Raw genomic sequence first — 72,089 nt, forward strand, 5'->3', positions numbered from 1 at the left:
AGGCTATCATGGTGCAGGTTTAGCACATGGATGCTCACCTTGACACTTTCATTGATGAGTTGTGTCAGGTAAACACCTGTATCAATCGTATAGCACGACAATAGGCTCGCCTTAATGGTTTCGCTGCTTCTCCATCTCCGTCTCTAAAGGCTTCGACAAATGAGGATGGTGATGATGAGAACGATGCTAGCTCCTCCAGTGATGATGACCTCTCGGTGACTTACCCTTTGTCATTCGTGACAAAAAAGGGGAGTAGTTTTGGGATGAGAGTAGTCTTGTACTTAGGAGGAGAGTTAGCATAGGATATTTTTGTTAGGGGGAGTTTCTATACATTTTGAGGGATGTAGTGAGGTTTACATGTATTTTCTTTCTTTTACTTTAGCCTCATGTATATTGGTCTTGTGACCATTTATTGATATACATTATACTTATCTTTTGATATATATATTGTGGGGCGCAAATGATTTATGGGCCAGGCCCATCTACCCAGGGAGAGTCCAAAGGCCCAAGCCGAGGAGGATTATGGCCCAAGTTCAACGAAATAGCCTTTGGGTACCGCCAAGGGTAGTTCAGTCCTCGGCAGACCCACATTACCCCCAAAGGGAAGGGTAAAAACGGTATAGGACTGGAACATGGAAGAAAGATCTAAAATATCCAGGGAAAGCTGCTGTTATTGTCATTTAATGTTCTGAACCCGACAGGGCCGCATTCTTTGGCTCTTACAATCACCCCCAACGACTTTGGGGGATGGACTGATGGGATAAGTATCAAGCCATGTAAAGATTGACCCTACACGTGGATGAAGGATAATGAACACAGGCGAGTATAAAAGGAAAACTAAGTAACTTTGGGAAGGGGCTGGGAAAAAATGGCCAAAAACGAGAGCCTCCCAGCCCACCTCCAGGAGAAGTACTCTAGGGGTGACGATCGTTTAACCTTGTATGAACGCCATGAAAAACCCATCGCCTATCGATCAAGGCCTAGCCTTTCAAACCCACGCTCTACAAATGATATTGTTAGGGCCGTTTTACGTGCGAACCCGACACTGTTACGGTCCGCCACGAATCGTGACCCTACAATTGGCGCCGTCTGTGGGAAAGGCTTGCGTGTTGGCGCAGGTGGTAGGTTGAAACAGTTCCTCTGTTATTTCTAACCGTTGGTTATAGAGTTCAAGTATAAAATCTCACTAGGGGCTACGTTTCTTGACGAGGGGCTTGACTGAGGAGCTAATTCCCCTAAAAGCTAAAGCTCCTCGTAAAGAACAAACTAGGCGCTTGGTAACGTTAACCGTATAGATAAACTCAAGGGGCTTGGCTGAGTAGCTAACTCTCCTAAAGCTAAAGGCTAGCCAAGGCCCCGTGCAAAGAGAAAACTAGGTTTTGGACAGAACCAGGGCATTGTATGGTCCACGGACTCAAGCCTCTGGGGAAACCAACTACTTGGATGATGGAAAACTAGGTTTTGGACAGAACCAGGGCATTGTATGGTCCACGGACTCAAGCCTCAGGGGAAACCAACTACCTGGATGTAATAAAAACTAGGTTTTGGACAGAACCAAGGCATTGCATGGTCCTCGGACCCAAGCCTCAGGGGAAACCAACTACCTGGATGTAATGAAAACTAGGTTTTGGACAGAACCAAGGCATTGCATGGTCCTCGGACCCAAGCCTCAGGGGAAACCAACTACCTGGATGTAATGAAAACTAGGTGTTGGACAGAACCAAGGCATTGCATGGTCCTCGCCCAAGCCTCAGGGGAAACCAACTACCTGGATGTAATGAAAACTAGGTTTTGGACAGAACCAAGGCATTGCATGGTCCTCGGACCCAAGCCTCAGGGGAAACCAACTACCTGGATGTAATGAAAACTAGGTTTTGGACAGAACTAAGGCATTGCATGGTCCTCGGACCCAAGCCTCAGGGGAAACCAACTACCTGGATGTAATGAAAACTAGGTTTGGACAGAACCAAGGCATTGCATGGTCCTCGGACCCAAGCCTTAGGGGAAACCAACTACCTGGATGTAATGAAAACTAGGTTTTGGACAGAACCAAGGCATTGCATGGACCAAGCTTCACCAACTACCTGGATGTAATGAAAACTAGGTTTTGGACAGAACCAAGGCATTGCATGGTCCTCGGACCCAAGCCTCAGGGGAAACCAACTACCTGGATGTAATGAAAACTAGGTTTTTGACAGAACCAAGGCATTGCATGGTCCTCGGACCCAAGCCTCAGGGGAAACCAACTACCTGGATGGGGAACCCACTATTTTAAAAAAAAAACTATGGCACATAAACCTCAAAATTCATCTGAAGAGAGCTCCGCATTAACAGATGGGTTAATACCTTGATTGCGTGGGTTCCCCGGTCTACCCTCTGATCCCCCAATATCAAAGGGGTTGATGCGATACGGCGCAACAAATTATCCAAAAGCGCAACCAAGGCCCCTCGCTACTCGGCTACCCTCTTGGACGAATTACCTAGAGTTTATCGTACTCGGACATCGCTCTAGCACGCATCGCGCAGCACTTAGCCGTTATCCCGGTTAGTTCCAGGAGTTTAATTTATTGATGATTAATCTTGTTACGCTTGATAATATTTGTAAGTCTAAACTAGTAGGAATCTGTGTTAAGGCGTTTCTCTGCCTAGAATATCATTAAGAGCAAGCTCATATTTAATATTCATGCATAAAGTAGTGGTTACGGAGAAAAAAGATATGTATAGAGAAATAGACCCATATTTTATTAAGATAAAAGAACAGTACAGTGTACAATGGAAAGCTGAAACAAAACCTACATCGAAGCTAACTACGTGAGTAACGAAGAATACAAGAGAGTGAAGATAAAGCCGAGGAGGCAGTTCAGAGGAGAGGTTGGCTTCTGCCTCGAGACCTTATTCCTCCTTCATGCTTTGACACGCCCGTAACTCAGGCAGCAAAAAAACCTGACCTCAGGCTAACACCATCTACAGAAAAGGTGCAGGGAGCCGGAAGTTGGGAAGCCCCCGCAAAAATCTGCCTACCACAAAGTAGACAGTGCTGATGGCGGAAATTCCTTTTTCTGACATACCAAAAATCTGGCATGACCAGAACCTGCTTCGGGTTTTGATTAAAAGAAGGAGGAATACCATCTTCCTCCCCTCAAGATGGAGGACTGGCTTAAATCTGTGCCATCCTTGTCCATACCATATCACCTTGAGGATTCGGTGCCTCTGAAGCGTACGGAGACCTTTCGTCCCTATCCAAGCCTCAAACATCTTGCTTTGGGGCAGTGGCACTAGAAAGAGGGATCGCGGATATGGAAGAAATATAGTTCTGAAGGGAACGGGAGAGTTCATGTGCAAGTGAAGTGATCCCCTATCCCATTTATACCCAGAAGTAAACCGGTGGCATTTAATTCGCGCAGCGTCCCAAGGAACGCTACAGACAAAACGTCTCTGGCTCGATTTCCAACGTCGTCTGCAACCCTGAGGCTAAAGGAGTCTCGAGAAGGTGCACCTCGAACACTGGGACGCCAAAAGGTACCGCGTGATCAAAGGTTATGGAGACACCTCTTAATTTGTGGGCCCAATAGATTCGCGGCCCAAGCCTGATTCAGCACAGGGGCCCAGGGACAGAACCAAGGCATTGCATGGTCCTCGGACTCAAGCCTATGGGGGAACCAAGTACAAAAAATAAAAGTTACAAGTGTCGGACAGTACCAAGGCCGTGTATGGTCCTCGGACCCAAGCCAATGGAGAAACCAAACACTTAGATAAGAAAAGGTTTGAATTTAGTAAGATGGGCTACTTGATAAAAACGTCAAGTCACTTCGTCCACGGCTTAAACACCATAGAAGGTTAAGGCCAATAAGGGTGTAAGGAAGGTGGTGGAACGCCCCAGCATTCAGTCGTATACGAGGGCTATTCATTTGGCAGGTGATATGTCCTCGGATGGTTATTTCTCACACGGCATCAAGCCTTCAGTTCTCTCCTCGGCTAGTTCCGGGTAAGCACTATTTTTTACGGGTCGGCCTTATTGTGCTAAGCACTTCTATCAAAGTTATGGCGATATCTATTTATTATCAAGTATTTTGGTTTTAGTCGTCATTGATTTAGATGCTATATCATTGTGCCGAGCAGTGCTTGCAAATTTATGAAAACGTAAAGACATAATATGCGAAATAAGGTAGACAACAATCTTTATTAATATGAAAAATTGCTACAACATACAAAAAGGGGCTCAAACGAGCCTATACAAAATGTGAACTGCCTAAGCAACCATTACATCTGTAGTACAGAAAAGTAAACTGTCAAGCGTCTTTTAAACTCGTCTTCAAAATTTCTCCAATCTCCGCCTCATTGCTGCTCATACTAAGAGAGGGACTCACTTTAAAAAAAGAAAATGAATAAAGAAGAAGGAAATAGTAAGGAAGAAATCAATGACGAAGATGGAGGGGATGAATAAAGAAGATGGAGGACATGAGTAAAGAAGGAGGAGAAGAGGAGAGAAGAAATGAAAAGAAAGAAAGGAGCAAAAGAGGGAGAAACAGAAGCACTTAGCCCCTGCTCAACCCTGACTCCTAACACGCCGGTGCCATATTAGGTACGCTCGTGAGGAGCCAGATGGTAATGATCTTGGGTGTTCTCGACTCAGTCACGTCGAAAGTTTGACGTGACGAGTCCTTACTTCGGATTTTGACTGAAAGAAGGATGAGGTTGATTTTGAGTCTTCGCCATCCCTGTCCCGATCGAGCCATGATGAGCTTTATCGGAACGTGGCGTTTTTGGGAGGGGTGGGGCTTTTGCATCCCTTGTTGTTACGGTAAAGTGTTTTACGATTAAGTGTATAAACCAGTGGGTAAACCGAATCCTAAGGGAGGCTAAGTATTTCAGAGACTCAGGGAGATGAAAAGGGATTCTTGATAAAAACAATAACCTCCTCTCTTCCTTCTTATACAGAGGGGGGAGCGGGAGGCATTTAATAGGTTCAGATCTCCAAAGGGATCTGTCAACACAAACATGCCGGTTCCGTTTCTCCACCCCATCAAAATAAACCGTCGAATTAAAGTAGTCTCGTAAATAGTGATCATTCAAAGCGCGTTTTGGATACCTCAAGCGATAAGAACGCCTCAAGCGCGAAATTAAAAACTGTTTCGTAGACCGGTGCACCTCTTGGGCATATGAGGAGTCGCCAGCATGTTTAATAGGCCAAATGGATTGGGCCGTAGGAAGAAGTTTGGCGTCACCAAAACCCCCCTGTCCAGCCCAGGGGTTGGACAGCCGGGTTTTGAGGGGCTAATGTGGGGCGCAAATGATTTATGGGCCAGACCCATCTACCCAGGGAGAGTCCAAAGGCCCAAGCCGAGGAGGATTATGGCCCAAGCTCAACGAATAGCCTTTGGGTACCGCCGAGGGTAGTTCAGTCCTCGGCAGACCCACAGTACCCCCAAAGGGAAGGGTAAAAACGGTATAGGACTGGAACATGGAAGAAAGATCTAAAATATCCAGGGAAAGCTGCTGTTATTGTCATTTAATGTTCTGAACCCGACAGGGCCGCATTCTTTGGCTCTTACAACCACCCCCAACGACTTTGAGGGATGGACTGATGGGATAAGTATCAAGCCATGTAAAGATTGACCCTACACGTGGATGAAGGATAATGAACACAGGCGAGTATAAAAGGAAAACTAAGTAACTTTGGGAAGGGGCTGGGAAAAAATGGCCAAAAACGAGAGCCTCCCAACCCACCTCCAGGAGAAGTACTCTAGGGGTGACGATCGTTTAACCTTGTATGAACGCCATGAAAAACCCATCGCCTATCAATCAAGGCCTAGCCTTTCAAACCCACGCTCTACAAATGATATTGTTAGGGCCGTTTTACGTGCGAACCCGACACTGTTACGGTCCGCCACGAATCATGACCCTACATATATGATGATGTATGTTGTTCTTCACCTATCTCTCAATGTGTTGTTTCTTTTCTCTCTTTATAAACATGTTTCTTTACGTATGCAATCTTTATTTACGTTTCACTCTAAGATGCCTTGGTGGGTTTTTTTTTTAAAGTGTTTCAGAAAGACCGGTTGTGAAAATCTATCATTCCATGAACTCTCTTTTTGCAAATTTTTTCAAGAGTTTATGTTAGGGTTAGATTTTTTTTGTATTCCAACAAGTGGTTACGAATTTTAGTGATCTCATGATTCATTTGTTTGTTATGGTTTTGTCACGGATTGTCAAAGGGGAAGATTGTTAGGATATATGTGGGAATTGTTAGAAATATATGTGATGTAGATTGGCTAATCTTTTGACAAAACACACTTTATTTGTAATTGAGTAGATCTAGGATAGGTTTAGTACTTCAAGAAACAAGTGTTCAATTTTAATATTGAAGCTATGCTAGTCTGACCAAGAAAAAAGTGAAGAAGTGTCGTTCCTTAAAACTCGACAGAATCCTTTCTATCAAGGTTTAATGTTGAAGCTCAATAGAAGCTGAATCTATCAGAGAATTATGAAATTAGAATTTCCATATCTGATTTCACGCATATCTATAAGTATTTGTGTAGGGTTTCTTTTCTCACAACTTTAGACATATATAAGGATTATTTTAAGGGTCATCACAAGTGATGCAAATGTTGTTGCAATTGTTGTTACAACGCATATTATGACCGGAGACGTTCTTGCCCTAGTTCACCATATTCTTTATAGAAGCTATTGCGTCTTTGCACCAAGGGTTTTGTGACCAAGGAGCTTCCTGATCTTCATTGTTGGATGAACTGAAGAACTTTGCAGCCAACATCTTCCTTAAGTTGGTGTGTTAGTCACGTACTGGGATCCGTACATCATTGGTTAGTCACGTACTGAAAGTCGTGCATTGAACGAAGAGATTGCCGCTACATCACAAGTCCAATTGGGTATTGAGGTAAGAATTCAATTGTAGGTTGATATTAGGTATTAGGATTCCTTTTACTTTTAACTACTTGTTTTGATAATAATGGATTCTCGGGAGTGGTGACCTTAATTTCACCAGGTGGGGTTTTACCTCAATGGTTTTCTCCATTCGTAAACAAATTACCTGTGTCAAATTTATTTTTCGCTGCATTTAACTTAGTTGGTGATTTGTTTGTGTTACCACACTTATTGCATGTAATTTAATCTAATTAATTCACTTGGATAATTAATTGATTAATTTACCAAAGGGGTCAATACATTTTTGACCGATCAAGAGGTATTTATGAATCATATAAAAATCCAGTCCAAATAAGGGGATCCTCTTATAGATAGACTAGTCTCTGAGCATGTGCTCACACGTGTGCTCAAAAGCTCTTTTATTTTTTGGGTAAGGGTTAATTTAGAGCATTTATTATAATTTGAGATTAGTACATTTTCCAATCATAAAAAAAAAACCTAGGAGTGTGATGAAAAAATTATTTCACCACACATAATACTCATCACGCCTTTAGGTTTTTTTTTTTTGGTAATTAGAAAATGTAGTAATCCCAAATTATAATAAATACTCTAAATTAACCCATACCCAAAAAATAGAAGAGCATCTGAGCACGCGAGTAGAGGCTAGTATAAATAAAAAATACACACAACTCTCTTAGACTACTCTCTCTTTCTCTTTGGGAAATTCAAATTCTCTCTGAGGAGTGAAAACACACTCTCTTGCTTTGTGAAAAAAAAAACTCTCTCTCTCTCTCTCTCTCTCTCTCTCTCTCTCTCTCTCTCTCTCTCTCTCTCTCTCTCTCTCTCTCTCTGTGATAATGGGTTCCTATCACAAGAACTCTCTTCCACAAAAACACTTGGATTGAAGAACCACTAATCTCGAAAACATAAGAATTCTTCATCAATTTTATACTCCTCTCTTCGTAATTTTCTTGTGAATTAAGGAATTATTAAAATTTAAAGTGTTCTCTAGGGTTTTGATCAATAACAGTTTAAGAATTTTGTTAATTTGTCATAAATGTGTGTGTGTGTGTGTGTAGATTGACCGATTTATTCCAAATCGGTCGGCAATGGACTTTGATTACTCACACTACATGCTCATTGAAGGCAGTAGGAAGTAGAAAGGGAACCCATCTCCATCAAGTGTGGCGTACCAAAAGTTACTTGCGGAGGCCTTGAATCTCAATTGTATTATAATCACAAAAATACCTAGGGGTGTGATGAGTATAACTTGAATCAATGCACTTTTCCGCTGCATTACTAAAATTATGTACTTTTAACCCATGCAAACTTAATATAAATCATTACCAATTTTTACATTGCATAGTTGTGTTGGTGCATTACTAAAATTAATATGTACCTTTAACCATGAAAACTTAATATAAATCATTACCAATTTTTTTTTTTTTTGGGATAAGTTGCCAATTTTTACTCTGCATAGTTGTGTTGGACAAATTTCAATATTTCATTGATAAAATCTTGTATTCCATAAAAATTCATTAATCAAAGCATTTGCAAAATCCTATCATATCTCTCGACTTAGATATGGAAAGAATATCCTCATATATAACATTGATATTTTTCTTAAAAAAAAAAAAAAAAAAATCACTTGGATTATTAATTTAACAAAACAATTAATAAGGAACATATTATGTAGAAATTGTTTCTAAAGTAGAATATAAATATTAGACATTGATAGATAGATATGGACATAAGTAGGGTCTTTGTTTTACATAGTTAATTTTTAATACATAAATGATAATTACTTCAAATCTTTCTTAAAGTCATGTAGTCAACCAATTTGACTTTTATGCAATCCAACAAAATTGTGAATAAGTAAACCTAAAAAGAAGAGAAAAAAAAAAGTTGCATCTATTTTTGAACACAAAGAAATTGTTAAGATGCTCACAAATCACAATAACATATTTGTTTTATTTTTTAAACAAACTAACAACCAATAAACAAACTATGCATTTGCTCCATAAATATTTAAACATTCTCTTAGATTTGACCATTTCGTTTTTCATTTACCAATTCAATGTAAACCAGTTTTTAAAACAATTGTGAAGAATGTATAAGCAATGCTGGTTTTAAAATGTTCGATTAGATTCGGTGGATGACCGGAAGATATTGTGCCATTATATTGCAACTCCTAAGATTCAGGTCCACTATCTTGACTTCCCAACTCTATTTCCAAACCATCTATTAAGAAACTGAAATGAATGCAGCGCTCTACAATTGTTTCAAGAAGTCAACAGAAGGTACATAATAAAATAGGTATAAATTTTTCATCTCATAAAAAAAAGTATTTAAATTTTGTTATTTTGACTTTCCATATGAGAGATGTTTGTATAAAAATTCTATGAGAAATATTTTTTAGGTGAAAAAAAAAATCAAAATTTGTTGTGTATATTATGATGCATCATAGTACAACCCCCACAAATGACAAATTTAATTTCTCATTCTCTTAAAGAAACAAATTTTAAAGAGATTGGAAATAAGTACATAAAATACATAAGAATTGAGTTATTTGTATTCTTTCACAGATCCAAAACTTACTATATAAAAATTTTAATGTACTAAACGAAATAATTAAATCTAAGCAAGGCCCATTATAGCAAAAGTATAAAACTGGTAAGGATCAAAATGATAATGTAGAAGTCACAAATAGCATTTACGGGTCATAAAAATTAAGAAACCCAAAAGGCAAAATAATGAACCACATGAATCCTATAAAAAATTGAAGACTAAAAAAGAGAGAGAATAATAGGTACCTTTTCTTTCTCACTTTTTGGCCAAGCAGTTCATGCTATCTCAGGCCTGATACTCACGAATGTCCAAAAGGCAAAATAATAAACCTTCCTTTGAACCAAAAAGGGGTCTAAAGGTACTCATAAATGTTAAAAGAATATCCTAGCAAACGTACCTGTATCAAACAAAAGCAGCAAAAAAACTACTGCATCAAACCAAAAAAAAAAAAAAGAAAGAGTAGAGCCATATATGAGAATGGCATGTCTCATCTAAACAATAATTGCTCAAATAGAAGGTTAATAAAAAATACAAAACCCAACATGGCAATAAACGCAATTTAACAAAACCTGTTTCCATTTGGTAGAGAAGTTTTGGCACACATAACAAAACCTGTAATATATGCATACATAAGAGCATCTCCAGCAGCCTCTCCAAATTTTTGCCTAATTTTTGCCTGTTTGGAGAATGAACAGTGACATTTAGCTTTTAGCTACCCACTTTTTCAAATACACTTTCCAACAGATTCTCTATCCCATTCTCTATTTCATTTAAATATTATTTCATCATTTATTGTTTATTCTTTTTTTAATCATCATTTATTCTTTTTTTAACAACTATATTTTTCAATAAGAATTGCTATGTTCACAACATTTTACGCAATACGTTCACAACAAAATTTATGTGGAAAGTTATTACTAGTTCTAATTTGAACCCATCACTAAAATTATTTTTTTACTCACCAATATTAACTAATAAAAATCTATTACTTAAAATTTATTGAAAAAATATTGTAAAAATATTGTGGTAGTATTTTTCAATTAGGATTTTTTATTTTTCCTTTATCTCATTTTTTCCTCCACACGTTTCTTTTCTTTTCTTTTCTTTTTTCCTCTTTTTTTCTCCTCCACACCTTTCCCTTATCCCTATCTTCACTTTTCTTTTTTCTTTTGTTCTCTGGCACTTCCTCTCAGCTCCTTCACTTTACCTTTTTTCTTTTCTTCTCTTCGTCTACTCCACTGGTATTCTCTTCACTTTTTTTTTTTTTTCTTTTCTTCTCTTCGTCTACTCTACAACATTCAAGAAGCTCTCTCTTTCTTTTCTTTTTCTTGTTTTTCTCCTCCACACAACTGTTCAGCCCATCTTCTTTTATTTTATTTTTCACCTCAAGAACATTCCAACAACCTCACATTTGCTTCACATCAGAGAAAAGAGAGAGAGAGAGAGAGGGGAGAAAGATTGGGTCAGATTGTCCGCCGCCCCGGCGGCGTTCACCATGCAGCACTACCACGTCCACCGCCCCACCGCCGCTCGTCCTCCTCCCCACCACCATGCTAGGTCAGATCGGCTTGTTCTTTTTTTTTTTTTTTTTTTTTTCATATTTGCTTGTTCTGATTCAACTTTATTTTAAGAATTGGATTTTACATTTATTATTATGGTTTGATTAATTTTGAGATTATGTTTTTGAGTTTGTATTTTGATTATGCTTGAGTTGAGAGATGTTTGAGAGAAAGATGGATGGGTTTGTAGCCGTTGTGTTTGTAGCCGTGAGAAGAGAGATAAAGGGAGGAAAGAGAAAAAATTATTTTTTTAATTCATCCGGTATTATTTTAATGAGAAATAATCTTTGCAAAAGCTACAGTGATTGCTACAGTACTCGCCAGACCTGGAGAGCTACTGTAGCAAATCTAAAAAAAAATTTAGAGATGGAGAGGCTGTTGGACTTCATTTTTAGTGTGAACAGTGGCTTTTCTCTCCAAAATTTGGAGATGGCCAGCCCTGTTGGAGATGCTCTAAATACGAGAAAGATTCCTCAAAAAAAAAAAATTTTAAAAAAAAAATTTGAGAGAGAAAATGAATTGGATCATCTGAGGAACAATAAGTAGCAGGTATAATCTTTGTGGAGTTTGGATGGAGGCACTTGTATCCCAAATTTTTTTGTCTCTCCTCGTGCATTCTTTGTGGTTACGATAAGGTTAATAAATGGTGTTCAGTGAGATCTAAAAAAGGCACCTATGAATTTGATTAGAAGAAATGTGGGAGTATGGCTGGCTTTTTTTTTTTCCCCTTGAATGAACAGATGTGTTTTTTTTTACAAAGAAGTTTGTTTTAATTTTATTTATTTTTTATAAATGGATAAAGTAATTTGAAAACCATAGGAGAGTGATCATATTTTGTAGGCAATGTTTTAATGGAAATTAAAGATGTATCTACTTATAAAAAAAAATAAAAATAAAAAACGTGTATATATCTATTTAGTTTAGTTTTTTTGTTAATAAATATTTATTTATTTTTTTGGGTATTTAGTTTAGTTTAGTTTAGTATTTTTTTTTATTATAAAAATTAATACTAATGTTTTTGGATAAACGTAGGGTGTTTTTTATTTTTATTTTTTTTAATAATAATAAAGTAGTATTAGAAACTAAGGTTTTTTTTTTTTTTTTTTTTTTTTTTTTTTTTAGGAAAAAAACAACAAAAACGTAGGTAGTTTAACTAATTTTTCTATTAAAAAAAAAAACAACAAACATATAGTTGCTTTGAAGAAGTGGGTTAGTGGAAGAGTGTTCTTATTTTGTAGGCAATATTTTAGTGCAAATTAAATATGTATTTTTACTGGACTATCCTTTAGTTTTGTTTCTAATTAAACCTAGGGGTATAAGGGTATTTTGAAAAAAAAAAAAAAATCCGGTCCAAACAAAAGAAACCCCTTAAATAGTAGTATAGATAATTATGGAAAAGAAACCCAAAAAATGCCATTAATTGTGTAACTTGTGTTAACGCCATCAATGAGACTGGTTGAAGCCTAAGATAGTAAGACTTCAGGAAGAGGATGGAGTGCGAGTTTGCTTCTCGTGAGCGGTCGGGGGAAGAGGATGCAGAGCTACAACATAGTACAAAGAAAGTCAAGGAGGACCAGCCTCTTCGCTCCTCGCAGGGGGGTGGAGATGACTGTGGAGCTTCTTCCTATAAGGCGCAGCTGGTTGGAGACATACCCGGTGCTTATGCCCAGGCTTTTAAGGTACATGGGGATGATGAAGAGGAGTCGTTCTCTGATGAAGAGATGGATGACCCCCCTGAGGGCTCAGTTGCCATTAAGCTATCTAAAAGAACCAAGATGAACATCCGAGCGAAATGGAATCACTCCCTCATTGTGAAAGTCTTCGGAAGAACAGTTGGCTACCATTTCCTGCACTCCAGGATCATGCAGCTCTGGAAACCAGCGGGGAGGCTTGACTGCATTGACTTGGAAAATGATTTCTATCTAATCAAATTCAGGTTAGTGGAGGATTTTGAAAAAGTTCTTAAGGGGGGACCGTGGTTCATAGGGGAGCATTATATCACCATATGTGCATTGGAGCCTTACTTTAAACCCACAGTGGAGGCGTGCTCAAAGGTTGCCGTCTGGGCTCGTCTTCCAGGACTTCCAATAGAGCTTTACGAGCTGGAGGTTTTGAAGGATATCGAACGGGCTATAGGACTGGTGCTGCGAATCGATGCCACCACTGCAGCGGGCACGCGAGGTCGCTACGCTCGATTATGTGTGCAAGTCGACCTTGATACACCACTCCCGCGAAGTGTACTCATTGGAAGATTTAAGCAAGATATTCTTTATAAGGGTATAGGCACACTCTGTTTTTCTTGCAGTAGAATAGGACACCGGAAAAGCCACTGTCCTTATATAGTCAAGGAGAAGGTGACGGTGGTGGATAACGCTACCGTGAGTGACCATGATGGAAATGAAGTTGAGGTTAGTCCTAGCTCTAGTTCCGAGAAGCCTGAAGCGGGAAAAGAGAAGGAAGATTATGGCCCTTGGATGTTAGTGGAGAGTAGGAAGCACACAGCAAGATCAAGGGCAGCATGTGCTTTCCCATCTAAACCAAATCAGGAGCAAATCCATGCATTCAATGCAAAAGATTTGGGCCGGCTAAGAAGGGGTATTCCTGAAGCAAATCCTCCATCTAGTCCTCCTAGTGCTTCTTCAGATGGGAAACGTAAGAGTAGAAGATTTGACCATACTGAACATATGGACCCCACCTGTCCACTCAGTCATGATCCAACGACCTCTAAGGCAGGCTTCAGTGTCCTGCCCAAGGCAAACCATACTTTCTCGGCTCAGACAAATAAGGACCATTTGCGTAACATCACTTCGCCTAGTTCAAATTTGTGTATGACTGAAGCTACCACATCTAGCCATAAACCAGTTAAAGACTCTAAGTTAAAGTCTGGTGTTGCCAAGGTAAGCCATGGGAGATAAAACGAAAAGGCAGTGGGCAATAAACCTCTAAGGAAAAATCATGCCCCTATCTCTGTCATTCATTCAACAAATCCGAGCATCCCCCACCATGATTTGGGGGTGGTTCAACCAGGAACAAATGCAAGCATGGAGCCACATTTTTCCTCTAACTTCAGAGAGCCAATCACTGGGCTTTCTTCCACTAACCGATCCGGCGTGGCTAGAATAGGACAACCTTTGGTTGAGATTTCCAACGGACGTTCCAACAACGGCAGAAGGGAAAATTTTGGGGTGGAGAGCACTATCGCCAACTTCACTGGATCTTCTCTTACCCGAATCAAACCCGCTGGAAGAGGTCCAAATAAGGAAAATAGTGGTGGATGGTCCATCAGCAGTAAGTTTTATGGGGTCTTTGGAAGCAATCAAGTTGATTCAGATTTGCGGGAGCTACCCACAGATAAATCTTCTGATCAACTCAAGGGAATAGCTAATGGGGATTCTGGAGCATGTGATATGCGTTACGAAGAACAAGGAGGTATCGAAGTCCAAGTTAAGGGAGCTGGGTTGGGAACTGCTGAACCAATCCAGGAATCGCTTTCAGATTAGTAGGGACCCACCCATTATCCAGCTAATGACCATGAATATTATTTGCTGGAATTGCAGAGGGGCCCTAAACCCTCGTTTTAGAAAAACCATGGATAGTCTGATGAGCAAGTTTAATCCTTCAATTGTAATTGTGACGGAGACCCGCATTGGCGGCCAGAGGGCAAAAAACATCACTGATAGACTCCCGTTTGACGGAGCCATACACACGGATACTATTGGGTATGCTGGAGGTCTCTGGCTACTCTGGAATTCTGAAGTTGTGGAAGTCACGCAGTTGGCGAAGATTGAACAGGAAATTCACGTCATCGTTAAGGTACTTTCCTCAAACTTTTCCTGGATTCTTTCCTATATTTATGCTAGCCCTAGATTTGCTGAACGAAAATTACTTTGGGAGAATTTAGAAAAAGTTGCTGGGATGCATAATTTAGCTTGGACTATGTTAGGTGATTTTAATGAGATGTTATCTAGTGCTGATAAGTGTGGTGGCAACTCAATAAACATGAGAAGAGCTCAGATTTTTAAAGACTGTCTAGATGCGTGCAATTTAATTGATCTGGGGTTCCAGGGGCCGAAATACACTTGGATAAATAAGCAAGATATTGGGTACTTCATCCAAGAACGTCTGGATAGAGCCTTTGCTAACCAGGAGTGGACTGAGCTTTACCCGGAAGCATCAGTTACGCATCTCACAAGGGTGCATTCAGATCATTTCCCCATTCTCCTCAGCCTTGATAAGCCCCCTTCACTTGGATTGACCAGACCTTTTAGGTTCCAGCCAGTCTGGATGTCTCACCCCCTTTTTGAAAATGTGCTTACTCAGAATTGGGCTAGTGAGCTCAGCCTCAACATAAACCTCTCTAAATTTACTGAGGAAATTATTTTGTGGAATAAGGAGACCTTTGGGAATATTTTCCATAGGAAAAGGAGGGTGGAGGCTCGGCTGACAGGCATACAAAAAGCCCTGGCCGATGGGTCTAATGCCCATCTGTTAGCTTTGGAGAGAGTTTTGAGGGAGAAGTATTGGGTTATAAATCAGCAGGAAGAGGATTTTTGGTCGGTGAAATCTAGGTACAACTGGCTTATTCAGGGTGATAGAAATACCAACTTCTTCCATACCTCAGCTCTGATCAGAAGGAAAAGAAATAGGATTTTTTGCTTCAAGGACAATTCGGGGAATGTGATATACAATGAGGAGGCCATTGCAGCAACTATTAGAGAGGGTTACATTTCCTTGTTCATTACAAGCAAGGATTGTGCTCCCATCTCTATTTGGAATGTCTTTAGTTGGTCCAATAGATTTTCAAGAGAGGAAGGCGAGCTGCTTAATTGCACTGTCACAGCTAAGGAAGTCAAAGATGGGCTGTGGAGCATGAAGTCGTTCAAGGCTCCTGGCCATGACGGTATACATGCGGGTTTCTACCAGAGAAATTGGAATGTTGTGCAGGAGGTAGTGGTGAAGGAGGTTTGCTCAATTTTTAGCTCAGGGATCATGCCTTGCAATCTCAATCAAACCTTGATCACTCTTATACCTAAGTGTACTGGTGCTGATTGCCTTAGCTTATTCCATCCAATTAGTCTTTGCAACACTATTTATAAGATTGTGACTAAAATCATAGTCCAGAGAATTAGACCCCTTCTGGATAAGATGGTCTCTCCCTTGCAGACAGCCTTTGTTCCGGGTAGAAAAGGGCTGGATAACATGATCATTGTGCAAGAGCTCATTCACACCATGAGCACTAAGAAGGGCAGCCAGGAGTATATGGCTATAAAAATAGATCTTGAGAAAGCCTATGATAGACTGGAGTGGCATTTTATCCGGGATGTGCTTAATCTCTACAACCTCCCACAGGACACGGTTAAACTCATAATGAGCTGCATCTCGGGCTCTTCTATTTCAGTTTTATTTAATGGTGGGCAACTTGATCCTTTCCTCTCGTCAAGAGGAATCAGACAAGGCGACCCGTTATCGCCTTATCTATTTATCCTATGCATGGAGGTGTTGGGATTTTTGATTGCCGATCAATGCTCTTCCCATCTTTGGGACCCGATCAAATCCTCTCAAAGTGGGCCATCATTCTCGCACCTCTTCTTTGCGGATGACCTGGTATTATTTGCCAAAGCAGATTTGAAGAATTGTTAGAGCATCCGCAACACTCTTGATACATTTTGTGAGTTATCGGGTCAAAAAGTCAACATGACAAAGTCGAAGGTATTCTTCTCGCCTAATGTTGGTCAGGAGAACCGTGACTCCTATTGTAATATCCTCAGTTTCAGATCAATGCCCAACTTGGGAAATTATCTTGGATTTCCCATCCAACATAAGGGATCCTCTTCTTGGGATTTTGATTTCGTTCTGGAAAGAGTGCATAACAAACTTCAGGGGTGGAAAGCAAATCTGCTATCCATGGCTGGTAGATTAACTCTTACAAAAGCTGTGTTATCTGCCATTCCTTCCTACACTATGCAAGGGTGTATCTTACCAAGTAGAATTCATACTAGCTTGGATAAGGTTTGCAGGAATTTCCTTTGGGGGTCAACTGTGGAGAAGAAAAAACTCAATATGGTAGGATGGAATAAAGTTACTAAGCCAAAAAATAGAGGGGGCTAGGTTTGCATGCTGCTAAGGAGAGAAATACCACCCTGGCAGCCAAACTTTGCTGGAGAATGAAGGAAGAAAGTGATGAGCTTTGGTCTAGAGTGCTGAAATTCAAATATAGAAGGAGGTCAATTGAGAGTAAGGCCCCTAAGTCTCGATCCTGGAAGGCAATTATGCAGGATGCATCTATCTGTGAACAGGGTTCAAAATGTTCCATTGGCAATAACAGCCAATTGTCTTTTTGGGAGGATAAATGGTTGAACATGGGCATAGTAAGGGAATGCATTGAGGGCCCACTTCAGAAGGGAGAGGCTGACTTCCAGGTTTGTAATATTCATACAAATGGCATATGGGAGCTGCACAAGTTGTCCTTTGTTTTTCCTCCCAACCTTAGCCAATCCATTAAGGCTACACCTATTAGGACAGCTTCAACCAGCTAAGATCATCTAACCTGGATTGCTAGCCCGAGGGGGGAGTTTGATTCCAAGAGTGCCTACCTTATTGCTTGTGGTGCTAATATTAGTGATAATGAATTTCTGGGTTCCTGGATTTGGAGGTCACAAACCTTGCCAAAAATCCAGATGTTTCTTTGGAAGTGCTATCACAATAGCATACCAGTCAAGAATGTACTAGCCCAGAGAGGCATTCAGATACCACCCTTTTGTGATTTGTGCCATGACAAGCTAGAAACCATTGGCCACGTTCTAAGGGACTGCACAGCAGCTCAAGTGTTTTGGACAGAGTCTAAACGGCCGGATGAAATAAGCCACACTGCAGGAATGGAAGTTATGGACTGGATTAGAGTGAATGTCCAATGTAATGTCCTCGCAAAAGGAAAAAGCTACCCCTGGGCTCAGTTCTTTCTGTTTGGCATTTGGCAACTATGGCTTACCAGGAATAAAAGGTTATTTCAAACCTCTCACACCTCTTGGGACTTATGCAAAATTGTGGAAGCACAGGTTTATGAGTTTTGGTTTTGTGTCCTGGATCATGGAAGCTCTTGATCAACGTCAACCATTGCTGTTAGGTGGGTGAAACCGCCTGTGAGTTGGGCAAAATTGAATACGGATGGAGCGGTTCAGGGGACGTTGGGACTAGCTGGTTGTGGTGGGTTGATACGTGACTGGCAGGGTAACTGGATTTCGGGTTTTGCCAGAGCCGTCGGACTTACTTCAAGTCTTGCTACAGAACTCTGGGCAGTTCGTGATGGGTTATACCAGTGCTGTGCATTATCGCTTGAGGCGGTTCAAGTGGAGATTGACGCATCAGTTGTGATTTCTCTGTTATCTCAAACCTCCCATACTAACGGGGAGTTTTCTTCTCTTGTTGATGACTGCAGGAGCCTAATGAAGAACATCCCCCAGGTCTGGCTGCTTCACTGCTATAGAGAGGCGAACCGGTGTGCGGATGCTCTTGCGAAGTTTGGAACAAACATGGAGGAAGACTTTACTGTGTTTGAGTCTCCCCCTCCTTTTATTGTTAATATTTTGCATTCGGACAAGTTGGGCTTGACCCAGGACCACACTTGTAATATTGTGGTGAATACCACCTAGCTCGTTTTCTTTAATATATTATCCAGTTTACCAAAAAAAAAAAAGACTTCAGGTATGAGGTCTTGTTGGCTTTTTATTGTGTCAGTGGCTGTCTATTGAAAATAATAATAACTAGTCGCTAACCCGTGCGATGCACGGGAAAACTATTTTGTATAAAGATGAAACATTAAATTACTTAATGAAAAATAGAAATCAAACTTAAATTTAAAATAAAATGAAGAATTAAATCTTAAGAATTAATGCGATGCATGGGAAAACTATTTTGTATAAAGATGAAACATTAAATTACTTAATGAAAAATAGAAATCAAACTTAAGTTTAAAATAAAATGAAGAATTAAATCTTAAGAATTAATCAATATTTCCAATAAATTGAAAAAAAAAAAAAACTTTAAAAAGTGTTTTTTGGTAAGCCTGGCAATAGAACAGGTTGATAACGAAAACAACAATAAATGAAATTTTCCGATAGTTAGAAGCACCAACAACAAACAGGCAAAAAAATTTCAAAATTTCAATTTCATACTCTAATTGAAAAGAATTATAAGAATTGTCGTAGCAGCATAATTATTTTATTATGTATGAACTCCATATCCTGTTCCAAACCCAAAGACTCATCTAAACTACAATTCAATCAAATATAGAATACAAAACAGACACAAGTACCCTCTAATATAATTATTTACATAAAAAGAATTGGGTCGAAAAAAAAAATCAGCACAATCTATTAAACAATAAAATTTCAATATAATCTTTGGAAAATATCTCTCCCATTGTCATCTTCATTGTTGTACATGATATGACATGGCTTCAAACTGTTGGCAGGAGGAGTCAGATGTTCCAAAAGAAACTCATTTGTTGACTATGGTAAAACTCATTCGATTGTGAACTATAGTAATTCTCATTGCATGCAGCAAGTACTGTCAACAAACCACAAATTTACTCTATCTTAGCAAATAGAAAAAGAGGCTAAAGCAAGGAAAAAAGAAGAATGATTCATGTAAAGCTTTATGTAGGCATTTGAATTGATGTAAGTGCTATATAATGTCTCAGTTGTAACCTTAATAGAGGACAACTCATTCAGCCCAGGAAAAATTTTTTCAAAATAAAAAGAGAGCAAAGAACGAAGCATTGAAAATATCAGTTTGAATACCAAGCTACTGCATTATTTGGAAAAAGAAAATAAGAAAAAAGACTATTCAATGCATTGAATTAAATACCTTAGAAACAAAGTTCTACCAAGCACCTATCTAAATTTGAATGCTTGAAAGTTGAAAGTAACGTTGACAAATTGCGCTTTGACCATAAGGCTTTCGTTATAAAAAAAAATTGAAAAGAACAACAATCCATCCTTCCATTATTTCTATATCAATTGAAAATCTGGCAATTGAAATCAAATCTACTGATTAAGTACATTGGCTATTTAGTAGAACCATAAAGTGGCTACAAACTAATGCAAGAGTAAGCAAGGCATTTTCTCAAACACATGGTGTGCACAAAATATTTCAATGCCTTAGTTATAAATGTTTGTTATTATAAAAATTAAAAATTAAAAACAGAAAACAATAGCATGATTGTGAAGAAAAGGATTACCAATAGCAAATCACCAAAAAGATACAATTGTTTAGTATTTTAATAACTCATGTCTATGTCCATTACTCATAGCTTTCTTTTCCCTGCAACCCATACCAACAATTTGCATTAAATAATCACAACAGAAAATCTTCTATCATTAGTAAAATTTTCTCATAATTTCTATCTTAAATAGCTCTACCTTTTCACTTTGCTATTGTTGGGATTTACAGACAGCTTCTAAACTATATAGATTTGGTCTTTCGCTGTGCATAACAGAAAGCAGAAAATAATCCATGGGTTACTGAAGGAGGAAATTGGAAAAGAAGCTGGGGTCTACAACCAAACAAAGAATCAAATAAAACCCCTCAAAAATCAAGATGCTACTATTAAAGAAGATTCGGTCAAACTAAAATACAAAATAAATAGAGACTAAACATGAAACCAAAGCTTGAGATAACCTAGAAACTTTAATTAAATCCCCAAAATAATAATAATAATAATAATAATAATAATAATAATAAAGGTCTCATGTTAATACAAATAGAGCATAAAATGAGAATTCTTATGGTGGAGGACATCAAATACCGAAACTACACAATTAAAAATTTGCTAAAAACCCCTTTTTAAGGGCGTTGAACCAAAGGCCAACCATTCAACCATAACAACCCAAAAAACCAAAAGTAGATCAAACCGGCAGAATTCCTCAATTTCACTCCCCCTTACGAATAACAGAACAGATAAGAGGGAAAACAAAACTTGAAAATTAAAGTGCCATGATTAAGTTTAAAAGAACTAAAATTCACCTACGATGAAAAAGGGATAAGTATAACAATGTAGAGTATGACAGAATTTTTAAAAGAAAAAATTCTTTAAATTTTAGTTCATACCCCTTTTAAATTTCAAAAGTGGTGTTTCCCTAACTGCCCAACACTATCATTACATCCCACGGGGAATTCCATTAAGTTAAAGACAAATTTTTGCAATCCTTCCAAGAAAATCAAAGTGCTACCTATCAGCAGAACAATTAACAACAATAAGAATCCAAGTTTCAACCAACATAAATTTTAGGAAACTTGCATCAAATACCAAAAAGTGTATTATTCTAACAAAAAGTCACATATCCAAGTCCAAGAATTTATTATAGCCGTTAGTAGCAACCCAAAGATAAGAAAAGAGACACCTATTAAATTGGGCTATAAAAAAAACATTTGATGATTGCTACAAAAATCATGAGCTAAAGCCGAAAGTTCAATCCAAAAGTCCTAAACTTTAGGAAACTTGCATCAAATACCAATAAGTGTATTATTCTAACAAAAAGTCACATATCCAAGTCCAAAAATTTATTATAGCCGTCAGTAGCAACCCAAAGATAAGAAAAGAGACACCTATTAAATTGGGCTATAAAAAAGACATTTGATGATTGCTACAAAAATCATGAGCTAAAGCTGAAAGTTCAATCCAAAAATCCTCCATAAAACAGGAATAGAGTATGGAAAAAACAAATAGATGAAGTTTGACTTATCTCTAATTCCAACAATACGGTAACAATGCCATACAAACATATTTTGCAGCAACTTTAAATGAGAATGAATTTCATTGTTACAACATGGTAAGAAAAAAAAAGATTTCAATTTGAGACATTCTGTCAAACACTTAGGGTGATGGGGAGGATTTTAACAAAACAGACATAAAATTTTTACCAAACCTTTAATTTTCATTGATTCTAATTTCTCTGGGTCATTTTGTCAAACATTTAGGGTTGGCTTATTTTCACAAAGGATACCGATTCTTACATCATTCTCTCAACCATTATACCAGCAAAAACATGAGAAAGAGAGAATTACAGAGAGAAAAAGCAAGAAAGCTGGTGAATTTGTCAAACAAAATTGGATTTTGAATAACATATGGAAGACTTTGTATGTTTTGAATAAAAGGAAGATCGATTTGTTCCAGAAGACGATTTGCGATGTCGTTGGGTTCTTTGGATTATGCCCGTTTAGAGAGGAAAAGGGGTATGAACTAAAATTCCTAAATTGACAACAAACCATAATTGAAGAGAATATTAGAAAAAGAAATTAATACCTTTGCTGTGATGAAATTAGAGTATTCCACTTCATCTCTACAAAGAAATTGAATGATTTAAATCCAAAGAGATGAATTAAAAAAAAAAAAAATATATATATATATATTTATATAAAAGAAAACATTTAAGCAGTCACATCAGAATCCTATTTTCTAAGCCCTAATTTCTGAATTTAAATCTAGAACCAAAGCCAACTGAAATTGTAAAATTTGAAAACATATAACAAATCTAATTTACCTTTTAGATATATATATATATATATATATTTTTTTTTTTTAAATCAGAGAAAGAATGGGAACCCATCGGTGGAGGAATTTTTTTTATCAGAGAAAGAGTAGGAACCCATCAGCAGCGGTGTTTATGGGCGGAGGAGAATTACTTTTTGAGAGGAACTAGGCCACAACCCGAAAATCAAAGAGAATGGTGAAGGACCCTCAAAATCAAATTGCTATCTCTGTCTCGGTGTTTCGCGGTTCTGTGTTTTTCTTTCTGGATGCGGCGGTTCTGTTTTTTTTGTAGAATAGAATCTGTCTGGGGTAGCAGAGCCACAGGTAGAAGAGGAGTGGAGGGAACGACAAAGAGAGATACGTTTGCGTTTGAGGGAGAGACAGAGACTGAGAAATAGGTTTTATCGGGTTTGTTTTGGGAGAAATAGTTATTGGGTCAGAAAAGGGTTTTAACAAACAAAAATATGTTTTAAGAAAAGGGTCAGGAAAACAGATTTTTTTTTTAATAATTTTATTTTTTTAAATAATGCTGATGTGGAAAAATGTAGAAGCTCCAAAAACTTCGGTTATATATATATACTAGTATTATGCTCGTGCGATGCACGGCTTAATAAAAAAATTATATATAAATTAAAAAATATATTTTTTATACTATAATATAATTTAATAACAAAAAAAATAGTAATTTTTAAAAATTATGGCAAGTTTTAAATTTTTAGAAGCTCTTTCTAGTAAAATTTTAATTTGTTTATATATATATATGGCACTTAAAAATCTTTCTATTATACTTGCTAACACGTGGAGTAGTAGAAGTGCTAACCATAAATAAATTTCTAGCATATATAACCAAAAAAAAATTCCATAAATTACAAAAATAAAGTATCTAGATTGCAATATAAATGTAAATTTTTGTCATAATTGAGGAAATAATTAGCATAATCAATTAAGAACACCAAATCAAAAAATAATATCAATAATTAAGATGAATTGCTATCTAAATTTTTTTAATAAAAAATCATAGAATTTAAGTAATAATTGAACTATGTTAATAGAAAAAATAGAAACACAATAAAATTAAATTAAAAAGATAGCTCTTCTCACATAAATCTCCTAATTTCATATTGTAGATGAGTTCCATCCCAAATAGATTTGGTGATAAAATTTCTTGTATATAATATTCCATAAATTACAAAAAAATAAAATAAAAATAAGTATCTAGACCTTCTAGGGTACTACACTCAAAATAATTTCAAAAATAGATAAATAAAGGTACATAAAGAGGAAAAATATATATATATATATATATATCATATTGCAATATAAATGTAAAAGTTTACATATGAATTACCCGCGTCTATTCTTAAAATCTAAAAATTTATTAAAATTTCTACAATTTAGTGAAGCCACATGGCGCAATTACGGCGTCTAAACCCAACTTTTATTATATATAATACTAGTCGCTAACCCGTGCGATGCACGGAAAAGTTTTTAGTAACTATAAGATTTTAGCAAATCAAATGCTTTAAAATTTGAAAATCTTATAGAACTTACATTAGCACTCATCAATTTGTTTACAAAGTCAATGCTAAATAGATCTACAAATTGCATTCTCATATCCTTTGTCATTTGCAAAGTGACAGGACTCCTTTCATTATGGTTTGCATCCTTCTATCCTTCAAAGGCTTTAAAAAGTGCCATGTGGTCACTGCATAAGAATGTGTATAAGGTTATACAAAATTCTGTCATTATAATCAACATCCTAAAACTAACATCCAATCCAAAAATGTGTAACCAATGTTACACATCACTTAGTGTAAGTAAAGCCAATAAAAATTACCAAAAAAGGAAAACCATTTTGCTGGAAACATCACAATGACCAATAAATTAGATAGAAATATAAAATTAAACAAACTCATTTCCAACATGTATCTATGAAAACTCAAAAATATATAACAAATTTTCTTCTATCTTCATTTAATAAAGAAAAATGATAAGAAACTGTTATTCTAACTTTTATAAATTGCACTTATATCTATCACTTTCATCGAACTATTTGATTAACAGGAATACAAACAACACTTAGTGTAAGTAAAGCTAATGAAAGTCACCAAAAAGGGAAAACCATCTTGCTCACAGAGACCAATAAATTAGACAGAAATATAAAATTAAACAAACTCATATACAAACACGTATCTATGAAAAACTAAAATATATATATAACAAATTTTCTTCTATCTTCATTTAATAAAGACAAATGATAACAAAATGTTATTCTAACTTTCATAAATTGCACTTATATCCTTTTCTATAAGCAAGCAAAAAATACATAGCTCAAGTTGTAATAACAAAATTGGAAAATTCTTAATGGAAGAAGGTAAGCTATCTATGAATTCAGCTATAGATATAATAGGCATATGAAAGCAACAATAACACCAATCAATCAATTATCCAACCTAGCACACACTATTTAGGTAGCTTCCCTAGTGAATTAGGCTACAATGAATTGCACAAATTGGCCTTGATACCAACTGTGCTTTCAGTGTTAGATGCTCAGGCCTTTTTTGAGAAATTACACTGCCTCTTTTAGGTTTTTAATTTTGATGTAAATCTTTTTTTATATATAAATAATTACGATAGGATTTTATATATATATTATTTATGTACATAGACAAATAGTTAACCCTATACTAAAAAAAAAAATCAGAAATTTAGTACAGAGGCAAACGAATACCATACCTTTAACCTTGATTCGAATGGAGGAAAAGACTGAAGAGAAAGGCAATAAAAAAGTAGAAATTAATCAAGAATATTAAATCTAAATAAAAGTGAATGGAAGAACAAAAATTAAGAATGAAATCTGCTTTAAAACAGCAAACGAATGTACAAAGAATTAAATCTGTTGCTGTTTGGTATTCATTGAAAGCTGCTATTTTAAATTTGTTGCAGGGAAGGAACAACACAAATGTACAAAGAATTATAAATTGAACAGCCATGAATTGGTTTGGTACACAGAAAATATATATATATATATATTAAAAAAATAGAATAAACATCATCACAAAAACTATTTATAAAATAATGGTTATAGAGTCCTAATTAAATTTGTTTACAGTTACAGATTTCTAAACAAATTTGATCACCAAAGCTTATCTCCAAAAATAAATGAAAAAAAAAACACTAATTTCTAATCAAAACATTAACATTCAAACTCTCTCATGTTTCTAACCATATATTTGCTGTGTGTTTAGAAGAGAGCATACCCAAACAACCTTCAAGGATCCTTTGTTGTTTCTTGAAATAATTAGATATCCAGTTTCTTGTTCCTACAATTAAATGCATAAGATGAATGAATGCATCAGAAATCATCAAATTTTGATTTTTTGCTTTCCAAAAGACTTAACATCATGTATGTCAAAGAATAAGCTTAACATCTGCTAGAATAGCTTAAAAAGAATAATTGCTGGAGTTTCACTACAATTCTACTATAAAACAAAACAACAGCTACAACCCAACTGAGAACATAAAATTTCTTCCTACATTTTACAATCAGAGACAGACCAAAACAAAAAAGACATGAACCTGTAAAATTTCTTCCTTTGTGTCAGATTTTGAAGGTTGGGAGGCTCTTCAATACTATCTGCACTTTCTTACAAAACCTGTAGAATTTGCGTTACTAAAGAAGTCATTTTTTAAATGTAAAAGCAAAATTCATGATTATTTAATAGATGTTCGAATGTAAATTATAACCATAGCTAGATCAGAATGACCAAATATAACATTATTATGAATATTGATCATAATTCAGGTGTGTGTATATATATACATATATATATTTTTTTGAAAACTCATAAATTCAGGTATATAATTACAAGTTTCGAAACATATACAGGCTACAGCAAACCTCTATCAAGTAAAAAAAAGTTTTACCTGTGAATGAGATAGAAAAGAAAAAAAACTGATGAAAGTTGTGAGCATTAGAGCACCATGACCAAATCCATGATAATAAAAGGAAATTAATTATGAGATACAAACCTCCATTGACAACGAAATTGAGAAAGTGGAAAACCTTCTGCGTGGTCCATCCATATTCTGGTACTCTCAATTGTATCCGAATTAATTGAACCTTAAACCACATAATAATAATAATAATAATAATAATAATAATAATTAATTTTACGTAATTACCAAATTCCAATTGAAAATTAAATATTCTTCTTAAATAAATAATAAAAACCTAAGCGGCGAAATTTAAAATTAAAAAAAAAAGGTACCAGAGCTACGAAGTAGACGATGCCGAAGAGAGCAGCGTGGATGTGATAAAAACGAATTTCAATTCTATGAGTGTTTCCCTGACTTCAACAAAAAAGAATAGAGAGAAAAAGGGGATAGGAATTGAAATCCCTAAATTGACAAAAAAAAAAAAAACTAATTAAAGAAGAAATCCTTAAATTGACAGAAAAACCTAATCAAAGAGAATAGGAAAAGAGATTATTCATAGATTAATTGAGAGATACCGAGATAGAATGCGTTGATATGGAGGTTGGGTCAAAGATTGAAAACGTTGGCTCCCATGGTCATGCCCTTGCAAGCTTTCTGCAAAATAGCTTGGGTCTGTGTGTGTTTGAGAGAGTGAAGATGTTCTGCGTTTGGTGAGTAATGTTTAAAGGAGAGGTTCTGCCATTCTTCCCTTGCACTATTGCTCTAGGTTTTGCCGTTTTGTGTTTGGTTTTAGAATTATATCGGGAAGACTATTTGGATCGAGAAAGGAGGGTATATATATTATATATTTAATTAAAAGAAATAAATCAGATTTAAAAATTAGAAAAAAAATGCTGACGTGGAAAATTGTGGGAGCGACAGAGGCCCAAATTCCAATTGAAAATTAAATATTCTTCTTAAATAAATAATAAAAACCTAAGCGGCGAAATTTAAAATTAAAAAAAAAAAGGTACCAGAGCTACGAAGTAGACGATGCCGAAGAGAGCAGCGTGGATGTGATAAAAACGAATTTCAATTCTATGAGTGTTTCCCTGACTTCAACAAAAAAGAATAGAGAGAAAAAGGGGATAGGAATTGAAATCCCTAAATTGACAAAAAAAAAAAAAACTAATTAAAGAAGAAATCCTTAAATTGACAGAAAAACCTAATCAAAGAGAATAGGAAAAGAGATTATTCATAGATTAATTGAGAGATACCGAGATAGAATGCGTTGATATGGAGGTTGGGTCAAAGATTGAAAACGTTGGCTCCCATGGTCATGCCCTTGCAAGCTTTCTGCAAAATAGCTTGGATCTGTGTGTGTTTGAGAGAGTGAAGATGTTCTGCGTTTGGTGAGTAATGTTTAAAGGAGAGGTTCTGCCGTTCTTCCCTTGCACTATTGCTCTAGGTTTTGCCGTTTTGTGTTGTTGCTCTAGGTTTTGCCGTTTTGTGTTTGGTTTCAGAATTATATTGGGAAGACTATTTGGATCGAGAAAGGAGGGTATATATATTATATATTTAATTAAAAGAAATAAATCAGATTTAAAAATTAGAAAAAAAATGCTGACGTGGAAAATTGTGGGAGCGGCAGAGGCTTCAGTTTTATATATATATATAGATTATATCGGGAAGACTATTTGGATCGAGAAAGGAGGGTATATATATTATATATTTAATTAAAAGAAATAAATCAGATTTAAAAATTAGAAAAAAAATGCTGACGTGGAAAATTGTGGGAGCGGCAGAGGCTTCGGTTTTATATATATATATAGATGATATATATATATATATATATATATATATATATATAACGAAGCAAAAAAGGCTGTTGAAGGGGAAAGCTAGCTTTGTTCGTTATGAATATGGCATAATATCAGTTGAAGCCTTGAAGGCTTGTAACTGAAGCTTTGCTTGAACAGATATTAACTTATTTATGAAGAGATGTTTATTTGCTTATTTTCTTTACAAGCTTCAGCCAACTAGGGTGGCCTCACTTTGGCTATGTAAAATAGTTATTCTTGAGAACTTCCATTTTTCAATTTATGGGGTTGGTTCTGTTACGGCATAAGCCTTTATGACTTTTCTAACACTTTTAAAAAAGCTATAATATGCTAGATGTAACACATACTGAAATACTCGGAAGAGAATACGAGTATGTAGTTAATCAAATTATTAAATTTCATGCTGCTCATTTGATAGAGGTATTGATTTTAAGTGAAAATATGCAGGCCGTAACGTTATTCTTTCTGAGTCTGGATCGCTTAAAGTAATTAACAATGGCGTTACGATTGCTTGATCCATAGAGCTTTCAGATTCAATTGAGAATGCAGGAGCAATGCTAATCCAAGAGGTCATTCATGGTTGCTAGATAATTCTCTCTCCTGTTTTTGTATTGATGTTTTTTGAGACAAAAGCAATCATAGATATGTAAATCTTCATATCCTCCTTGCAGGTTGCAACTAAAATGAATGATTTGGCTGGTGATGGTACAACTACTGCAATTGTTTTGGCTTGAGCAATGATCAAATCTCGGATGCTGGCAGTTGATTTCGGGGCTAACCCGGTTTCTTTGAAGAAAGGAATGGATAAGACTGAAAGAATTGGTCAAGGTCTTGAAGAAGAAAAGTATGCCAGTAAGAGGAAGAGATGATATAAAAGGTATTGCATTTAGTCAATAAAAAGCAGAGTCAGAAATATGTAGAGCATGTCTTGTGAATTAGGTTTGTGCCCCTCTTTGCACTTTTTTTAATAAAAAAATATAATTACTTATAAAAACAAAATCTTGAAAGTCTCTTTCGCAGCATTGCAGCTGTGGCCAAGATTTCATCTGGAAATAATGAATTTGTTGGGAACTTAATTGCTGAAGCTTTAGAAAAGATTGTCCCCGATGGAGTTATCTCTATTGAGTCATCTTCATCATTTGAGACCTCTGTAATAATAGAATTAGGAATGAAGGTAGGTCATTAAGATGATTTTTAATTGAAAAGATTCACGACCATCTCAAAGAAAGAAAAAGTTAATTTGAAAGGAAAGAAAATGGGTCAGAATATAATTTGAATTGAACCATAATTTTTGGTTCGAATTTTTACTTTTATTTTTTGGTTAGGTGGAGAGGCTGCTTAATGGACAAAAATATTTTTGTGCACGTGCACATGGCTTTGTTTGTATCATTGCTCTTCTTCAACCTCTTTTTTTTTTTCTTCCCTGGACGTTGCCTATTCGGCCCTTTATTTATTTATTTATTTTTTTGCTTTCTTTTGTGTTTTGTTTTGGTTGTTTGTCATTTTTTTTTTTTAATTGGGCATCATTTTAACAAGAGTACATGAGTAAATTTATACAAACTCATTTTTTCCATCTTTCTATCTTTTCACTCCCAATCAAACAAAAATAAGGGAAATTAAAATTATTTTCATCCTTCTACCATTTTCTATCATTCTATTTTTTCACCTCTCTAACCAAGCACACCTTAAAGCTACAATGCTCAAAGTAGGTATAGCTTTTCCTAAAAGGATATAAGGGTGTGTATATATATAATTTGACTCAAGTCTTCAGGCCATTTCATCCTTCTACTCATTCATTTATAGATGTGGGGCCCAAGAATTTGTGACCCTGGCCCATTTTTACATTGGGGCCCAAGGTCCGAGCCGAGGAGGGATATAGCCGAGGACGTGTAATAAAAGTTCAAGTAGTCTTGAGACATAGCCGATGATAATTCTGTCCTCGGCATATCCGAGGTCCCTCTGAAAGAAAGGGCAAGAGCGGTATAGGAAAAATTTTGGGAAAAACCTAAAATATCTATGTTGATAGAGAAGGGGACGCTGGATAGTATAACGACCAAGGACAAAGGGAAGGCTGCCATTACTGCCATTGAATACTCTGCACCTGACAGAGCCATACTCTTTAGCTTTTACAATCACCCCCAACCACTTTGGGTATGGGCTGATAGGACAAGTATCAGTCCTGGAAAGTCGAACCTACACGTGGACGTAGGATAAGGGATACAGGCTAATATAAAAGGGGAAGCAAGCAATCCGAAAAAGGGGCTGGGAAAAAAAAGGTCAAGAACCAGAGCCTCCCAGACCGTTTCGAGGAGAAAGACTCCATGAAGCGAACATGGCTTACTTTTGTATGAACACCATGGTTATCCACCAACCAATGACCAAGGCCTAACCTTTCAAACCCACGCTCTACAAATGATATTGTTTGGGCCCTCTCTACGTATGAGCCCAGTATCATCTTGAGGTCGTCACGAATTGAGTCCTTACAATAGATAAACTCTGCATCACTGCATGACAATAAAGTCAAATTAAAAATAAAATGGTTATATATATATATATATATATAGTAAATTTTACTTTAAGAAGAATAATGTGTGAAGCACTTGACACCATTTTCCTTCCATTGAGTCATCGGAAGTAAGATGGAAGGACCAATTTGGCAGTTTTCCAAACTTCTGTGGTTCAAACTTGATATTAGAACATCAGAGGTCTGTTTAATTATGACCTAAAGTTGGAGGGGTCTTTTTGCATTTTTCCCCTTTATCTCTGATTCCTAGATTTTTTTTTTTTTTTTTTTTTTTTTTTTTTTTTTTTTTTTTTTTTTTTTTTTTTTCTATTAGATCTTTCCGGACAGATTGACAAGGATTACATGTCACCCCATTTCACTACAAACCATGACAAATCTATAGTGGAGTTTGACAATGCCAAAGTCCTAGTAACTGATCAGAAGATTTCAACTGTCAAAGAAATTGTTCCTTTACTAGAAAAGACTACTCAACTGAGTGTCCCAATGCTAATCATTGCAGAGGATATGTCCAGGCAAGTACTGGAAACACTAGCGGTGAACAAAATGCAAAGTTTACTAAATGTTGCTGTTGTCAAATGTCCAGGATTTTTAGAAGGAAAGAAGGCTCTTTTGCAAGATATTGCACTTATGACAGGTCAAATTATGTACTGCATGCCAAACTTTATTTTCTTGATTATTTAATTTTTCCATGACATATTTCAATAATAAGATAATGTTTATTCTGAATCAGAGGCTGTTTTGATGTTAAGAAACTATCATGACTATGACATGCTTTTCATTCACTAAATTTCTTAATTTGTTACTTTGCGACACAGTTCAACTCATTCCCGCTTAGCATTATATTAATATCTTTACATCTCAAAATGGTGAGATAGCTCACTTTGCAGCCAGATGTTCACTCACATTTTTTATTTCCTAGTTTGCTGGCCCTCATAGTCATCTTAAAAAAAAAAAAAATACTATAGGACTTTTTTTTTTTTTTTTTTTTTGGTTTTTTAAACTCCTTTCATTATTGTAATTGCATCAAATCATCAACAATAATATAAGAGATGCCTTAAGAATGAATTGCTGCAAAAGCAGCTTCTGAACAATTCTGTTAGTGGGCCTATTTAATTGAGTTTTATAGACCTTTTTACAAATCTGTCAGGCTTATTGATTATTTAATTTAGATACTGAACCAGTAAACCCTTAAATCTATGATGTACATACAATCAGATTTTCCTCATTTGTTATAACAGATAAGATCCCTTATCACCATACTGATATTTTGTTTTGGGAGGAGTAATCAATTAAAATGTTTTTAAAGACGGCTGGTGCCATGATACATAAATTGGAGATGGCCCAGAACAGAGATTGCCTGATAAAATTGTCAGAACAAGTGTTTAGTCCTAAGGATTGGGTCTGCATGTGTAAACAACAAACTGGCAGTAGTTTTACTACCAGCAATTGGTAAGAAATAGTAAGCATATTTGCTACTGTGAATGACAGTGAGTGAAAGATCCTGTCCCTCATCTGAGGCCTCCCCTTTTCTTAAATTGTTTCATGGGAACTTTTACTTTTTATTTGTTTGTTAGTTCATAATCCAGTCAGATAATGTAAAATATAGATTATTATGCTTTAAATTTGAAACTGTCAACTTTCATTTTTCATCTTTTGGTTTTTTAACATCTTTTAGGACCTTATTTGTGGACATTTACTGCCCTGATCATAGAAACTATTGCTAATGTTGAATTGCAGGTTCTCCTTGCACCGCAAAATCAATTGCTTCTAATGCAGGTGTCGATGGAGAAATTGTTGTAGAAAAGACTAGAACTTGTAATTGGCAAACTGGATACAATGAAATGACAGGCAGATATGAAGATCTTCTCAGTGCTGGAGTTGCAGATCCTTGTCAGGTTTCAAGGTGTGCACTTCAAAATGCGGTGTCAATTGCTGGTGTAGTTCTTATCACTCAAGCTGTGCTGGTGGAAAAGATAAAGAAACCTAAGCCAGCTATGCCTCATGTTCCAGGCAAAACTCCTTAAAGAAAAGATTAGATGGAAAGCTAGTTGAAAGCTGAGAAAGGCCTGTATGTGTGACATTGGTTTGAAACAAACAATTTGAATTTTCTTGGTTACTTGAGATGATGCTTAAAAAAGCTTTAGAGTTTAGAAACTGAGAGGCCGGACAAGTCAGCTTTCAATCTGACTTTTGGATTGTGAGAGTATTAAAAGCCATACATAAAGAAAGGGATTTCACAACCAGTAGCTGTCAGCCTATTAGCCTTTGTAATCTCACTCAACACATGTAAGATTCCCTTTTTTTTTTTTTTTTTTTTTTTTTTTCAGTTTTGTTTTTGGGTACTCTCTTTTTGGACTAAGTATAATACTGCAATAATAATGATGAGGGTATCTAAATTTCTTTATTCTTTTTCCTTGATCTTTTGTTCAGAAATCTCCAAAACCTATTTCTGATTTTCTCCATATATATGTTCCAACTTTGCTGTAGAAGTTATCACTAAGAACAATGCACAACTGGGCTACTAGGTATTGTTACAGATGTGGCAGTATAATTAATTTTGGAATTAGAGCAATATACTTCCTCCTTGATAAATCCAATTGTCTGCCAATGTTGTAACATCATCCAGAATATTGCGTCTGTGTATACACAGCATACAAGTGATTTTATGCCAAGTTTGTTGATTTGAGTGTTATTCCAGACAGGTAATTCTGTCAAAATGAAGTTCTAAGTAAATTCTAACACAATCTCACATCCAAGAGGGTGTAATCAATCATGCATTTACAATGCTTTGCTTGCATCTTATTTCATTGTTCTAAATACATAAGCTAAGTAAGGACTTGTCTTTCACAGTATTATGTCATGAGGTACAACCTACTGCTAATAGTTGAGAATGCTCGAAAACCGAGTTTCAACTTATACTATTGAAGAATTTTGACCAAGCCACATTTATGTGTATTTGTTTTACAATCTCAATTATTTTTTGGCAGAGTTGCCAGTTATATATGTTTAAATTGTGTGTGTATATTTTGAAAAGAAAAGAGAAAATTCTTCAAATTCCTACACAAATATCAAACAAATATAGGGTTTAAGGTAACTAAAAAATGGACGGATGCCCATTTGCAAGTTCACATTGTATATGATCAAAATGTGAAAATTGAAACATTATCAGGCAATGCCAATGATCTTGAACATAATGATCTAGTGATATAAGACAAGAATTACTACAGATTCCATAAAAATGATAAATATAAAATAAAAATAACTATAAATCAATCCAGAATGTGCTCGATTGATTACAAAAAATACTCAACATATATCTGAAGTCATAGGAAAATTGCTTAGTATTGTTTTTGGCTGGAATTCTTTGTTCAAAGAAACATATTCTATTGGCTATTTTTGACTAATGTCTCCTCTTACCCTTAGTCCTTCCTCTCTTTATTGGTGTCCTACTCTTTATCTTGCTGCAAGCCTCTTGAGAACTGCAAGCCTCTTGAGAGTTGGCATCTTCTAGGCCATTCTCCAATGCCTTAACTAGATTCTCAAAGTAATTCCTTGTCATTGTGGTAAGCCCGGATAGCTTTGCTCGGAAATTGTTGAATTCTTCGTCTGGACACTTTTTGTTGAGGTAGTCATGTATATCCTTCTCTGAACAATGATGAAGCCTTTCCAAATTAGACTCTGCCTCCCCTTGCAAGTACTCAAAGAACCCCCTTTTTGATTTTGCTTTCTTGTCTCCATCATCAGGAAGGTAATACCCATATGCGTATGTCCACTTAAGCACTCTCCTACATTCAATTATCTGCAGCCAGGCCTCTGTAATGAACTTAAGCTCAGCCTCAGTTGCCCCTCGTAGGTCACTAAGTCTTCCCATGTAGTCCTTTTGCATATGCTTTAAATCATTAACAGCTTGTTTCCTTGATGATTCGTTGCCTGCCCATCTCTCATAATAATGAGTATACTTTTCCAAATGCTTCTTAGCTCTTTTTCTGATATCTTCAGCCTCATTATACTTTCCCTCTACCTTGTTCTTCTGGAATGTATTACAAGCATAGAACCCACCTGTCATTTGACCATGCTCTTTCCATGTTCCAAGGCACATCCAGCAAAACTCATGTCCACAAGGTTTCCGGCACGTCATGTGCATGCACCCTTGGTTCTTCTCAATGGGTTTTCCACACTTTGGACATGGCTTTGTATTGACTAACATCCATGCTGTATTCTCAGCCTCAGAACTATTCTTTAATTGCCACTTAGCCGCAGTCTCACAATCCACTGGCCTATGCGCATCATCCATACAATTCCAACAAAAGCTATTGCTACAATGGCAACAAACATCATAGTACTCTTTGTCACCTCCTTCACAGAACTCCACCGCATACTCGCAATCCACCCCTGGACACCACTTATACTTCTTATTACTCTCAATATAAGACCTTAACAAATACTGTGAATACCTCTCCTTATCTTCCTTTTTAGCAAGCAAATCAATTGAATCATGACCCACCACAGCGTTACAGCGCGGTTCAGGACATCTCAATGTCAAACATCCAATCCCATCCTCAATCGCCACACTCAGATACTTCTCCCAACACTCCCGACAAAAGGAATGACCACAACTAACCCAACCCATCATAGAGACGCGGACATTCTCATAACATATAGAACAAGTTAGTTCAACTTTTCTAAGTTTCTTGAGCAGCAAGAAAACCGGTTTTTCAAACAAACCTACTTTTTTTCTAACTCTCTCTTCATCAGCAAACCACTCATCTTGAACGTCACACACACTCCATTTGTACTGAAGTAGAAGCGCTGTCGCGGCAGCTTTTGATATGGAAAGAACATTGGATACCTCGGCGATCTCGTTCTCTTGACGTTGTTGAATATCAGATTCTTTCAATACAACGTAACTTTGTTTTGCCTTCTTGTTACTTCTTGACTCACCGTCATAGTCTCCGATGGCTATGTTATCCATTTTTTTCTCTTCCTCTTGTTCTACCTTGTCATCCTCGTTGTTGTAGTCTTTGTCGCTGTAATAGTCATGGTAGTCATCAGCGTCACTGTCGTACAGGTAATCCTCAGAGTCCATGGCAGCTGCAGCAACCAAAAAACTAGAAGGGAATTAATATTAGGCAAATTAAATTTTAAATAATGAATTTTTTTTTTAGTAATCTCTCTCTATGTGCAATTAGGCAAATTAAATCAAAAAATTCTTAACAAATATAAACATCAAATAAACCACAAGCCAGCCACTATTATCAAAAATAAAAATTGTAGATTTTTTTTTTAAGCCATAAACAACCAACATACAACTCAACTAACGACAGAAACACAAAACAGAGCTGAGAGAGAGGGATACCACTGGTCGTCAAGTCCGGCTAAAAGGGGACTCGGAGGCGATGCAGTGTTGTGTGGAGACCAGCAAGCGGCGTAACGTAAGACCAATTTTTTTTTTTTTTTAATGTATAAACGGCAGTGACTTTGTGAAGTTTGGATCGATTCTCAAAGTTGGGAAGTTTGAGTTGTGTTTTGTGTATTTATTCTGATTTTGGAGTCCTAATTTATTAATTTAATTAGGACTAGGAAGTAGGAATCCCAATTTACAAGGGATTTGACTTTTTTATTTATTTTTTAATTGTTTATGGGCCAAAAAATATGGGCTGAGTTTTTTAGAATTGATATTCTTAATATGTATTTTTTGGGTCAAAAATCTTAGGGCGCTGCCGCGCTGGTGATTAAAAGTTTTTCCTAATTTTTAAGGTTTTTTTTTTTAATAAAAAATTTATTTTAATACTACTATTTGGGGAATTTTTCAAAAGTCAGCTCCTTAGCTTCGCCACTATCTCTAGTGATATCCAAGTTCTTAATTAAAAAAAGAAAAAGAAAAGGTCCCATGTTATACATGCATGGATGTGTTCATTTAATAATGAGAATTAATATACCAACATAAGCTTGAAAATAATCTTAGCTTAATTATGTGTGTCTATAAATATTCATAATCACACATGCATGGTATTCATTATAGTCTTATAGAGACAAGAAGCATAAGACCAATGAAATAAAAGGATTTATCAATTATACCCACAAGGGGAAGCTTGGATTTGATGAAGGATTATTTATTTGGAAAATTTCTAGAATAATTGGGAGAGAATTTAAGTATTTTCATGGTATTTTTATTAATATTTTTGAGTAGGAGGGATGATAAATTTATAGAACGAGAATAAAAATTTGCTCATACATATTATGAGCATCAGGGTCAAAGAACATGGCATGTGTGAGCATGTGCTTTGGTTATTTTTTTGGATAAAAGGATAATGCATTAGAAATTAACTAGTCAAAGTAATTTTTTTGGCTAGTCAACCCAGATGTAAATAGAATTCAATCAAATTTTCTAAATTATCAATCACATTGATTTAAAAGTTACTATCACCTAAAGAGGTATATTCTATAACTCTCACATCTTCTAATGTAGAGTTACAATCTATTGACATATGCTTTCATGAAAATTTATGCTTGAAAGCTTAATGCATGGTCACAAATCACAAGGGCATATATATATTTCTTTTATTTCAAGCCCACTATTGTACACATTTAAAAAAAAAAAAAAATGCATCACCTTTGTTCAATGATTTTTTGCATGAGATTTCTCTTAATCTCATTTTTTAATTTTTTTTTAAATTTATAAAGAAACACACAAATTGCTCTACACTAGTGGTGAGATGGTTATTTATGCTTTTCTCATAAGATTTTTTAGTCTTTACTATCAAAATATGTGATGTCGAAATCAAGATTTTTGATCAAAACAAAGAACAAATCACTCATATTAAGATAAGCCTTTTGAATACACATCTTCTTAGATGTAGAAAGGGAGTTGGAGTTCCTTGAAGGATTGGATTGAAGATCAATTCTAGAATTAGCAAAAAGATTAAGTGCCTTTACCAATTCTTGAATAAGTGTTATAGGATCTTATGCTTTTGGCACTGACACTGTTTGCTTAGTTGCTTGCTTGCAACTTGAAACAATTTGGGTGAGTATATCCAGCTCCACCACAGAAATGACAAAACCATTAAGGATGAGGTTTGATTTTCTTTTTAGCAATAGGGTGAACAGACTGTTTTGGTTTGTTATCACTCAAGTCAACTCTAATTCTTCTAGTAGCAAGAATTTCTTCCGTATAACCTCTCTCTGCCGGTTTAGGAATAGAATTAGAAGAAGATATGATAAATTTTGTAGAAGAATTTTTAGAAGACAAACCACCTTCAATATACCCTAAACTAGTTTTATTAGAAGAGGATTTTTGAGCACTCAGCATCTCATCAAGTTTAGAGCTAGAAGACCTACCAAGTTGTTCTCTAGTGATACTTAAGTCATTTTCTAGTTCATTTAACCTTTTCAACCGAAGAAGATTTTTCAATCTTAACAGCATTCAACAACTCATTAGTACTGGTGTGTTCGAAAAACATCATGTCACAAAAATCTTATAAACAAATAATACGAGTAAAGTGAACTAAAAAAAATAGTCACAATTACAAACAACTTTCACATAAAACCGAAACTAAATACACCCAAAGAATGCTCTCTTAAATACAAAGATTAGGATTTCAAATTGTAACAAGCGCTGGCTAAATATTTATATGACACTTTAGTTGGGTTAAGAACTGCACAAGCAAAAGGATTCAAATGCCAAAAAAAGAAAAAAGAGAAAGGGTTCTGCAAAGACTCTCCAAAGACGTGTGGGAATAGCATTCATACGCATAAAAATTTGGTTGAGTTCATATCCTTAATGTAACTTTAATTCGATCACAGTTACTGACCATAAAGTAAACTACATGGCTGCAAACATTCGCTTGAATTTGGTTAAACGTCACAAATGAAGCTATCTAAAGCTGTAAATAACAATCAATTTCAAGCAGTGTTTGAACTTATGCAAATGGACTGACTTATTGATCATGCCTATTGAACAATGCCAAGAAGAATTTTCCTCTAATCAACCATTTCACAAACAAAATGGATCAGAATGTAAATGTACATTTGATCCTTGGTCATTGTATCCCTTATAAAATAAAAATAAAAATAAAAATACCTTTTGATTCTTTGTCAAAAAAAAAAAACAGATGGTGATGCAACTGCAAGCCTATCTTCTTATTTTATCTCAAATGAGATAAATTATGCACATGCTCCACCCCTTGATTTACTACCCATGCTCTTTTCTTTTATTATTAAACTAAGCGCATGCTTACTAATTCTTGAATCCAGTGACCTTACCGTGCATTCCATAATTGAAAAAACTTACCCGCGCTTTCAAGTTTATTAACAAAAGTATTATTCTAAAAAAGAAGAAATTATTACAAAGTATGAATAATCATACATATATATTAATATGAAACCGAAGTTAACTCCACATCAGCTTTGCCTGAATTTAGAAGAGGTTTACTAAGGCCAACTGACGTAGACGAATTAGTAGAACAACTACTACACGAGCACAATGGCTGACCTTTGATTGATCCCAAGTGACTAGTTGGTGTATACGATAATCTACACAAGTGCATTGAAGGCTCATCGTACATTGGCACAGGCAATTTTGATGAAAGAATGGGAAAAGGAGCTTCAAAATTAAGTACATTTATCACTTGCCTTATAGAGGGTCGAATAGTGGGATCAGGATGGCAACACCACAAGCCAACTACCATCAAGCACTCCATTTGCTTCTCATCAAATTCCATACTTAATCTTTTATCAACAGCTTCAAGGAGTTGGTCTTTTCCATAGAGGTCCCACACCCACTCTACAAGACTTACCTTGCTTGGTTTGGCCTGTAGTTGGATTGGCTTTCTTCCACATGTGATCTCAAGGGAAACCACCCCAAAACTATAGACATCAGATTCCTTGGAAGCCTTGCCAGCAATAGCACACTCTGGGGCTAGGTAGCCCATAGTGCCTGCCAAAACAGTAGTTTGTGAGCCCAACTCATGGTCTACAAGCCTTGCAAGCCCAAAATCGCCTAGTTTGGTATTGAAATTTGAATCTAACATAATATTACTTGACTTTATATCTCTGTGCACCACACATTGTTCCCATTCTTCATGAAGGTATAATAGTGCAGAAGCCAATCCAAGAGCTATTTTATACCTCACAGACCATGTTAGCATAATCTTTGCTCCAAATAGATGAGTATCAAGGCTTCCATTAGCCATGAACTCATACACAAGAAGTAACTCACCTTGTTCATGGCACCAACCAATGAGTTGAACCAAATTCCTATGTCTTAAATGGCTAATGGTCTTCACTTCTGATATGTACTCCTTTTTACCTTGCCTTGATCCTTTTGAGACTCTTTTAACTGCAACTTCTGTATTGGATTCCCTTAACAAACCCTTGTAAACACATCCGAATCCTCCTTGTCCAAGCTTCCCTCCTTCAGCAAAGTTGTTTGTTGCACGGATAAGTTCATGGTAAGTGAAACTTCTTGGGCCAGTTCCTTTTTCAAATTCATCATCGATACAAACATCATCAGCAAAATCTTCTGTGTTCACATTAGCCCCTTTTCTCCAACAAATGAACCAAAGTAGACCTAATGCACAACTCACTCCACCGAAACTCACTGCTAAACCAATGATCAACGCCAATTTGTTTTTCATGTCCCAATTTTTTGTGTTCACATTAGTCCTTGTTCCCGTGTCGTTTGTCTGAGAAACCCCATCTACAAGCTCTGAGGTTGAATTGAATGACCAAGAGAGTACTGTATTTGTCTCTGTTTTTGCACCTGTTGCCGCGGATAAACCAACACTAACCCATTCCGGTAAAACAGTCCTCAAGTCAACACTATATGAAAGACTAGAATTCCCGCTAAAGACTGGATTATCAGCATAAGTAAGGAACACACTCAGGATTTTGGTTGTAGAGTTATAACTTATCCATGTGTTTGCTGTGGACCCATTGCTAATGCTACTATTCCATGTGACATTTGCCTTTGAGACGATGGAATTGACATCGATTCCAACATGATCACTGCTTGGATCAAATTGGTTTTTGAAAGTGTCAAACTCAACTGCAACAATTTGATTATGAGTGCCGTTGAGAGCATCATCACTGCTCAACAGTCCAAAAGCCCTGCCGGTTGAATTGTTGGGCATTTTAGAACCAAATGGAGCAATGAAGAAGGTGAGCCCATCAGCAGGCACAGCAGTAACAGCTTTAATGATGAAGGAGAAGTGAGTGGTGAAGTCTGCTAGCCACCCTGAGTTATTATCCCAAAGGCGCACTTGTTCAGAATATAAGGCACGACCAGCGCTATAACTCAGTAATGCGGTTTGTGTATTCTTTGTGAGTTGGAGACCTTGTGAGTCCACGTATGCATCACCCTGAAAGGTTATGCTGCTATCACTTGGTTGGAAACTAGAGAGGTTGAAGTAAACTGAATTTGTATGGGGAAGTGACAATAAAAAGAAGATGATCATGGAGAGCTGATTGAGAAGAAGAGAGTGGATTTTTTGAGTTTGAAGAAGGCTGGAGATTGCCATGGTTAAATGCGTTGAAGGAAAAAAAAAATGGTCTCAAGTTACAGGCTTATTAGGGGTTTGGAGTATTTCAACCATGTTATATGAATGTCCTACTTCAATTTATAAGGCTTCTTTTTTTCTTAATTTTACTTTCATTGTAGTGTTTTTATTATGGTAAGCAATTTTAATTTGGTCAACTCGTATACTCTCTCTCTCTCATGTTCAACTATCCTCATTGGTAGTATTTGCCCAGGCAAGAATCGGCTGTCCAGAATTGCCCGAGGGAGTATTTGCCTAGCTAGCACCAAATTTTAAACTAATAATTATTGACCCGGTATAAGATTATACCAGGTCAATAATTATTAGTTGCCCGAGTATTTGCCTAGCTAGCACCAAATTTTAAAGTAATAATTATTGACCTGGTATAAGCTTATACGGTTATACCAGGTCAATAATTATTAGTGTAATCTTAAGATTCGCTCATGCGAGACAATTCTTAACCATTTGATCAAATTGCAAGCTAAGTATATATTGGAACATGACATGAGAGCAAATTTTAAATTCTAGAGTACATTGAATCATAATCATTTTGATGATGAGGATTAGAGAGAAGTCTAGGGTCATACACAATGATTATTCACATCCCAATGTGAGTGGTTAGCTTTTGATTTAACTTAAGATTGTGTCGCCGACATATTTACATTAAGATAATTATTCTAAAAATTGCATTATAAAAAATAAATATAAAACTAGGAAAAGGAAGCATTCAATCAACCAAATTTGTATGCGTAGGATTAATGCTATTCCCACATGCCTTTGGAGAGTCTTTGCTGACCCCCTTTTTTGATGGCATTTGAATCTTTTTGCTTGTGCAGTACTTAACCCAACACTAAAGTGTTATATAAATATTTAGCTAGCGCTTGTTGGTTGTTATAATTTGAAATCCTAATCTTTGTATTAAGGGAGGTTTTTTTTTGTTTTTTTTGTTTTTTGGTGTATTTAGATTTTAGGTCTTGTCATTTATGAGAGAGCTCTTCTCTTGTTTGTAACTGTGACTATTTTTTTTAGTTCTCTTTACTTGATTGTATTATTTTTTTATAAGATTTTTGTCAAGTCCATAATAATTTTCATTTTCCACGATCAAATCTTGTGCGGAAGTAATTCGGATCTCCTTTTTGGCAAGTGTATGTGTTTTCATGATGGTGTGATCCATCATGAAACTGTCCTTCTTAATAATTTTGGATTTTTTTTTTAATGAATGCCCGTTTGGCAAAAATTAATTTTGTAAACTTATTTTACTATTTAACTTATTTTTGGTACTATTTATGGGTCTCACTATACTTTTTAGTACTATTCATGGGTTTCACTATACTATTTCAACTAATTTTTACTTTTATTTACAGTACTTTCAGTAAAATAAACGGATCCCAGACATTATAGATCTTAGAATGAAGTTTTTAACTGATCAAAATATGGTGTTTTTGGAATACACTGGTACCATCAAAGATATAGTTCGTTCACTTGGAAATTGTTTAAATTTGTTTATTTATTTATTTTTTTCAATCTTTTAAAAAATAAATAAATAAATCTTGCTACTTTTTACAAATTTTAATTAAATATTAAATTATTCATGACACCATCGCAATTTGACTTCTAGTTAAATCTTACTTTAAACCATGAGTTCACATCCTTAATGTAACTTTAATTCGATCAGAGTTACTGACCAAAAAATAAACCACATGACTACAAACTTTCACTTGAATTTGGTCAAACGTCACAAATGAAGCTTCTTTGTCACTTCCGAGCTATCTAAAACTGTAAATATCAATCAATTTCAAGCAATGTTTGAACTTATGCAAATCGACTAACTTATTAATCATATCTATTGAACAATGCCAAGAAGAATTTTTCTCTCATCAACAATTTCACAAACAAAATGGAAGAAAATGTAAATGTACATTTGATCCTTAGTCATTGTATCCCTTATAAAATAAAAAATAAAAATACTTTTGATCCTTTGTCAAATACAAACAGATGATGCTGCAACTGCAAGCCTATCTAGTTATTTTCTCTCAATTTTTGTTGGCATCTCTACATGTTTCTCTTTCAAAGCAATATTATTTGTTGGATTAGGAATTTAGGACATCCATAGCTTCGCATTGCCACATGCCAAAATTTTTGTTTGTTCCATTAAATTTCTCTACCTCAAATTTGGAAGTATATTTAGTCCATAGTTCTAATAGCCAATGGTTTTGTAGAGGACCCATCCGGCATCTTTCTCTCGAATACCTGGATCCATGAACCAATGAACAAAATTTCCAAAGAGAACAAATCATAGACAGTGAACATTAGTTTTATTTTATTATTTATTTTTTTTATTTTATCCAAGATAGAATTCTACTCTAACTTAATTTAAACGTATATATGTGTATAAAACTCCCTTTTAGAGACTTAAATTTCAGTCATTGTCCCTTACTTCTCACAAACATTTATATTTGTAGAGTGATCATCGCGTGATGTGAACATTAGTTTTAATACCACTTTATTGTTACCATTGTTTAAAAACCAGACCGCGTCATCTGGTCAGATTGGGTTAACTTGTAACCGACCACCTATCTATTTAAAACGTACAAAATTGAAAATTTATTTTTTCTGGAAACTACTTGAATTGTGGTCAAAGTACCTGGTTTAGCGGGCTTGTTGATTTCTTCCTTAAAAAAAATTGCTACAAAATATCTTGAAATCAACCTATTTCGTTGTGAGAATAGCCTGTTGTTCGTCGGAAGCCGAAAGTGGTTGTTCTCCTCCGTCTTTGTTGAAAGCCCATGCCCATCTCCTGTTTGCCGTATCTGTTTGGTTGGGGGAAGAGAGACTGAAGTGTGGGGAAGAAAAAAAGAGAGATGGAGACGTAGAGAATTTAAAAGAGATTGAAAGGAGAGACGTCTATTTTGATTGTTTTCGAGAGATGGAGAAAAGAGACTAGGAAAAGGGGGAGAGAGACACAAGAGTGCATGAAAGAGACTAAAAACAGATATGTTTGCGAAGAGATTAAAAAAAAAAAAAAAAAATCAAAGTCAAGGGAGGGGACATTTGATAGAGAAATTATATCATTTCATGGTAGACCACGTCACTTATTTATCATTCTACTAAAATACACTCATTTGTTTAAAATTACTGAGTCAGTAATTAGTTTTTGTTTTATTTTTATTTTTTTACTCAGTAATTTTAAATCAGTGGAATGATGGATCACGTCATTTTGTTCACCATATGGGCATCTTATTTGAGAAAGAAACACCCAAAAGTTCCAATTGATGTGCAACATTATTGGTGTTGGTGAAGAGATATTAGTCTTTTGTTCTAAACTAAAACAAGTCACGCTCTCATTAGCTGACTTTGAGAACTTTCCCCCTTTGAAGTGCTTGTTTAAATTTAAAACTTGAAAGCATTATTATTTTTTAATTATATTTGTATACAATCTTTGAAGTGTTTCCATGTACAAAGATACTAAAATATTTTAAATAATAAGAAAATAGCTTCCTAATCTTAGTAGATAATTGTGGAAATTATTAGTTTATCTTTAATTAGAATATAGGGTAAATTCCACAAACCACCCCTGAGGTTTGGGTTAATACCAATTAGGTCCAAGACATTCCAAAATTGATCAATTTGGTCCATAAAGACAATTTTGTCCCTGAAGACATTTTAATCCCTAACCCGTTCGCTATTTCGTTAGTCATTCTACTTCTTTTTTTTCTTTTTCTTTTTCTTTTTTTTTTCCTTTCTCAAATGTAATAAGTCTGCTCTCTCTCTATCCCTTTCGTTCTTCTTCCCTCTGACCTCTCTGCTTTTTTTTTTTTTTTTTTGCTAATCTTAACCACTCTTCACTTTGCTCTTCTTTTCCCTCAAGCCTCTCTCTCCAACCTGACCCAGTCTCCTTTCTCTGACTCACCTTTTTCATTTATCTCTTTCTTCTCTCTGCAACGGCAATGGTGCATGGGTTTGGTGGTCTGGGTTGGTTGTGGATCGTGATTATGGTGGTTGTTTGTGGTGGTTTTTGGTTGCCGGTGACGGGTTCTGGTTTGTTGTGGGTATTTTGGTAGTGGTGGATTCCAATTTGCGGCGAGTTTGTTGTGGTTTGAGTTTTTTTATTTGGGTTTTGTGGTCGGTGGTTGTTTAAGGTGGTGGTGGTGGTGGGTCTGATTTGGGGTGGATTTAAAATGGAGGTGGTTACGGGTTTTGATCTAGGGTGGATTTGCAATGAGGTGGCTGTGGGTTACGAAGTGGTGATTGGAATTTTTGGATTTGGGTTTGGTTGGGTTTTGTTGCCGGTGTCACTGGATTTTGTGACCAGAGGTGGTTGCTGGGTTTAGTGGCCGGTGATGGTGGTGGTGGGTTCCAATATGGAATGAATTTGCAATGGGGGTGGTTTTGGGTTTTGATGTCATGGTGAGTTTTCTATGTGTTGGAGGATTTGGATATTGTTGGAGTAGATTTGACTGGGTTTTGGTATGGGTAGTAAAATTGTGTTATGGCTCTTGTTGTAGTTAATCTGAGTGGTTGTGGCTAATTTGAGGAGTGGTTATGGCTAATTTGAGGAGAGAGAGTGAGGGAGGAGGGAGGAGGGAGGAGGGAAGAGTAACAGAGAGAAGAGAGAGAAATTAACGGAGGTTAACATTTAGTGGTGTTTAGGGACAAAATAGTATTTATGGACCAAATTGGTCAATTTTGGAATGTTTTGGACCTAATTCGTATTAACCCAAATCTCAGGGGTGGTTTGTGGAATTTACCCTATAAAATATTTAACCTCTTTCGACATTTTTTTAGTCAAGATTGCTAAAATATGAACATTTATTTAATTCTTTTCATATTAATTAATTATTAAAATAATTTATATGTCATCACTGTTAAGCCACTCGTTGATCCCGAATTCGACTTTAAAACCTCAAACTCTTTTATATTCAGTTTTTTGAATGGTTTAGTTTTTAAAACTAGAAAGCAAAATAGACACAACTACATATATGAAAATAATACCAAAAATTTACTTAGTTTAACTTTTAGCCTACATTTGCAACTAGAGATGGGGAGAAATTTTACTAATGAGTCCCAGTGGTATCCTAGCAACATTTGTGCCTAATCACTTCCCACAACCTACAATCAATATTGGCTTTTATCCAATTGATTCTGTACATTCAAATCCGAATTTCCACTCTTTGTTCCCTAATACTCTTAATTCGGGAATTTCCATTAATTACATATGGCACCCCTCCCCCCTTCATCATTGAAAGTAGAGTAAATTTAGATTTTAGATTATGTCAATCTGTTTCTCCAAAAAAAAAGAGATTGTGCTAACCTATTTAAAATTTAACTATTGTTAAATTTAATTATGGTTAAAATAAGCTAGAGTTATAATTTTTTTAAAAAAATAAGTTGATACAATCTTGACCTAAGATTTACTTCACCTTAAATCATGACCCCTAAATGGCCCTCAACATCTCACCTGGAAGCAGAAATAGAGAGGATCCAAATTCCTCAAAACCGTTGCCCTCCACTTCTTAACAACCCAATCTCAATTTTCCCTCATTGTCATGGATACAAAACTACTCTTCCACATTTTTTGTTCTACTTAATACTTCATCAATCCCAACTTGTCATGTATTTGTTCTATTTTCCTAATAAATTAACTAAAGTTTAAAATGGGGGAAAGAAAAAATCCAAGCACATGACATACAATTTTGGTGGAAACAGAAAGTGGAATACAAAAAGTGAGATAAAAGATTTGTATTTCGTTGTCATCCCTTAGAAATTTCAATACATGTCTTTTAGTGTTGCCACTATGGCACTATGATCTATAACACCACAAGGCTAACTCTATTTTTGTTTACCCTAATCAGACTCCTTGGTTGGGTCAAAAGACTCAAAATAACCTCACCTTCATAAATGCATACCCTAGTACCCCCTAACCATAGAATTAGTAAAGCTTAACACAATTGACAATGTTACAAGGGAGATGGTATATCATGTCTCAGGTATATACACTTAACCTCTAACAACACGTGGGACAACAAAATTACTAAATTGCTTGGGTTAGAAGTTAGAACAACTTGTTTGGGTTGCTCAAGTTGTAGAAAAACTACGGCTTTTATTAAGTTTTAGGGTAAATTGCAAATTACACTTCTAAAGTTTAGGGTATTTGAATTTTGTACTCTAAAGTTTTAGAATTTAGATTTTACCTCATGAAATTTGGAGGTGTTTGGATTTTACATCCTGACATTTAAGAATTTGGAAATTATCCCCTAAATTTTAGAGGTTTTTTTTTTTTATTATTTTGCCTTCTAAAGTTTGGGGATGTTTAGATTTTATACTTTCAAGTTTCAAAATATAGAGGTGTAAAATTCAGACACCTCCAAACTTTAAATGGTAAAATTTAAATTCTAAAACGTCATGATGTCAAATCCAAATAACCCCAAATTTTAAGGGGTAAAATCTAAATTCTAAAACTTCAAGGTATAAAATCCAAACATCCTAAAACTTTTTAGGGGTATAATTTGAAATTTACCCTATGTTTTACTAGTTAAATTAAATAAATGGTCCAATAAACGACCAGATTGATTTAGATATCAGCTCACTAGATTAGTGGATAAACTTGCCGAGTTTAATAATTATGCTTTCAACTCAGGGTACTAGAAATGGGTTGACAATATATGGTTCCCTATTTCTATATTTCCATATATATATATATATATATATATATGCGTGTGTGTGTATCTATATATAAGACAAGACTTAGGTATAGTACTTAAGTGTTGTTCCTTAGGTTCCCTCATTAAGATTCTGCCATGTGGATTTTTTCTCATGGGATGAAAGTGTATTTTTTAGTTAAGTAGCTACATGGCTAAATATCAAGAGGAGAACCTAAAGAACAACACTTCAAATACTATATATATATATATATATATATATTTATATATTAAAAATGAAAAACCTAAATTGCCCTTGCAATGAAGCAGGGATGGACCTAGGTGGGGGCCTAAAGGGGCCCGGGCCCCCTTGGGTCCAATTATTTATTTATTTATTATTATATAGTTATAACGTATTTCATTTTTGTAGTTGGCTCTCTTTCTAAAACCTTAGGCCCTCATTCTCCTTAATAAACCTAACTAACCTCACCTAAATAGCAACTATCAAACCAAAAAACTTAACAAAAACAATAGAAACATTAAAAATGGTGATTGTATTTCAGCAACCAAAAAAAAAAAAAAAAACTATTTTAGCACCAAAGAACCAAAAAATTATGTGTTATTAGAGAAGCTAAAGCTAATTTTTTTGCAACTATAGTAAACTGATATAAATACTAGTTAACTGTAGTAAGTTATTAAAAATAAAATAAAATACAATATCTTATTAAGATTCTATCTCCTCCTTCAATTAAAAACTCAAATTTTCTCGTTTCCTTTATTATTTTAATGAGTTGTTTATATTATTTTAAGTGAAGTGATAAAAAAATAAAACATTTGATATTGAGTATATTGTAAAGTGAGGTGGTAAAATAGATGAAATAGCTTTTTGAGGTACTAAAAGCTAAAATTGTTAGTACACCTATTGTGAATGCTCTAACTTCAAAAAAAAAAAAAAAAAAAAAAAAATCATAGCTAGCCTAGTATAAAAAAAAAACATTATTTTGTTTTTGTTTGTTTTTGTTGGTAAATGGTTACATCTTAATGTATTAAGAAATAACGATTTTGAGTATTTGTAATTTTTTGATACTATATGAATACCTATTTGGAGTTGATTTTTTTTTTTTTTTTTTACTTCAACCCCCGGTAGCTTAAAATTTTGGATCCGTCCCTACAATGAAGTAAGGATTTTCATTGTGAAATGTTTAACAATAGTAATTAAATGATAAGTATAAGGTATATTCTTAAGTATTAACTTTGACGTACTGTCTTCTACTAAAAAAAAAAAAAAAAAAAAAACATTTGTCACTCATAACAAAATCAATATCCTTATTATTATGTAGTTTTAAAACTTGTGAAAATGATATCAATGTCACTTATGGATTTTGGATAAGATAGGGGAAGGAGTCGGATAAAGCCACTTTGGCTGGTCCCAACTCCTAACTTCAAAGCTAAGTAATCGCATAGCTATCATCAAGAGTGGTCGTCATAAATTAAAACTCTCTCTTAAAAAAAAAAAAAAAAGCAACTATGTGCAAAAAAAAAAAAAAAAAAAAAAAAAGGAAATAGTTTTGTAACTTTTGGAATCTCTCTCTCTCTCTCCAAAATTGAAATTTTCTTCGATTTAGAATTGGGCCAGATTTGAAGAAAGAGGTGAACCCTTGATAACCTTGTTACGTGGTATGAGATTGATTAACCTTGGAATTGGGCTTTATAGTGGTCCTATGTTGTCAACGCTACAAATCCTTTTGTACCAACATTTGTAATTAGACACCGTAGGCCAAAAATAATTAATTAGCCAGCTTTGCATCCTAACTTTTCTATTTTTACTAGTTATAGGCCCGTGCATTGCACGGTTTTATGAAAAAACTTATAAAATAAATGTATAAATAATTATATATTTTAATAGATTCAATAAAGATAAAAGAAAAAATTATCAAGTGTGAATAATTATCTCACTAAAATAAGGGGTAAGATTTCTTCGTAAAACTAAATTAAATTGATAAATTCAAATTGAATTTTAAATTCATAATTATTTAAAAAATAAACGTACTAAGCAATTGAAAAATATAAAATTAATATGATCTTGATAATATTATAAATTAAAATTAAAGTTGATAATTCAAGAATACATGTGTAGAACATCTTGATAATTTGATATAACATAAAAGAGATGGGTTCAAGTTACACCTGGTGTAACTCTAAAGAGTTACACATTTTTTAAACCATTGGATTTAAGTAGATTTAACGGTTAAAAAAAGACCTTCATTATTACAAATATTCTTATTAGGATATCATTAATTACCCTCATTTATTACATTCTAAACCTATTTCTAAACCCAAAAATGTTTGACCTCTGATTCTCTCTCTTTGTCTCCTCCACCATTGCTCCTCCACCATTGTTCCACCTCTATAGGTTGCTAGCAGGAAAGAAAAAAAAAAAAAAAAAAAAAAAACCAACCAAGCCGAACACTAACAAAAAAAAAAAAAAAAAACCATTCCCATATAAGCCTCTTTCTAAAAGAAAATTAAAGTTTTTAATAAAATATAACCAACAATAATTCCATAATAGCAGAAAGTTAGAATTTTTCTCAATGCATATTTGATATTTTGCAAAAGGACCTTGCCCAACGTTGGTTTTGCTATTTCTCTTCCAAGTCTATTAAGGATTGTTCCAAACTTTCCAAGTTGGCGAGCACAATCTACAGCAATAATAAATTCTTTCTCAACTCTTACAAACTCAGATCCTCAGAAACATATGTACAAGCTAAATAGGCTAAAAGATTTTTAATTTTAGCATTTAAAAAAACTCAAAAATAAGAGAAGGTGGAAAGTTTAAAAAATATCTACGCTGTCATTGATGTGCGATTGCGAAGTTGTATGACAATTGTCCTCTGAATTTATTTCCATGAGTCCTTTATGAACCTCCATGTTTGAACTGGCATGTCTAAATGCAAATGTCTTCAATTTAGGGCAATTGTTTATGCTAAATTTCTTCAATAATGGAAATTCCACATTACTGTCAATACAGAATTTCTTAAGAATTGGAAGATCTTTTAAGAAATGAAGGAATGAAAGTTAGGTATGTTTTTAGTTTGGTTTCCACAGCAAGTTTTTCCGTAATGCTTAACTCTCGCCAATCAATCATGGAAAGAACTGACAATTCATTGGAACTAAATCTAATGCATTGAGAAAAATTCTCACTTTCTACTAATACGGAATTATTGTTGGTTATATTTTATTAAAAGCTTTAATTTTCTTTTAGAAAGAGACTTATATGGGATTTTTTTTTTCTTTTGTTGGCAACCTGTAGAGGTGGAACAATGGTGGAGGAGCAATGGCAGAGGAGACAGAGAGAGAAACACAGAGAGAGAGAAATGTAGGTAGAGACAGAGAGACAGAGAGACAGAGAGAGAGTCAGACATCAAAAGTTTTTGGGTTTAGAGATAGGTTTAGAATGTAACAAATGAGGGTAATAAATTTGACCCTAATAAAAATATTTGTAATAATGAGGGTTTTTTTTTAACCGTTGGATCTACTTAAATCCAACGGTTTAAAAAAGGTGTAACTCTAAAGAGTTACACCAGATGTAACTTGAACCCATCTCAACATAAAAATCAAATTAGAAAATTATTAAAATTAATCTATTAATTCTAACCATATTTAATCATGAATTCTAAGACCTTAACCCTAAGCATATAAATTAGATCAAAGCTAAGAAAATTAGTTTAAACAAAAGACAACCAATACACAAAACCTAATCAATTTAATAAAAACAAGAGACAAAAACAAAGAAGGAGCCTTTAGAAACTTGACAATGTTTTCAAATATTTCGAATTCATTAATTAAAATCACATAAAGACAAAAAAACCAATAATAACACTAAAGAAAATAAACAAAATGAAAATAATAATAATAAACGAAGAGAGAATGCATACCTACATTGTAATGGGATTTAGGCATTTACATATTGAAATAAGCTTCACTCCAAAAAAGGATATATAGAGTTATATATATTGGTAGAGTTCCATTTGAAATATAATTCATTTAAATCTTATTGAAATTAAAGATATCTAATCAATGTGTTTGTTTTTATCCCATAAAAATTGGAATTAAAAAAAGATTATATGAATAGAATGTGTACATTTTTAGACCCCTTAAAACACAAGTTGATTAACCTAGATATTTAGCCAAGTGATTACTTAGGTCTATTATTCAGATCTAGATTAAAACAATAACAATTATATTATGCAAAGCAGCGAAAAAGTAAATAACATACGATATGATAACCCAGGAAAACCAAACCGGTAAAAAACCTGGGGAGAATTCAACCTAGCTATCCTCAAGGTAAAAAGCAAATGCATTATGAAAGAATTGAAGTTTGTATGATAGAACTTAGACCACTTACATTCTATTGCTACCTCAAGTAGAAAACTTACTACCATGATCTCATGATAGCTCCGAGTTCACAGACTACTTCTTTCCTCGATCTTTGCAACAACACAAGCTCACCTACTTGTGACTCTAAGACTCCACTCAAAAGTTTTGGACCTCCTTAAACATTGATCTTGTATTCAGCAACTTCTATAACATCGGATTTTGAGATTCTTCAAGGAACACCGATAGAAGACAATAAAGAGCTTTTGGGTACAAAACTCTAGATCTACAAAAGAGGCACAAGATGCATTCTAATCTCCCTAAAAAAACTTTGAAAATCCCCTCTAGGGTTAGCTTATAATGTCCTTTAAATATTGGAAAAAACGGTTTGTGATTTGGGCTTCAAATGGTCAAATTATGGGCTTTTTACAATGTAAAAAGCAAATGCATTATGTGACTTTCAATAGATCAAGTACCAATCGAATGACTTTCGATTGATCAAGTACCAATTGAGTACCAATCAAATGAAACAGTTTGTAACTCACCCGAACTTGAGTTTTTTGTCTTGGACTTCAATGTAAACCATTCTAAACCAATGAGATTTAGATTTTGTCATAGTTTGCTAACATTACAATCTCCCTATTTGGCAATCTGTGACAAAACACACATAAAACATAATGCCCATATACAATAAAATGCCCAAATACATCACAAATCCCAATCTAAGACTCCTAAACTAGAAGTTGCAAGAAGAGGTATAAGGTCTTGATTAGAATGTATTTGTCTTTCCTAAAAACACTCAAAAGAACACATCAATGCATGTGTGGAAAGAAAGACATATAAAAAAATACGAAATACAAATATAAAAACAAAAGTAAACTAACTCTCCCTCTAAGTTAGATACATCAAAAAGTTTTTATACTCTCCCCCTTTCCAAAACAATTTTATCCCCCCCTAAATAAAACATTTTAAAAAACCTTTTTAAACAGGATTCCCATACCACATTATTCCCACATTTCATCTATTTCTCCCCCTTTTTGTCACATATTGACAAAGACAACTCAAACAAAGAGTAAACAGAAAACATACACAACAAAAGTCAAGAAAAAAATAGAGAATTAAGGAAACAAATGAATCTAGCTCTATAAAGAATAGAGGCAACTCCCCCTATGAAGAGCAACAACTCCCTTTAAGAACAACAAAGGCTTAAAAAAACTTTCCCCCCCCTATAAAAATAGGAAAAACAAAACATGTTTTAGGAAAAACAGTTTTTGGCAAAATTTAGGAGGTGGAGAAAATAAAAACACACAAACCAAAGTTAAAAACTAAGTTGAGGATACACATGAAGAAAAATATTTTCTCTTTCAATAAATGCAAACTTGATACTATGTGACTCATAAACAATTGCATGAGTTGAGAAAATATTTGCACATTGATTATCCATCATCTTTTAAAAATATTTTATGTAGTTCACACATAAAAAATAGCATATACTAAAATATACAAAGGACTCAAAAATTAATCAATCAATTTTTAAATCAAGTTGAGTACCCAATTTAGTAAAGTGTATGCATATTATGTGTGAAAATAATGAGAGATATGACTGTAAAACTACAAGATGGATACAGAAAACAATGTAATGCAGGTGAATCCTAAACATAAATAATGCATGGAAAAAAGTTTGGTCAAATACATAAAAACTAAAAATGTTTCAGTTTCGATCGATCGAGCATCGATCAAATACCAACCGAGTCTAGCAAAAAGTCATGATTAAAAATCAAGGGATTTTCAATCAGTAGAAAAAACACATTCAATTGATCAAAATTCTGGAAATTTGAATTTTTTTTTTTGAAAAACTGCAAAAGATTATGTAGAAACAACTTCACTCAAGTAATTTCATGAATGAAATGCATGAGATTGAGTTTAAATGTTTTTCAAAAACATGAGTTTTCAACCTAGAACTTCAAAACAAGGTTTTTAATCATCAAAAACACAATTTTTGCAAACACTAAAACATATTTTGCATCAAACATCATAAAAAGTATAATCTTGGATGGCCACAACAAGATCACACACAATAACATGTACAAAGTTTAGCAAAGAGTAACTTGTGTAGTGTGTGCAACTAGCAAAAGCTTGAGATACATGTGAGGTGATATGTGAATAGTAATCAATCACAATTTCTACAAAATTCATTACATAAATTTGAAAGAGATTATCACCTAAAGAGTAATATCATATAACTCTCACATCTCCTAGAAAATAAGCTTACAATCATGTAAGTTTCTTAATTTGCCTCATAATGTACACACCAATTTTATTTGATTAGAAACTTATTAAAATAGCCAAGATAATCTACACACCAATTTTATTTGATTGAATTAATTATAGCCCAATAACGTACATACCAATTTTAGCATTAAACCGATGCTACACCTTATATTCTTTTTGTGCATGTGCTGCACTTTTTCGAGTACAAAATCTTATGATATACACTAAAGTGTTCATGATTGACTAATAAACAGTGGTGAGATAGTTATTTATGCATTTCTCAATAAGTTCAAGTCCAACAATCAAAGGTATGTGACTTCAAGATCAAGAACAAGCGATCAAAAATTATAAACATCTCCCACATAACATGCACTACAAAACTCAAACTAGTGAAGTGCGATAAAATCAGCTCATCCAAGCTAAACAAGGTAAATAAACATGTTACGTAAAAATAAATTGGCCAACCTTGATTTCAAATCCAAGAAAAAATAATGCAAAACACAAAAATCTTTTTGGTTTAAAAAAAATTTATGACTAAAAACAAAAAGCACACATTATGCTAAATAAACAATGCAAAGCTATGCATGATAGTGCTTAACTAAGCTATGGAGGGTACACAAACAAGAAATATCAATTTTTTAATTAACCCATGAGTACATGTACAAACTAGTATATACTCATACAAAATCATAAATAACTTAGCATTTATATAACACATACCATTCAAGTTTCTCCACAATATCAAGCATGTTCTAAATCAAGAGAGAGATATCATAATTCATGTAATCCTTAAGGAAAAAAAAACAAGACTCAAAATAAATTTTTTTTGGATTTTTTTATATGAAAAAAAAAAAAACTGAAAAAACAAAACAACCAAAAATAGAAACAAAACATATCCACAAATAATTGAAAGAATTAAATCAGGGACAAGTAAATAACACTCACCTTAGCAAGTCTTTTCTCAACCATATAGCACGAGTCTTCAGCTTTGTAGGTGAAAATACATGAGAAGTAGAGTGTATTTGAGGGATACACCAATCTTCTGAGAAAGATTGAAATCTTACAAATTCCTTTCACAAGCCTCAAAATGATCAACTGAAATAATAGTGTCCTCTTTATTCAAAATGTCACAATCAAAAATAGTAAGACATTTAAAATTATCCATGATAACATGGATTAATGATCAACTCTTAGATCAAAAGATGTAAAACAAAAGAGCTACATGCTCTGATACCACTTGTTCGTTTTTTGACTCCTTAAAATAAAAGTTGATTAACCTAGATATTTAGCCAAGTGATTACTTAGATCTATTATTCAGATCTAAGTTAAAACAATAACAATCATATCATGCAAAGCAGTGAAAAAGTAAATAACACACGATACGATAACCTAGAAAAACCAATCCGGTAAAAAACCTGGGGTGGATTTAACCTAGCTATCCTCAAAGTAAAAAACAAATCCATTATGAGATATTGAAGTTTGTACAATAGAACTTAAACCACTAACATTCTATTGCTACCTCAAGTAGAAAACTTACTACCACGACCTAATGATAGTTCCAAGTCCACGGCTACTTCTTTCCTTAATATTTGCAACAACACAAGCTCACCTACTTGTGACTATGAGACTCCTCTCAAAGGTTTTGGATCTCCTTAAACGTTGATTTTGTATGCAACAACTTCTACAACACCGGATCTTGAGAACATTAGAGAGCTTTTGGGTACAAAACCCTAGATCTACAAAAGTGGCACAAGATGCACTCTAATCTCTCTAAAAAACTTTGAAAACCCCCCTCTAGGGTTAGCTTATAATATCCTTTAAATACTTTAAAAAACGGCTTGCGATTTGGGCTTCAAATGGTCAAGTTATGGGCTTTTTACGTTTGTTGATTTTTTGCTGATATGTGACTTTCGATCGATCAAGTACCAATCGAATAACTTTCGATTGATCGAGTACCAATCGAATGAAATAGTTTGTACTCATTTTTTTCATCCCGAACTTGAGTTTTTTTGTCTTGGACTTCAATGTAAACCATTCTAAACCAATGAGACTTAGTTTTTGTCATGGTTTGTCAACATTACAAACTCAAAACCTAATAGAATGAAAAAAGAAAAAAGAAAAAAAAGAGATAATTCAACATAACGTAACATATAAAAAATTAAAAATTTAAGAAAAAAGAGAGAAAGAGAACATGGTTCATAGTTATAAGGAATTTTGATATATATATATATATATATATATATTTAAATGCCATCAACGTAGAAATTATCAAATTAATGGAGATATATACTATTTTTTTGGAATAGATAGAGATTATCAAATTATTGGAGATATATACTGTTTCTTAGGATAGATTTATATTAATCACCTCTTTAAGAATTTGGATTGTGCTTATCCCTTAATAATCAAGTTTTGTAGCTTGATATTCTGATAAAATAATATTAATTTAATGATATTAAAATTTTGAAATTTTAGATGATAAATATTATCTAAATTAAATTTTTGTATGTTAAATATTATCCCCTAATTTAAGAAATATATCCTAACAAAAAAAAAAAAATAATGTTAATTAGATGCGTACGACACCGAGGTCCCAAGACCCAGATGGGCCCTGGGCTCAGGCCCAATGGCATGGCCCCATCACTTTATATTCTGCTTAAAACTACCTTCATGAACTACGAGTTTTGAGCCTTGGCCCCTAACCTATGCTCGGCATAAATTTCCCGAACAATCAATGAAACCTTGTCTGGATGTACCATAGGATGCTCGGCAGTTCAGGGAACATCACTACCAAGCATATTCACCTGGGTTGGAACCAAGTTCCAAAGCCATAATCGCTGCATTCCACTCTCACCAAAACATCCACTTACAACAGATAATACTGGACCTTCAATTGCACTAACAATGGCAGTAATGATGATCTCTCCACTAACTTAGAGCTATAAATAAAAGAAGTCGGGGAAGAAGAGGGGGTTCAGAAAAATGGAGAAAAAACAGTCATTTAGGAAGGGAGGAGGAATATTACTCTGAGTTTTTGTGCCGAGAACGACCCAAAGTAGGAAATCCTAAAGCCCACCTTATAAATAAGTTGTGAGCCCAAGTGAGGTTAAACTCAACAGTCTCATTTCCGGTGCGCATAATTGGCGCCCACCGTCAGGCTCTCCTACGAAACTGTGGTTCAACTAAGACTCAAGTAAGGGAAATTTCTGAGGGGCGTTCGGGAGGGCGCACCTAGAGTGGTTCGGTAGGATCTTCTTAGGGATCCGCGTGGTGGGAAAGAAGACAAAAAGGGCACGAGGATAAGGAGCGTCTACGAGGAAAGGAAGAGTTTGGCCTGGGAGAAGGATTAGACCAGACCCACCGAACGATGTCGGGTGTCTCAGGACACGGGCAGTATGATGATAGGGACCGAAAGCTGGAGCGGTTGCGCAGACTAGTAATAGATCTAGAGTTGGAAGCAAGGGGCCGACACTAGGAAAGGGACCGAAACCACCGGCGAAGGAGAGATGATAGCACAGGAAATTGAGGAGAAAAGGGCTTTAGCCAATTCGGTACCCAACGATTCCAAAACCGATCACCTTCTCGAGAATCACGCTGGCACAGGAATCACTCACACTCCAGAGAGACACGTCACTACTAGAACTGTTCACGTTTGCATGGATACGACGACTGAGGATCGGATTCACCAGAGGAACGGCGACCCCACAATGCTGCCATGGACGCCATGAGCCGAGCCTTACCAAGGGCTGCCCAGTCACTATTCTCCGATGAAATTGAACGGGCCCCTATGCCGAGTCGATTTACACGACCACCATTCAATTCCTACGATGGGAAGACAGATCCTGTGGAGCATGTCAGTCATTACATTCACATGATGTCCTTGCATGCATACAATGATGCGTTGATGTGTAAGGTATTCCCCTCTAGTCTCGGCTCCACGGCCCTGACATGGTTCAATGGGTTACGAAAAGGTTCCATTCGCAGCTTTACCCAGCTGATCTTGGCAGTAAATTCGTGACATGCAGCCGAGTGCCGCAGCCGGTGGATTTGCTATTTTCCATAAAGATGAGGGTCGGTGAAACCCTTCGAAATTATGCCAGTCGGTACTGGGAACTATACAACGAGATAAGTGGAGGAAATGAGAAGATAGCGGCAAGCACCTTCAAGATGGGGCTCCCCGAGGATTCTGAACTACGGGAGTCGTTGACGAAAAGACCTCCCGAGGATATGAGACAACTTATGAGGCGCATTAAGGAGTATAAGTTCCTGGAAGATGATCGGCTGCAAAATAAGGAGAAAGCCCCGCTACTCAGAAGATCTCGGCAGGGCATTATTCCGGCAATATCGAAAAAAGATTTCAGGATGTAGGAACCAGAGGCGCAAATTGAAGGAGTTAATGTGGCGTTCAAAGAGCCCATGCACAAAATTCTAGATCGGATTAAGAACGAATCGTTCTTCAGGTGGCCGAACAAGATGGAGGGTGACCCATCTCGGAGGAATCAAAACTTGTACTGCACATACCACAGGGATAAAGGGCACACCACCGAGCAGTGTTGGGTACTAAAAGATCATCTCGGGTAGCTAGTAAAAGCAGGGTATCTGAAAGAGTTCGTAGTGGACTTCGTAAATCGAGAGGCTGGCCAGGGTGTTCAGCAGAAAAGGAATCCCTTCCCACCACCATTGGGAGTGATCGAAGTCATCCATGCTGCCCCGAGAGGTACGACAGCAGCTAAGGGAGAACTGATAGTGGCTTGCGCGGAGGGAGAATCACTCGAGAAAAGGATGAAAGTTGGTTGGTTGACAATCTCTTTTGGCGAGGAAGAATTGGAGGGGACGATCCAATCTCATAATGATGCATTGGTAGTAACAGCTCAGATAAGCAGGTTCTTGGTAAAAAGAGTGATGATAGACCAGGGAAGCGGAGCTAACGTAATGTACCCGGATCTGTTCGAAGGGCTCGGATTGAAGAGTCAGGACTTGGCGAAATATGATACGCCGCTGGTCTCGTTTGACAGAAGAGTCGTGATCCCCGAAGGTCAGATTTCTCTCTTGGTGGACATGGAAGGCAAGGAAGTAATAGTGACCTTCATAGTAGTTCGATCATTCTCACCGTACACTGCAATCTTGGGAAGGCTGTGGATTCACGCAATAAAGGCTATTCCGTCCACCCTGCACGTGAAAGTTAAATTTCCCACCGAGTATGGAGTTGCCGTGGTATGAGGGAACCAACGAATGGCTAGGCAGTGTCTTGTCGCCGCGGTCAGATGGAAGAGCGAGCAGATTGGGCAAGTGGAGGCCACCGAAAAAGAAAATTTATAGCAATTACAGAAGCCCCGAGGGGAAACGAGGGCAGACGTTGCCAAGGAGGTTTTGAAGGTTAGAATTTTTCCAGAGACTGACAGGTATTTCCAGATAGGCACGAGCATGAATGATTGAGAAAAGGTAGAGATGTTGTTATTCCTTTTGCAGAATGTGGATGTTTTTGCCTGGAATCCGTATGAAGTGCCCGGCATAGATCCCGAGTTCATTGTCCACAAGCTTAACGTGGACCCATCATTCCCCCCGAAAAAGCAAAAACCAAGAAGAGCATCAAAGGAGCATGTTGACGCGGTAAACTTGGAAGTCCAGAGGCTGAAGGAGGCAGGAGTGATAAGAGAAATATTCTTCCCGAAATGGTTAGCAAATACAGTGGTCGTAAAGAAAAAGAATGGTAAATGGAGAGTTTGTGTAGATTTCACATACTTAAATCGGGCATGTCCTAAAGATTCATTCCCAATGCCCAAGATTGATCAATTGGTAGACGCCACGTATGGGCACCCGACGATGAGCTTCTTGGATGCTTTCCAGGGGTATCACTAGATTGCCTTGGCACCTGAGGATCGAGAAAAGATAGCACTTATCTCACTGAGTGCAAACTACCACTACAAAGTCATGCCGTTTGGATTGAAGAACGTCGGAGCCACGTACCAGCGGATGATAACGAGGATGTTCTCAGAGAAAATTAGGTGCACAGTCGAAGTATACATTGACGACATGGTGGTAAAGAGCAGAAAGGAGTCGTAACATATAGAAGACCTCTGGGGAGTACTTGAGATACTCCAACAGCATAAGTTGCGCCTGAACGCCGAGAAGTGTACTTTCGGTGTGGGGGCTGGCAAGTTCTTGGGTTATCTGATTTCTACTCGGGGGATAGAAGCCAACCCCAACCAGATAGAGGCCGTGAATCGCCTTAGACTGCCGAGCAATCCCAAGGAAGTACAAGTGCTAACGGGGATGTTAGTTGCCCTAAACCGATTCATCTCCAAAGTTGCTGATTGCTGCAGACCATTTTATCAACTTCTGAAGAAGTGGAAGGGGTTTAAGTAGGACGAGGAATGTGACAAGGCTTTTCAAGATCTGAAGGAATACTTGGCAAAAGCGCCCATGTTAACGGCCTCGAAATCCGGGGAGGATTTGTTTATGTACCTCTCGGTGTCCGACCACGCCATGAGTGTTGTGTTACTAAGAGACCAACGAGTGCAGCAGCCAGTGTATTACATAAGCAAAACCTTAGTAGATGCTGAAACAAGATACCTGCCCCTGGAGAAGTTAGTGTTGGCACTGGTGCACGCCACAAGGAAGTTGCCGCATTACTTTCAGGCTCATATGGTGTTCGTCCTCACCGATTATCCCCTGCAGTCGTTGTTAAAAAGATCGGACTTCATGGGCCGAATAGCCAAGTGGGGAAGTCGGTTGGGTTCGTTCGACATAAGGTACATGCCGCAAAGCTTGGTGAAGGGACAGGTTCTTGCTAATTTCATTGCAGAATTTACCCCTAAGAACGATGGGAAGATAATCTGTAATGCAGAAAGTCGTCAGTAGAAGGTGTTTGTAAATGCCGCTTTGAATGTTATGGGGCTCGGAGCCAGTATTGTCATAATCACCCCGGAGGGCATACGACCAAAACACTCCTTCAGATTAGGATTCAAAGCCTCAAACAACGAAGCCGAATACGAGACCTTTGTAGCTGGATTGAGGGTCGTATTGCATCTGGGCGCGAAAGATGTGGAGATTTATTCGGACTCTCGGCTGGCTGTTTATCAAATCATAGGAAGCTTTGAAGCTCGGGACTCTTGGATTAAAGCCTATCTGAGTACAACTAAGAAAATCATTAGCCAGTTCGAGACAGTAAAGGTGGCCCAGGTAGGTCGGGCACAAAACAGACATGCCGACTTGCTGGCCACGTTGGCCTCATCCGCTACCGAGGATACTCCTCGGCTCGTCAAAATAGAGCTTATAAGGGAGCCAAGTATCAATGTGAAAAATGATTATGACTCGACCAGGGTTGAGGTGGCCATGGTGTCAGTGGCCAATCCGTGCTGGATGAATGCGATCATAGATTTCTTAGCTGAGTATAAAGTTCCGGATGATGAAAAGGAGGCTAAAAAGATTCGTTGGGTGGCTCCTTGGTACTGGCTGTCGGCAGATCGCAAATTGTACCGGAGGTCTTTCGCAGGCCCTTACCTTTTATGCCTACATCCTGAGAAAGTAAACGAACTTCTGACCGAGCTACATGACGGAGTGTGTGGTGGCCATGTTGGGGGGCGGTCTTTAGCACACAGGGTGATGACCCAGGGGTTTTGGTGGCCACAAATGCAGAAGGATGCCGCAGAATATGTCCGGAGGTGTGAACAATGCCAAAAACATGCCCCTCTGATCCACCAGCCAACAAGTCATCTAAACCCCGTCAGCAGCCCATGGCCATTTACACAATAGGGGCTAGACATCCTCGGCCCTTTTCCCCGAGCAATAGGTAACCGCTAGTTTGTATTGGTGGCAGTTGATTATTTCACGAAGTGGGCAAAAGCCGAGGCCTTGGCCAATATCCGGGATATCGACGTGAAAATGTTTGTATGGAAAAACATATTCACAAGGTTTGGGGTGCCAAACTCGCTGATATCAGACAATGGGCTACAGTTCGATAGCAAAGTTTTCCGGGCCTTCTGCAGCGATCTCGGCATTAAAAACAAGTATTCAACTCCAGCATACCCTCAAAGCAACGGCCAAGCTGAGGCAGTGAACAAAATGATTTTGAACAGGTTGAAGAGGAGGCTAGACGGGGCAAAGGGGAGGTGGGTTGAAGAGCTACCTAACATTTTATAAGCTTACTGTACGACTCCCAGAAGATGCACGGGTGAGACCCCTTTCTCTTTGACATATGAGGCGGAGGCCGTGATACCAACCGAAGTTAGCTTGTGCAATGCACGGGCCGCAGGATTTGACCCTGTCCAGAATGCCGACCTAATGATGGAGCGCTTGGACTAGTTAGAAGAATGTCGGGAGGCAGCAACCATACGGCTCGCGGAGTATCAGCAGAAACTTGCCTAAAGATATAACCAAGATATAAAGGGTAGGGAATTCAGTGCCGGGGAATTGGTGCTAAGGAAGGTCATGGGAAACATGTGAGACGTAGCTACAGGGAAGCTTACTCAAACATGGGAAGGACTGTATAGAGTTACTGCCAGTGCCGGCGCGGAGGCTTACTACTTGGAAGACCTTGACGAGAGGTCGCTCCCCCGGCCATGGAATGTCCACAACCTAAAGAAGTTTTATCCGTGACCATTCATACACTGAAATGTAAGTCGAAACTTTGTACTTTGCTAAAATCAAGTTAATGATGAAGTTACTTGTCTATGCTGTTTTCGATTCTGTCATTGCACTTTAAGAAAATTGCATGTTTTGTACCAAAAAAAAAAAAAACTCTAAGGACAAAAGCCTCATCCTCGGTTCGATCAAAATCACCGAGCAGGTGGAAACCTTATCGTTACAAAAAGAAAAAACTCTAAGGACAGAAGCCTCATCCTCAATTCGATCAAAATCGCCGAGCAGGTGAAAACCTTATCGTTACAAAAAGAAAAAACTCTAAGGATAGAAACCTCATCCTCGGTTCGATCAAAATCACTGAGTAGGTGGGAACCTTATCATTACAAAAAGAAAAGACTCTAAGGACAGAAGCCTTATCCTCAGCTCAATCAAAATCGTTGAGCAGGTGGAAACCTTATCATTACAAAAAGAAAAGACTTTAAGGACAGAAGCCTCATTCTCGGTTCGATCAAAATCATCGAGCAAGTGGAAACCTTATTGTTACAAAAAGAAAACTCTGAAGACAGAAGCCTCATCCTCGGTTCGATCAAAATCGCCAAGCGGGTGGAAACTTTATCATTACCAAAAAAAAAAAAAACAAAGGACAGGAGCTTCATTCTCGGTTTGATCCAAATCGCTGAGCAGGTGAAAACCTTAACACCCTTACAAACACTAAGGACTGCAATTTCATTCTCGGATGATCCAAAACCTCTGAGTAAGGGAGAACCGTGCACCAGGTTTTGAGGCATCATGCCATTTACAGTCAGGGAAACTAACTGTCGTTGTATGAACGCAATATATTAGGGCATGATTTAACCCACCATGCAGGCAGCTCCCGGCCTAACTTGCTACAGAAGAAATAACCACAAAAATAGATAAAGAAAGGCGGCACAGATGGTCAAAGTGAAACGCTCGCAGACATAATCCAAGCAAACACACAACGAACAGAATGTCATTCGAAAACTTAAAAGCAGAATTGAAAGCAGAATTAATGTCTCGTCGCCAAAACTCGGCAACCGTTTACGGGTCATCCTCACGAAATAAGGAAATATTTCAGTCATCACAACTCGGTGACATAGCTAAATATACCAATAATAAAATAAAATAAAAAATACTGTAAAAAGAAGTAAAAGCATGAAAAGAGCTGGACGACAAGTAACTTAATCAAGTGGAGGGCCTAGTTGGATCTGTTGCTTCGTGTTACCGCTGGTCGGTCACGGGAAAATGCAGGTCCTCATCGAGTAGGTCTTGTATAGTTGGGATGCTAGTGGCTTCCATTTCATCTAGCTCTGCATGAGCATCAATCTGTTCCACCAGCTCCCTCATGCTTACTGTTTCTTCCTACTCAGTAGGCACTGTTGGCACCTGCACGGCAGTAACGGGGCTCGGAAAGGGAATCTGGCCGGGGTCTCTCAGGGGGGAATCCTCAGGAACGCCCAGAGCTTGCAGGGCGGCAAACTACCCAGCCTCAAAACCCAGCCTTCGAGCTACCACCGGTTCCACAGATTTCTCAATATCGACAAACCCTTCGTCACACCATTTTTACTTACAGGCCTCCAAAGCTGCCCTTAGGTCGGTGAGTTCCTCGGCTTGGGAGGTGTTTAGGCTAATCGCTTCAGCTAGCTTCACGTTTGTTTCGTTCTGCTTAGCCAAGAGCTTCGAGCACCTTTTCTCCACCAACGCTCTATTCTTCTCCACGGCAGCAGCCTTTTTCTCGGCAGATTCAGCTGCCTTCATTTTTTCCTTCGTTGTTTTGGCAGCTGACTCCCACGCCCCTTTCTCACGATCGACCTCCTCGGCAAGATCCTTTGCACGGCTAGCTAGTATGTGAGACAATTGAGCAGCCTGACAAACACAGAAGTTAGTACGGAAATGAAAAGAAATGAATGGAAAGTAGTAGACAAACAAAGATTTACTGCAATAGTATGCCACTCTAACCGGTGCCCCACGGACTCCTCCGACCTGTCCTCAAAAGTATGCACGTCGTCGGGAAGAAGAAGACCCTCGGCTAGGGTCTGAGCAATGCAACCACCCTCACCTTTCTCCCACATCCACACATAGGCGATTGAAGGTAGAGGCTTGCCGTCTAGCAAAAACTTAAGCTTCCACACTGGTGCGGCTTGGGAGGAAGATGCAACGCTCGTCCCGACCTGGGTTTGCGGCTCGTGAATGACGATACCTCCTGTTAGCCGGGTAGGAGTCTGGACGGCTACATCTCCTAGACCCGTAGACGGTTGATAAGCTACCCTATGCATTTTCCGGGCTCAACCAGCTTGAGAAGAGGGTGGAGGGGGAGGCACTTGGCTTCGACCTTAAGAAGGTAGGGGCTGGGTGGGTTGCCGTGCATCAGGTACGAAACGATCGATGGTTATGACCCTCTTAGTCACCATGTCTTCGCCAAGATGGGTATCTGTAGCCGACAAGTTGGTCGCTTCAAGCGTAGGATGCTCGGCCTCCACAACGGGGTTCTTGGGTACAACGGGGTTCTCAAGCTGAGCGGGCTCTTGAACAAGGGCTTCTTCTTGAATAGCCTCGTGAGCTTACTCTCGAAGACACCGAGACACGCGTTCTGCAAACTCGTCCCACAAAGGAGCTAGCTCGTTCGAGCAGGTGTAGTGCTTTTCGAACTCCCTCGCCTCTCCGGTCGTAAGCTTCGGCGGCAGAAGATTCGCGTACCGAACATCGATGTACGATAAAAGTGGACTGTCAACCAATAGTGCCTGTTTAAAGGACTGCCAGGTGGAATAGAGGGGCTCTACTCTGAGGATCAGGTGCGAGGCTCGGAGCTGTCCGTCCCAGTGCACGAATACTTCGGAATGGAGGATAAAGTTTAAGTCTTTGACGTGGACTGTTCTGATGTTCGGAACAAACACTTTGCTGTTTGCAAAAGAACGAAATGCTATATCAATATCCGATAATGAAAATCTACTTCAGTAAAGAGGAAATAAAAGAAAAAGGGGGGGGAGGGGGAAACAGTTAAGTCAAGAGATTGGTACAAATCCACTTCATGCCGTAAAAGAGGGTAGGGGACCTCCTCAGCAAACCAGTTGCTGTGCACTCGGACAAACTCCCTGGCCGAGTTCCTATTAGAATCAGGTAGCCATGATATCAGCCGTACCTGATTATCTCTAGTTTTTAGGTAAAAGTTGGAAGCTTTGTTCCCACAGAGACTATACATGTGGTTAATATCATGGTAATCTAACTGTAAATCAAATGTGTAGTTCAACCTACTAACGTAGCTAACTACCTAATAAAAGTTGGGGGGAAGCTGGTCGGGACATAGCCCGTAGTACCTAAGTATGTTTATCAAAAGGGGATCCACGTGGAACCTAACCCCACCCTCTAGAATTGCCATTAACGGAAAAAAGGCTGTACCATGCCCTTGGTGGAGAGCGATTTCGCTCTCGTGGCAGTAAGCCACTTCCACATCGTCAGGAACATTAAACATTTGCCTAAAGGTGGCCAAGGCAGCCAGGGCCTCCAAGAGATAAAAGTAACCCATGTTTGAAGCTTAATACTATGAAAGGGAGCTCGTAGAAATAAGTTGAAGGAATAGGAAAGGAAAGAGAACTTACTTTGGTTTCTAAGGGAGAAAGGAACTCTGGGCTGGTGAGTAAGCACACAAAGAAGTGATCGACAGAGAGTATGCTCAAGAAATCAGAGGTGGAAAAAGTGAAAGAATGTTCTGAAGAGAGCTATTTATAGGAGCAGAAGTGGGCATGGGAACGTTTAATCAGTAATAAATGGGCACGATTCACGAAAGACCCTGCGAATGCCAAAGATAACCGACAGGCGCACTGCTTCGGTTCACGAACCGTCAGGCAATAATGACAACTGAACTTGGCGCCCCGGAATAGCGCATCTTTTGAGAAGAGCATTAATGAGAAGCCATAACCGTATGAGTCCTTAGCCATAAGACTTTCGAAACTAAAAGGCTTGGTCGGCTCTTTGATTCTTCCCAACAGTCACGTGTGAATCAAGGGGGGGCTAATGTACGGCACCGAGGTCCCAAGACCCAGATGGGCCCTGGGCTCAGGCCCAATGGCACGGCCCCATCACTTTAAATTCTGCTTGAAACTACCTTCATGAACTACGAGTTTTGAGTCTTGGCCCCTAACATATGCTCGGCATAAATTTCTCGAACAATCAATGAAACCTTGTTTGGACGTACCATGGGATGTTCAGCAGTTCAGGGAACATCACTACGAGTATATTCACCTGGGTTGGAACCAAGTTCCAAATCCATAATCGTTGTATTCCACTCTCACCTAAATATCCACTTACAACAAATAATATTGGACCTTCAATTGCACTAACAATGGCAGTAATCATGATCTCCCCACTAACTTAGAGCTATAAATAGGAGAAGTTGGAGAAAAAAAGGGGGTTCAGAAAAAGGGAGAAAAAACAGTCATTTAGGAAGGGAGGAGGAATATTACTTTGAGTTTCTGTGTTGAGAACGACTCAAAGTAGGAAATCCTAAAGCCCACCCTATAAATAAGTTGTGAGCCCAAGTGAAGTTAAGCCCAACAGTCTCATTTCCGGCACGCACATGATGATAAATATTATCTAAATTAAAATTTTGTATGCCAAATATTATCCCCTAATTTAAGAAATATATCCTAACAAATAAAAAAAATATTAATTAGATGATAAATGTTATCTAAATTAAATTTTTGTATGCTAAATATTATCCCCTAATTTAAGAAATATATCCTAATAAATAAAAATAATAATAATGTTAATTATATGATAAATATTATCTAAATTAGATTTTTGTATGTTAAATATTATCTCTTAATTTAAGAAATATATCCTGTGGGGATCGTTCGGTTAATAGGCCCATAAGATTCAGAATGGGTTCAGGATTATTGGGCCAGTGGCCTATCGGAGGCCATATACCCGTCCGAGGACACCATGGTCCTCGACAGAACGCGTCCGAGGACGATCAGGACATGGTCTCGTTGCGATCAGATCTCAGAATTCAGTCATCTCAAAGGGTAGAATAGCCGACTAAAGGTGAAAGAGATAAGGCAAACAAATATCTGAAGCTATAGCTACCTCCGCATTAATGACCTCTCAACCAACTCTCTGGCCGCATTAATGTGGAGGTGATACCTGAACAGTGGGGAAGCAGCCTTATAGCTGCCCATAGGAAGTTCCAGGAGGTGCCAGATGGGACAGAAAGAAATCCTCCGAACCCAACCTACATGTGTGCGGCGAGGATGGAGCGCAAAGGGAGATATATAAACTAAAAGAAGAACATGAAAAGAAGAGATCGAGATAGAAAAAAGAGAAGAAAAGAAGAAGAGACGGAAAGTAGAGAGAAAAAAGGGAGAAGAGAAAGAAGGATTGGTATTAGTCACTAAGGAGGAATATCCAGGGGATCAACCGAAAAACCTTGAGCGTTCACGAGTGAGTCTTTAGAGGGTAGATTACAGTTAGCCTAGTTCTTTGCACCCACGCTCTAAAAATCATATTGTCTGGGCCCTTTACGTACGAACCCGATACTGTTTAGGTTCGGTATTAAATCGTGTCCTTACAATTGGCGCCGTCTGTGGGAAGAATTTGTGTTAGCTTGTATAACCTCTAATACGACGTTTTCGATGGAAGGAGTGGAACTGCCTCACCCCGCAGCGGGGCTGCATCAGGGTGATATCAGCCCGTATCAGGCGGAGTCAAGGGGCTCTCAGCATGGTGGTCCTCGAAGAAGTCCCGAACAGAGGGAAGTCCAGGAGGGGAGCATACATATTACTCACACCATGAGAACCCGTACACGCGGGAAGAGTCACGTTTCCCACGTGAAGCATGATGGGGATCTGCAACGTGAGATTGCGGACTTGAAGAGAGAGTTACGCCATGCACGACGGGAACGTTCACCACCTCGCTTCGAACTATCATCCGGGGAGTCGGATGAAACTAGTTACAGGCGGAGGTCGAGGACTCCGCAAAGCGAAACTTTCTCCTACGAAGAGGAGCGTCGTCATAGGCGTAGGCGTAAAAGTCCCACTAGCAGGGGCTTGGGGAACGACGCGATGAACAAAGCATTGAGTCAGATTTCCAAATCACCATTTACAAGAAGCATAGATGATGCTACCCATCCTCAGCGGTTTAATCAACCTACGTTCTCTCTGTATGATGGCCACTCGGATCCGGTGGAACATGTAAGTTATTACAGCCAGAAGATGGCTATTCATTCCAGGGATGATGCTCTGATGTGCAAGATTTTTCCATCGAGTTTGGGTCCAACGGCGATGAGGTGGTTCAATGGCTTAAGGGCCAATTCTGTGGGATCCTTCAAAGCACTGACCCAGGCTTTTGGCGCTTGCTTTATTACATGCAGCCGAACTCCTTTGCCTCTGGGCTCTTTGTTGACTTTGTCTATGCGAGAGGGTGAGACTCTCAAGAGCTACTCAGATAGGTACTGGGAAATGTTTAACGAGATAAGGGGGAAGAATGACGCTATGGCTATAACCACTTTCAAAGCCGGTCTCCCAGCTGACTACGACTTGAGGAAATCTTTGACGGGCAAACCTGTCACCAGTGTGCGCCAGCTGATGGATAGAATAGAGAAGTACAAGAGAATAGAGGAGGACCAACACCAGGGGAAAGGAAAGGCCAAAGTGATCCCTCAGGAGAGAAGGGATTTCAGGGCGGATTGTTATAATAATAATCGACCAAGGAGGGACTTCGTTGGGCAGTCAGCCTCGGCGGATGCCCAGGCCGTTAATGCAGTGTTTCGGGAGCCTGTTCAGCAGGTCTTGGAGAAGATAAAGGATGAGCCATTCTTCAAATGGCCGAACAGGATGGCGGGAGAGCCTACAAAGCGCAACCCGAGTTTGTATTGCCATTACCACCAAGACCACGGTTACACGACAGACAACTGTAGGAATTTATGGGACCATTTGGAGCAGTTGGTCCGAGAAGGGAAATTAAAGCAACTCTTGCACCATTCCAGCGGAAGGGCGAGCCAGGCAGGTTCTGAGGTGTGGGGGGATGCTTCATCAAGGCTACCCCGGGGAACGATCAATGTCATCTTTGCGGCCCCGGGAAGGACTGGCTCTTGCCCCACAAGAGTGTCGTCGGTGTCCCGATTCCCCGCCGAGGATCGTTCTCAAGCACCGAAGAGGGCCAAGAGGCGTGTCCCTTTGATTTTGGGTTTTTCAGATGAAGATTTGGTTGGAACTATACAACCCCATGAGGATGCCTTGGTGGTCACGCTGAGGATTGGTGGGTACGATGTCCGAAGAGTGATGGTTGATCAGGGGAGCGCAACGGATGTGATGTATCCGGATTTGTACAAGGGGTTAGGTTTGAAATCGGGGGACTTGACGACCTATAATTCCCCTCTAGTCAATTTTGAGGGAAGGTTGGTCATTCCTATGGGGCTAATCAGGTTGCCCGTACAGTCAGGCACGGAGGTGGTGGAGGTGGATTTTATTGTCGTAGATGTGTATTCTCCATATACGGCTATCTTGGGCAGACCTTGGCTTCACGCACTCAAAGTGGTTTTGTCCACCCTACATCAGAAGGTGAAGTACCCATCCGGAGACCAAGTGCTGGAGATAGTAGGCAACCAAGCGGCTGCTCGGTAATGCCAAGTAGCGACCATTCAGCATCGGCCAGAGGCAGAAACCTCGGCTACAGCTGATAATGAGTCATAGCAATTAAAGCCCCCAGCGCCGGGTTTAGACATACTAACCAATGGGGTGGAGTGTGAAGATCTGGAAAAGGTGATTGTCGTTGATGATCCAGAAAAATTCTTTCGGGTTGGGGCTAAGCTGCCTCTGCAAGAGAAAGCGAGTTTGCTGGAGTTCCTCCGAGCCAATGTGGACGTCTTTGCATGGGACCCGTATGAAGCCCCAGGAGTAGACCCAGGTTTCATTTGCCACCGGCTCAACGTGAACCCTACTATTCCCCCTAGGAGGCAAATCCTTCGGCGACCATCGAAAGAGCATGCCGAGGCAGTTAGAAGTGAAGTCGCCAAGCTGAAACAGGCTGGGGCTATTAAAGAAGTCTTTTATCCCCAATGGCTGGCCAATACGGTGGTAGTAAAGAAGAAAACAGGGAAATGGCGAGTGTGCGTTGATTTCACCGATCTTAACAAGGCCTGCCCTAAAGACCCATTTCCTATGCCCAAGATTGACCAGCTGGTGGATGCAACCGTGGGCCACCCTAGGATGAGTTTCTTGGATGCCTTTCAAGGATATCACCAAATACCGCTGGCCGTTGATGATCAGGAAAAAACCGCTTTCGTGACCCCGATTGGGAACTACCATTACAAGGTGATGCCCGTCGATCTCAAAAACGCTGGGTCTACCTACCAACGCATGATGACGAAAATGTTTGAGCCACAGCTGGGCAGAAGTATTGAAGTTTATATTGATGACATGGTGGTGAAAAGCAAGGTAGTGACTGAACATGTGGAGGACCTCACTAGCATCTTCGGGATATTAAGAGAGCATAAGTTGCGCCTGAATGCTTCGAAGTGTTCCTTTGGTGTAGGTTCCGGGAAATTCTTGGGGTACATGGTGACCCATAGGGGAATTGAGGTGAATCCAGATCAGATTAGGGCCATTAACGATTTGCAAGCACCTCGAAATCCAAAGGAAGTGCAGAGGTTGACGGGGATGACTGCTGCGTTGAACCGGTTCATCTCCAGGTCGGCTGAAAGGTGTCGTCCTTTTTTCCGTCTATTACATAAGTGGCAGGGATTCGAATGGACCGAGGAGTGCGCTGAGGCGTTCCAGCAGTTGAAAGACTATCTATCCAAACCGCCTATCATGTCTAGCCCTGAAGTGGACGAAGTGTTGTATGCCTATCT

At 37.3% G+C, this 72,089-nt stretch overlaps 3 protein-coding genes, 1 long non-coding RNA gene and 1 pseudogene across 4 annotated transcripts; 2 read left to right on the plus strand and 3 right to left on the minus strand.

Moving 5' to 3' along the window:
* Positions 1 to 24,163: 24,163 nt before the first annotated feature.
* Positions 24,164 to 25,861, minus strand: LOC115994252. Its single transcript, XR_004093162.1, has 3 exons — positions 25,803 to 25,861; positions 25,279 to 25,308; positions 24,164 to 24,247 (listed from the first exon to the last, which is right to left on the minus strand). It is a non-coding gene; the product is annotated as an uncharacterized LOC115994252 (long non-coding RNA).
* Positions 25,862 to 27,756: 1,895 nt separating this feature from the next.
* LOC115950277 lies at positions 27,757 to 32,849 on the plus strand (annotated as a pseudogene).
* A 1,292-nt stretch (positions 32,850 to 34,141) lies between these two features.
* LOC115950863 (probable E3 ubiquitin-protein ligase ARI5) lies at positions 34,142 to 36,282 on the minus strand. Its single transcript, XM_031068132.1, has 2 exons — positions 36,182 to 36,282; positions 34,142 to 35,933 (listed from the first exon to the last, which is right to left on the minus strand). Exon 2 carries the CDS (start codon positions 35,909 to 35,911, stop codon positions 34,226 to 34,228), a length of 1,686 nt encoding a protein of 561 aa, XP_030923992.1. The 5' UTR covers positions 35,912 to 35,933; positions 36,182 to 36,282; the 3' UTR covers positions 34,142 to 34,225.
* A 2,915-nt stretch (positions 36,283 to 39,197) lies between these two features.
* Positions 39,198 to 41,279, minus strand: LOC115950278 (L-type lectin-domain containing receptor kinase IX.1-like). Its single transcript, XM_031067501.1, has one exon. The coding sequence runs from the start codon at positions 41,277 to 41,279 to the stop codon at positions 39,198 to 39,200; it is 2,082 nt and encodes a 693-aa protein (XP_030923361.1).
* A 17,079-nt stretch (positions 41,280 to 58,358) lies between these two features.
* Positions 58,359 to 59,011, plus strand: LOC115950279. Its single transcript, XM_031067502.1, has 2 exons — positions 58,359 to 58,496; positions 58,628 to 59,011. Exons 1-2 carry the CDS (start codon positions 58,359 to 58,361, stop codon positions 59,009 to 59,011), a joined length of 522 nt encoding a protein of 173 aa, XP_030923362.1.
* Positions 59,012 to 72,089: the final 13,078 nt, after the last annotated feature.

This window comes from Quercus lobata, chromosome 6 (genome assembly GCF_001633185.2).
Source record: "Quercus lobata isolate SW786 chromosome 6, ValleyOak3.0 Primary Assembly, whole genome shotgun sequence".
NCBI lineage: Eukaryota > Viridiplantae > Streptophyta > Magnoliopsida > Fagales > Fagaceae > Quercus > Quercus lobata.

Bases quoted from the DNA above. Each gene is read 5' to 3' on its own strand.
- LOC115950279 (XM_031067502.1), top strand. From the start codon at position 58,359: ATGGACGCCATGAGCCGAGCCTTACCAAGGGCTGCCCAGTCACTATTC. The intron at 58,497-58,627 runs GTCAGTCATTAC...TTCCATTCGCAG, and splicing joins AGACAGATCCTGTGGAGCAT to CTTTACCCAGCTGATCTTGG.
- LOC115950863 (XM_031068132.1), bottom strand. From the start codon at position 35,911: ATGGACTCTGAGGATTACCTGTACGACAGTGACGCTGATGACTACCAT.
- LOC115950278 (XM_031067501.1), bottom strand. From the start codon at position 41,279: ATGATCATCTTCTTTTTATTGTCACTTCCCCATACAAATTCAGTTTAC.